We start from the raw sequence: 67,361 nt of genomic DNA, 5'->3' as shown, positions 1-67,361 counted from the left end.
AGTACAAGATCTTAAAGTGCATATATAGTTACATGTATTCCTACGACACAGAGAGGAGCCAGTACTTCCATTTTATAGACAGAAACTGAAACAAAGAATAGTCGTCTGCTCATCCCACCATTAACAAATGCCTTCAAAGCCTGAGTTCATCCTTCCTATACCTCACATCTCAATACAGCGAGTGTATGAGAAGATGGGGGTGAATTTAGATTTTTCAAGTTGTTTTTTGTTTGTCTTTTTTTGTTTTCAGGAAATGCTGTGGGAGAAACCTCAGACCTTTATAGGTTCAGTGAGATATGAGAGTATGTTTTGAGGACTGTGGGCTTGAAATAACCAGCCTATCCATCTTGCAAGACCACTTATCCAACCTGTACCTTGCCTGTTCATCTAGGAGAAGGTTGTGGGAAACAACATCAAGCATTTTGCTGAAGTTCAGGTAAAAATATCCACTACTTTCCCAAGTCAACAGAAAACGTTATTTTGTTGTAGAAGGGGTGATCAGGTGAATCAGGCATGATGTGCCTTTGGTAAACCCACGTTGGCTTCACTCAGTCACCTGCTTGATTTGGTTTGGAATGGTTTCTAGGAGGACTCTTTTGATTACTTTCACTGAACCATAGAATAGATTGTGTTGGAAGGGATCTTAAAGATCATCTAATTCCAATCCCCCTGCCATAAGCAGGCACACCTTCCACCAGCGAGGTTGCTTAAAGCCCCATCCAACCTGGCTTTGAACACTTCCAGGGATGGGGGTGTTCCCAGAGACTGAAGTAAGACTAAGGGGCTCCTGGCTCCTCATTTGGGCCTTCTCATAGATGGCTATGGCATTTATGATATGAATTCCAGTCATCATTTGGGGCAGACTTCTCTGGCTTCCTAAAGAACAAAGATTTATTCTAATTGTAAATTATGTCCTGCAGCATATTGACTCTTCTTTAGCTGATCTCCCTCCCTTTTTTAAGATTTTTTTAGGGTTATGTGGTAGGGAAGAGAAGATGACTGTATGTGGGTTAGATCCCATCAGCAAGCTATTTGCTTAACGTAACCTGCACTGTCTCTTTTAAACTGACATTCTCCTCTACCCAGCAAAGTTAGAAGAGTATCCAGGTCATGTAAAACAGTTTTATTTCCAGGATCCTTGCTGTAAAATGTAAAATTCTTCTTTTGTTTAAACACAGGTTCTATATACATCCCATAATGACAAAATAATGCAATATACCATCTGTTGAAATTTTAAATTGCTTAACTTCTTGGAGTAAAGGGTTACACTTTGCAGCCTGTAATGACCCTAAAAATGATACTGCCATAAACATCAGCAGAAGCACTGAATACAATGGAGAGGGGAAAAAAAAATAATAATCTTGCCTGAGGTAATCCTGCAGTTTTTGTGTATTCTGGTTAGGATTCAGCAAGGCACTTAGTTTTGCATATGTTTTGTCTTGCATGCATATAGTGAACTCAGCAAGGGTATTTGCATCGTTGAAGGTAAGGATGTATTACAGCGCTCTGCCAGATGAGATTCATACCAGTCCTCACCTGTCAAGATCCTGCTTACTGTGAAAAACACGGCAGGTCTTCCAGGAAGAAACACCCCACTCACACTGGAAAGCAGTACTTTACTCTCCAGATATCACCAAATCTACCTGCCTACATGTTATGAGTTCTCCTGATGGGCTATAAATATGTAACTAACAGACAGAAGAGTGTGTATGTGCAGAATAGTGCAATGTGACTAACTCATTAATTCTGTTTCAAACACCACCAGGATAAAGGCTCATTTCAAAAGAAAGACTTCCACCTACTGACAATCCCTAGTTTCCTGAGATTAACAGGTCGCACACAAATGCAGATGCCATCAAGCCACTTTACGTAAATGTTGATAGATTCTCTCCTGCCACCACCAATCACATTTCTCCTAAAGAAATCATTTGATAGCCTTTGTTGGGGAATCAGTGAAGCATATTTCTAGATATTTTATTCTTGACTTGCATTCGTTTCATAGCAAATTATTTCCTTCATTCTAAAATTGTTCTCTTCCTTGAAAGGAAGTGAAAGGCGAAATGCTTTTCAGACAAAACATTAGGCAAGTTTTTTTAATCAGCTATTACATTCTTTCTCCATTCTTTAAAATCTTGTTTAGATTTAATACCTATTTTTTAATGTTATAGATCCTGTGAAAAATCAAGAAGTCTTTCCAGACAACCTATTATTCTTAAAGTTTACATATACCACATTGAACAGGAGATGGGAGGACTGTAATGAACAACAGCAGAGTAATGAAGTAAGCCCACGGATATAACCCATCTGTAGGTAAATAATTTTTAACCAACCTCTAGCCTGAGGGAGATCATGTTTCATTTAGACATTGAATGAGCTAGCTGCATCAGCAAATCCATCTCTCAGATGGATTCCATAAAACAGTCTGCAGGCAAAGAAAATCTGCTGATCAAAACTTGTGTTTTTAAAATGTTTGCACTGGTGTGATAAACCACAGTGAAGTATAGCTGATGCGTCTTGGTGTGAGGAAAAACATAAGTGATATAAAGGTTTTGGTTTTGTTGTTTGTGAAACTTTCTGTTTCAATTGCAACTCACTAAGTAACTCTGTCCTTCCTGTTGAAACAAGATTTTATGGTCCAGTACATAACTGAGTACCATGCTCTAATGGTTTGCTTGTTTCTTGTTTGTTTTGTTTTCCTTCAAGAGCTTAGACTATAAAACTTTTTCCACTTGTTTCCAGGTTTTAGCAATCCAGAAGAGTTACCTGTAAGCAGTACCTGTGTGATGGTTGGTATGGCTGCAGTAAGAATACAGCATGTTTCTAAGGAAGACACCCTATACTAGCATATTAAACATGGAAAATCCTCCAGTTCAGGGCATCACACATGACCCTTTGCAATGAGTACAAGTTGAGAAGAGAAGAACTAGTGCAAGTCATCTAAACCTCATTAATCCCCAAGACCATTTATTTGTTGGAAGCTGTTCTGTCTGAAAATTGAAATGCTTGGAATTACAGTGGACCGGTGACCAAAAAATAAAAAATTAAAAAATTAAAAAATGAAGTGTTCACCAAATGTAAGAGGTACTGTCTTCAACTTAGTTAATATTGTACATTGTCTCTGTTTGACCTCTTGTACTCATTGGGGGGGGAAGTTCTAGAATTGAGTTGTAAGTATTTTACCTCATGAACAGTGTGAGTGATGTTTTAATTCTGCACCCCATTTCTGTGCTGACTACTTGGAATTTATGAGACCTCTGAGAGACTCTTTGAGACTCTATGCTTTGCCAATAAGTGTAATATTTGTTGTCAGAATAAGCCCAAAACCAAGGAACAAGTGTTCAAATGATCCTGCTTTATTTAGGACATTTAAATGTTTGACTTGTCTATGCTGAACTGAGCTAAAGCAATTAGCTCAGTATTCAGTAGTTGCTTCAGTGGTTTCTGGGGGCCTAAGAAGAAAGATGTAGCACAATAAAGTGCTAAATTAGGAGTTCTCTAACAATGTGTGAAGAGCTACCCATCACATTCTGTGTCACAGAGTTCTTCCTCCAACCAGTGCATATATATGAAATATAAGCAGAAGTTTAAGTCTTTTCCTGAATGGTCTCAGGAGACCAATGGTTTAGGTTTATTTTCCAAAAGCAAAAGTACGGGACGATTTCAAGCCATGGATGTGCATGTCCTCTTTAATGTGTGCCCTAATGCTTACCTGCATTACATTTTGTAGTATAATTGAACATCATTTTTTTTAAAAAGCAAGGATAAGACATGAAAAGATATTGAGAACCCTTAGCTGTTTTGTGACTGTACAAATTGTTTTCTGCTCTATTGCTGTTCTTTGCTCTATATGAAATTATATTTCCTTTTGTGGTCCATGTTCATTTCTACAGATATACAGATAAAATGGGCAGCCTGGTAGGCTACATGAAGAGTAAATGGTGCTTATCAGACCAGAAAGTATCTGCACTTCCCTGTAAATCTGGAGCACACAACTATAGCCAGCCTATGAAGCCATTCTGGGTAACTGTAGAAAGGTTAGGATATAAAATGGGGAACATACTTCTGACTCTGGCAGAGCAAGATTGTTAAGACAGTGTTGTGCTAATACACTGATTTAAAGAAGAAATCTTTTGAATGCAGTGTCTTTGTGCCCCAAGCACATCTGAGAAATTTCCATGAAGTAGCTGTGCCTATTTTTCAAGTCAATGTTTTGTATTCACAGTGTATAGCAAGATGGCCTTGTGTAAGGCCTGAAAGGGATGAATTTATCAGCTGACTTAAACCCATTTAGCTTTTGTGGTTTGTTGCTTACTACTTAAGACCCTTCCTTTGTCTCAAAGTATATGGTGGTAGTACCAGTATAGTATTCAAGAGTCAGAGTTATTTTGACCTTGGTGATGTAACAGAGGCTATGTAGGGCAATTCAAGTACAAAGAATGTATTTCAAAGGCTGGTAGGTTTACAGAGGCCGAAGACATTATGAAAGGCCCCCCTGGCCTTGAGAGTGTCACAGAGACACTCTCAAATTTGAAATAATAATTAGCTTGAGAAATTGGGGAAGAGCCCCAGAATGTTTTAGCTCCTTATTTTCAATTGTGTGCTGTTGATTTATGTACTTACAAAATAAAATTAGCACCAAGTATTTTGCTCAAAGTGGTTTAAGAATAGCTATCCAGCTTTTTATCCAGCATCCTTGGTTTGATGCGTGTTTGTACTTCTCTAAGAAAATATCATGATTGCTTGAAAGTGGACCTTTTAATTCATTACAGAACTTCATTTAACATTCAAGACAGAAGTTCTCTCTGCATGCGCACAAAAAAAAAAAAAAAAAAAAAAAGGTTTTGTTCCCTGAATATTGCACTATAACATACCTGGATTCACTGCAAATTGAACAACCTTTTTTAAATGGAGCCTTTGATCTTTGTCCTTACTGCAATGAAAAGCAATGCTATTACCCAGTTTCCAAACTTTGATTCCACAGTAAACATTCTCCAGAAATAGAGATTTATAATTAATTACTATTCCATAAAATGTGTGGGACTGACTGTCATATAGGTGGCACTCAATTGTGGATGTCTATACCAAGCTTAGAAGTATGAAATATGTTAATTGTAAAATAATAATTACCTTTTTATTGCAGAAAATTACTGAGAACAAATGTTTTTGAACATGAGTCCCTTCACCTATTGCAGCTTTGCACCATTCCCCCAGATTCCCTCCTGACTTACAGCGGAATAAAAGGAAAATTGAATACTTCTCTGCAGTTAGCAATGACTCACATTATGACTGAATTTCTGTACTGGCAGAAATCTAATGACTAAATTATGGATTGCCAACTGGAGCAGTCACAAAGCCTTTCTTCTTTTTGCTGCTGTAATTAAAGTTGATATTTCCTTTGCTTGTGATGGAAGTAACGGGCTGGAAAACAAGCGGTGCCCAGCTGCCTCTTAAGCTGTGCTGTAGGTAGCGGCGTACAGTCAGAGCAAACTTGTTCTGATGGCTCCCTCTGTAAGAGCAGGATGTAGTGTTTGATCAGATAGGAATTCCCTGCATTTCTGCAAGTCTCAGAAGTCCTGAAGCACAGGCCAGGAACTGAGAAAAGCTCTTCCAAGAGGAAAGCAACCAGCTAAGTGGCAGTGTGAGCGTTCAGTGTGTCTCATGGCTTCTTTATGCTCCTGCAGCAGACCAGTTGCTCTGAGCTAAGCGTGAGAAACAGGAGGAAGGAGGGTGGTAAAATCTCAGTGGGAATGTGGAGGACTGCTGACCTTGTGCACCCCCAAAAGGCACCTGTGGCTGGGAAGAGGGCGGAAGGCAGGAGCAGCAGACATGCTGGAGCCATTTTCGTCAGAGCTTCACTGGCTGTGGGTGGGGTATGGGTGAAGGCCATCACACCCCCTGCTTCTCTAGCCATGCTTGCCTCCTCTAAAGCACTCTCAGAGGCTGGGGTGCCTTTGAGAAGGAGAAAACAAGTCTTTTGTCCTGGGATCCCCTCTCTCTGGCATTCAGGGAGGAGGTGTCAGTGCTGCTTTTGGCTGTTTGTCTGTGGTAAGGACTGGAGCAATATTTCTCTTGTGGGGGTTGTGGGGTTTCAGTGTTTGGGAGCTACAGCATATGCCTTACTGGCAGTTTTGCCAAATGTACAAAGGGGTGGCGAGCTGGCTGACAGGAATTTGTGCATGCATCCAACTTGGCAATGAAGCTTATCATTTGTTTATTAACTTTTAGAAAGGCACGCTAAGATCTCTGAGCCACACTAAGATGGAACTGCAAAAGAAATTTCTGATAGGCTCTGATCACTTGATGGCCATCTCACAGGTTCTTTCTTGGGAAATTGATTACTGAGATTCCATGTAAATCCTCTTAGTTAAATCTCTGTCATGCCAAAACATGCAAGTCTATTCCCTCTTGAAGGTGAAGGGATCATTCCTAACCCCTACCTGGGGTTTACACGTGGAATATGACTACTTTCTGGATCAAGAAGTGGGCAGGATGCTTGCAACCAGTCGGGAATATGCCCATCCAGTACGTGAAGCACAGCGCACACTGAGGTTCGGTGAGTCACGTGTGATCTGGATGTGGCCAGCAGACTGAGGCTTATGCTTGTAATACCAGAGAGCAAAGGTCAACGTTTGGTTATGTGACATCAAATGCAACCATACGTGCTGTACAGCTGCAACACAAAAGTCCATTTAAGGAACAAAATGCCAGACAGTCCTGAGACAGCTAACAGACAATAAAAAAGAAATTACAACAATTGCAAATGGTACTAGAAAGCAGAGCTCCAGTTTGGAAAAGATGGACTTGCACGAGCAAATTCTTGATCCCCTTTTAAGCTGTGACGTAAACTAACAGCTCAGGTGTTTTTGTGTTTGGTAGGGGTTTTCATTTATTTGTTTTTAATTAATAAGTACAAGAAAAGTCCTTGTTAAGCATGTTAACAAGGTAAAGAAGCAAATGCAAACCTTGATTGTTCCATAAACACCTGCAAAAAAAAAAAAAAAAAAAAAAAAGACAGAAAAGATTGCTGTAAAATGAAGCACAAAACAAGAAATAGAAAAGCATGGATGACATCAGGACAACTGAGGCTGTTGCTAAAGGATGTGTAACAAAAGACATTAGTGATTCAATAACACTCACCACAGTAACCAGGCTGTAAATTTGCACGGGTACAGCACTTCTGCTTAAACAAGGAGAAACATGGACAGAAAACCAAAAACAATAGCTGAGGCTGTAAGGGCATAATAAGCAGGCTGGTCTCAAAAACTTGCCTTTCAGTAACTACTTGCACTTAACTAACCCCATCACATCATAATGAAAGAAAAAGAACGAAAAAATTCAAATGAAAGCTAGGGAAAGCCCCATGGAAAATTCTGTGTTAAAATGCTCAAGGCTTGTAATGAATCCCTTTGATTACAGAAGTTCAGCAAAGCTTGGGACTACGAAGTGTCCTGGTGAAACAGAATAAAATGTATGTTTTTCTTTTAGAAAATAATAATAGTAAAATGAAATAATGTATAGTAAATGTTAAGCTGTAAAAAGTCTCAACAACCTGAATCTGAATAATCAGAAAATAGAGGAAAATATTCATGTCACTTGTTCAGAAGCATGGCAGTGCTTAATCAGATGGCTGGGACAAACATTAACAGCTCTCCATGGCCAGCTGGGCAGGATTGCTGTTCTGCTGTGTATCTGATCGTAGCTGGTGCCCTTTGTGCAAGCTCCCACGCTCCTATTTTTGGTGTCGAAAGCCAACTTGCTACACACATAACTTTTCCAGGGCAGGCAAAGTGCAAATAAGTGTAATGCCTAAAACCAGGAAGATACCAGAGCAGCATCCCAAAGAAGGTATTCCCCACCAGGAACCAGACCCTGTGATGTCTGCTGAGAAGCGTACATCACACATGCAAACGCAGCAGCTGCTCACTGCTCCTGTGGGCTGCATGCAGGCAAGCAACACCTTTTGTCACATTTCTTTTAAGGTGGCAGCACATCAGCTGTTACTGCTGGTGCAACCTGAAGGACCTCTGCTTGTCTGTGTGCTCACCAAAACTTGTAGGAAAAGACCGTGGTTAAAGCTGACCCAGAATTAATCCTGAGGATCCTGAGAAAAAGCTGAGTGTATCCAGCACAAGCTCAAAATAACCCTTCTGTGATGCAAGTTCCCATTGAACTGTTCCCCAGATTTTCTAATTATTTCTTTCCCTATTTCATTGGGAAATTTACGGTCTAATCATATCTAAGGACTCTGTTTATGTTGCAATGTTTTTTTTTATAATCTTCTTAAATGAAGAATACTTATATCGGTTCCCACTTATTTAACAAGTTAATGTTTTTCAATAATTACTTAATAACAAGCTCAAGCAGAGTTTGTTTAACCAAAGAGAAGAAAATCTTACTTAAAATCTGGATGCCTGTGAAATGGTACATATATAACGGGAAGTAGGGTGACAGTTAAACATCATTGCTTCTCAGATCAAAGCTCTGAAAAATTTCAATACACAAATCTTAAAATAAAATAATCCTTTGATATCTTTGAACTGAAAGACAATGTTTTCTGTTGATTATTTCTTCTATCAGACTCATAAAAGTAAAAGAAAATCTGGACCCTTAAATAAATGGATTTGGATCAAAATCTTGGACCCCTTTAAATGGGATTAAAATCTGAGCTTCAAGACAGATGAATTAAAGATTTGAGGAAAAAAAATCCTTATCAATACAGCTTTTAGGGTTTGTAATGACCTCTAGCATTTTCCACTGAGTTGTAAGCCTGGTTTGTGAATTGTCTTTGGATGTTATTTCAGTTCCCTAGATAAAATAGGCTTACTATCTTAGTAGAGAGCAAGCTTTTGTAATGTAATGTAAATTTTCTGTAATTTAGCAACAAGCCAAAATGTGTGTTTCTGTTCTGAAATCTGGAGTGTTATACTGTAGACATAACGCTGAAATTATCTTTGTAAGTAAATGGCATGTAAGAACAAGAAGCAGGTAGGCCTTACTGGTAAGTTATTTGCCATAGCTTATTGGTATAGTATAGCTCATTAAAACCAATGAATCTGCATTTTTCCAAGGAAACACAATGCATGGTGTCAAATGAGAAGCAGAGTTATTGAAGTGTCATTTTTATCATACACATACAACATCAGTTTATTCTTGTCTTTGTATAAAGGGAGGAATAGTGGCAAATGGGGGAATAGTGGCAAAGGGGAGCTGGGACTAAAAAACCATAACTGCTGTTCCATAAACAAGAAGTGATTTCACTTCAATTTTTTCTGGATGTGAATAGTAAAAGGGTGGGATTCATTTTGCAAAATATCAATCAGATTACTTCAGATCGGCTTTAATTCCGAATTCTATCTGAGAGTAGGACAGATAAAGCTTGTCTGTGGAAAAATATGCTCTTCACTCATTCTACCCTTTTTAGAGCTGTGACCCCATTGCAGCCCAAACACACAGACTAATTATCCCAGATGTTAAGCCTGAACTTTCATCATAAAATATGTCACTCTGCTTTCCACCAAGGAAAAAGTGCTACTGTTTTTTCTTATTGTTCATCAGCAGGTGACTAAATACAAGTCTCTCTGATACATGATAAAAAAGACTCCTGGGATCTTGAACTTGATTTTGGTTTGTGCTTCAGCCATTACCTATGCTAGTGTTTCTGCAAGTAGTAATTCTGAACAGCAACATAGACTGGAAAGTTGATTTTTATTTTAACACTTTCAAAATGTTCCTTTCCACTCAAAAGCATGGAAAAAAAAAATACTATTTCTACTGATTTCAGATATTGGATAATATGTCCTTTCATGCCTTTAGCAAGATGATGGCCAGCAGTGAATTCACTAATGCTGATCACACAAATCCCCAGCAGCTGTGAAGAGCCAATTAACCCTTCCGTTAAGTGTTTCTAGCAGCCTGGCTATTGATAACACACCTTGGGACTACAGGGACTGAAAGGCAATCAAGTGAGTCCCTAATTAGCTTGTTTTCTTTACTTAAGAAAGAACATGCAACAGTACCCAGCCGGCTACATTTGCAGTATTAGCTGTGAACAAATTTCAGGAGGGCATCTTGTGAAGCGCAAGCTTGTGTTGTGACCCAAGTAGTAATTGAGCACTATAAATAAAGCTATTACTACACTTCTGATAGATAAAGAAGTGGAAGCTAGTCACTTGACAGCTGTGAATTCTTGCCCAACTGGCAATGCAAACACTTTTTTAAGAAGGCTGTTCGTTTTAGATTAACCTTTATTTAGAGTCACAGTGCCATCTAGAGGCCACACAGAAATTTTGTCCAGCTATTCGATCAGTTTTTAGAGGAACAGAGGGCCTTTGTCGTTCTTAGGTTCAGTACATTACTCCCTGAGAATACTGCTTGTCACTAAAGCAGTGACTTTCTTTGCTGCTGTTTCAGTTAGTTTGGAATATGGATGTATTGCTTCCCTTATTTCTTTTTGAGACCTGATGTTACATATAATGCAAAGAGGACTGGGAACTGGAGGGGAAGCAGGCTTAAGCAAAACTAACCTCACAATCAAGCTCAGCCCCTGAAGTAATTGCAGCCTGAACTGCAGCTGTTAAAAACTTCAGCCCAGTTGCAGAAGGCACCAAGCATTTGTAGGATCATCCCTGTGAACTTCTAAGCTAATTGTGGTAGCATATGTTTTCCCTTGCTGTGTTTATGGAAAGGAGGGACAGGTTAAGGCACAGATAGGAACGGTTTTGTTTTTCTAGCCTTCCTGGTACTAGTTATGTTGGGAATTGTGTCTGCTTGGTGTTGGCCAACATGCCACTTTCAAGCTGAGCAAGTGTCTGAGGAGCGTTACTTCTGCCCCACTCTATAACATGCAGGGAACAAATGTTTGGTAAAAGGCATTTACCAGAAGCATCGAGGTAAACAATCTGGGATGAGAAATGTTAAGAATTAATACATATTAATTTTTTAATTAAACACAGGAGATTTAATTAACATCCAAGAAGCCAGTCTGTATTTTCCTGAGACTTGAAGCGTAAATTGAGAACTACCCTTGTAAACAGCCACCTGCAGCTGTGTTGGAAAGCTTGGGATTGAAGTGGCCTCATGGTGAAGAATCACCATCAGGAGCTGGGCAACAGGTCCCCATGTATTTTCTATGGCTGCAGTTTGTTAAATTCAGTCAGACACACACACACACACACAAAAAAAAAAAAAAAACGGGGGGGGGGGAATTATGTGTATATTCTCTCTGTGGAAGAAGTTACAATCATTCACTTAATCCTTTTTGGGGATTAAACAGGTCAGTCAGGACACACAGGTGCTGCCATTTGTGCTTGCACTTCACATTCTTGGTGATTTGAAGGAGAAGGAAGAGGAAGATTTGGAGGCTTGGGGTGTTGTAAAAATTATTTAAGGAGGACCAGCAATTCCACTGGACTTGCAGTCCTGCTTCCTCAGCCCTTCTTAGTCCAAGTAAAACTGCTTAAAAACTGAGATGGTGCCTCCCTGGGCCCCACCCCACTTCCTTAATACGAGATGCTTGAAGATGCATGTCTCGTTTGTATACCGTGCAAGTTTAAGCTCTACTTTCTCTTTAATAGAGTGTAAATGGAAATTGTGTATCTCAGTAATAATAATAAATACTGTGTGGGTTGCAGAAGAGTCACTGGCAGGCAGGTCTATGCTGGACCCTCGAGTCTTCCAAAGGTATGTCTCTACATGTTGAAGAAAATGCTCTTCCCCTGATACAGGGAGACCCTGCTTTTTATTGCTCCTGCAATGAGAGTATGAGGGCTTTTAGCTAGTACATTCTGATCTCACTGTGTTTTTGTCTAGTGAAAGGGTTTTGTCTACTGGAGATGAAGGAGGAATGGTACATTGAGCTTAATGACTACTACAACCAGGAGTACCGTTCTGCAGGAAGAGCAACTGTGCATATTTTTATCAAAGGTTTTCCAGGTGATCTTCACATAAAGTAAGTCCTGACATTTCCTGAGACAACTGATAGAGTGTCTGTATTGGGGTCATGTAGAATTTGGAGGCCAAAGCAAGTCCTTATTAAAGGACACACCACTACTTTTTGTTCATGCAGTTGCTATGCAACCATTGGGGCACAGCTCCAATGTACTCCTCCTGCACCTTCGTAGCAATGTCTCTTAAAAAAAATCAGGGTAGATCCATGCTGAGGTGGGTATGCAAAATCCTTCCTTATTGTTTTCTGTTTCTGTTCCTTGACAACTAAAAATTATATTTTTTTCTGCCTTAAATAAGAAAGGAATGGGTCCATTAAAATAAGGTATATATGAAAATTTGGGGGCTGACCTAAGCATCCTTCTGTAGTCCTCTGCCCAGGAGTAGCATCAAAACAAAAAAGGTGCCACACTCCCACCAGCCTCACTGTTTCCTATCATGAGGAAAAAGAGAGAGGTCTCCCCAGGATCTGTAGCCTTCACTTTCTTTTTCACTCAGCTAAGTGGAACATGAAAAAAGGGAAAAAATGGCAGCACATCCTAATCCATCAAAAATATTTAGGCAAGAGAGCCCTTAGGTAGTCTCTTGAGCTTGGTCTCAATTGCAGATGTCATTCCTTCATATCCCTTTGTAGGATTAGGCTCAGAATGGCAGAAAGCTCACCCTCTGTCTTTCTCCAGATAGATGGATGTGTATTGTTTTATTGCAATCGAGTAATGCAGGCAGGAGATCTTTTTGTTTCGTTGTTTTCTGTCAGTTACCTTGCTGGTTCCTTCTTAGTTTCTGTACATAATTTAGTCATAGTTTAAAACAAAGAACTGGAGCAATTCTGAAACGTTATCCAGAAATCTGTTTTCATTCCTGAAAAATGAAAACATTTTGGCTGTGACAGGATTTTTTTTTTTTTTTTTTTTTTTTTTTTTTTTTTGAGTTTTTAATGTTTGAGTACCTTTCTAAAGCCACTCAAACAGCAGAAGTCTACCTGCTGGTTGCCCAATATTAAATGTAACCATAGCATATTTGTCTGTAACAGCTCACTTGGCTTGTTATTTTATGAGAGACCTTGAGGAAGTCAACAGAGCTCCTTTAAGTTTGACAGGGCAATTTGTTGAATCACTTCAATGTGACAAATCAGCATGACAGGCCTTCCTTATTTTTTGGCAGTCAGGAAATAACTCCAAGCTAACACAAAATGCCCAGCATGTAGTAAAGAGCTAGGGCTGTGGAGCAGAGGGGTCTAATTGGGCTCCCCCAGAGGGCACACAGCAAACCAGGTCTGTTTGATAGCTTGCTGAAAGCCATATTAAAAATTGATATCTCCTTTGGGACTGATTGTCTTCAAATTTGCAAGGAAGCCCATTGGTAAAAGCTTATTTTTTTTTTCTGTAAATCCAGCTCTCTTCCTGTAATTTTTTGGAGCCGTGTTCGGGCCTTTCACCCTGGTGCTGGTGATGGGCTGGGACCAGGCAGGGCTGTGATCCAGCAGTAGCCAGAGCTCCTGCTGGTCCATGACTGAAAGCAGCTCCCAGGGACAGGTTCATTTGTTGTTGTTGTTGTTTTGCATATACTTTAAGTGTTATCTTATGACAAGTTTTTTCTTCACGGGTGAGAAAACCAGTTCTTGTGAAAGCGTTGCTCATTGATGGGAAGTACAGCATGATTGTTCTTTTCCTACCCTTTTTGCTTCTGCATGGCCTTTGCTTGCTTGTTTGTTTGTTTGCCTCGTTCTTTCTGCTTTAATGGAATCATCCTTACCTCAAGCCATGAGCCTTTTCTTTCCAGTGTACTTTGTTCTCTCCCGCTCCTTTTGAGGCAGGGGAGTAAGAGAATGGTTGCGGTGGACCTTGGTTGCCCATCAGGGTAAAACCACCAAAAGATGCAAAAAGTCAGAGAATCGTTTCACACAGCTTGCATGCTGTGAGATGGAGCATTTGGGTTTGAATATGAATTTGATAGCAGCAACAGCAGCAGCAGGAGGCTTTATCTGCCAAAGGGAGTCAAAATGATCCAGAAGTGATAACTCTATGAGCAAGGGGGAATGAGAAAAAATGTTTCTGCCTGCTTCAGTGATTCAACTGCAGTTCACACTGCTCTAATGAATTACTTGTATGATCAATGCTTGCACATAGGTCTTTTTTTAAAGAGAAGCTTAAATGGTCTTTCTGTGTTATTTCCCTTCATATCATTCTCCAAGACCTTTTACTCTGTTTTGGAGGAAGATTTGGGTTCTGTTTCACTCGCCCACCCTTTTTTCCTTGTTGCCTTCCCTTCTTTTTTCTGGCAGTGTGCCTCCACCTGTGGTTTACCTCATCTGCTGACCTGTTGTAGGATTGTAAATTACCTTTGAGTACTGTGATGTTCTTCCCATGTTAGACTCCACCATTTTAAGGACTATTCCCATGATCTCACTTATGATTCCTATTACCTTCTCCTCAGTTTGTGCTCCATTTTTTTTCTATCACATCTACCCTGCCGTTTGCTCTGTTAAAACTATTCTTGCTTATAAGAGCTCAGGAGCAAAAATCTTCTTGACCTGCTGAACCCTTTCAGTGCCCTAAAGCACAATTCTGAAGGATTCTTTTGCTTCAGTTGCAGTGACTCCACATCACCCGGATTTCTTTTTGCTCCTCAAGACTCTTCTGTAGCATTCTCCTTCAGGGGTTCCCTTTCTCTCTCTTTTTCAACTTTTTTTTTTTTCTTTCCTGAGGAATCCTAGCAGATTCTGACTGAAATCTTTCTTCAGCTTCCTTTTGCTGCAGTTAAAACTGCATCTACAAGTTGTTAACAAGTTGCTGACGGATACTTATTGTTTAAATCCTTTTTTCAAAAGTCAAGCATCTGACACATTCTTTGGATGGAATCTCCAGCTACCAGTCCATTCTTCCTTTCCTTCCTTACAACCAACACTCATAATTTTTCTCATGTAAAGCAATAAAATGGTCAGAAAGCTGCATGTAACCTTCAGTGGGGCATCTATAAGCTTCAGTATTCAGTCGTTATCTAAATTTTGCTTATTCTGTCTACCAACCCCAGGACATTTCCTTTACTACTCATCTTTACAGATTACATTCTTATCTTAGCCATCACCTGTCCACAATTTTTACCTTGCTGTACAATAATAATAATAAATCACTTTGGTACAAAAAAAAAAAAAAAAAAAAAGTATTTATTGCACTTTATAGATAACTGCTGGTGACCAGTGTTGAAGGTGAGGTATATAGATGGCTTTTGGTTCAACCTAGATGAGCGGTTTTCATGCTTTCCTTGCTTTTGATGAATGCAATATTGTTCTTCTGTTATCCTCCCCAAATTTAGATATAAACAGTCCTCCAAGCCTACTCTTTTGACACCGTTTTCTGTCTGTGACTGTTGTTCTCACTCGAGTGAGATAAACCAGCTAACACACTCAAGCAAAACATCTGTTTGGAGATTCATAGCTAACTGCCTTGAGATGTGAACTTGTCTTGTAAGCTTTTGGTATACAGACCATCGTTTTGTCCTGTGCATGCACTGCACTGTATGCAGTGAGAGCTTGCTTCTTAGATCACCTCTTTGTAGTGCCGCCCAGTAATGGAATAGGAAGATGTGAAGCATGTTTGGTAGCTGAGAAATAACAAAAGAACTCTGGCATGAAAATAGTTCAGAAAATTTAGGAAAAACCCTCTGGAATTTGCACGTCGTCACCTAGTTTGTTTTTCTTTGAACAATGTTTTGCCAAATTACTACGAGGAAAAGTGTTGTTTTCAAGTTTATGCAAAGATGAGAAAATAGCGTGAGGACGAGCCACTCTTCCAACATGGCAAGCTATGGTCATCAGGTGTGCAGTGAACTGGACAGAAGGGTGGAAACATGTTTGCTAGGAGAATGTAAGAGAGAAGGGAGGAGGATTTTTTTGTTTGGTTGGTTGAGGAAAAAAAAGTCACTGTTGATATTACTCTAGATGTGAAGGGCAGATGACCACTCTAGTCAGATTCTCATTGTTAAAGACAAAAGCTACAAAAGAGTTTTATACAGTGAAGTTGTATTGGATGTAGTCTGCAGCAGAAGTATAGAGATGTGATTAAACCTAAGTGGGTTTTGTTATCTCTCACAGCTTTATTTACACATTTCTTAAGGGGAAAGCAGTAATGTGGGGACATTGTGATAAGAACTAAGTTCTTATTGCATTTCATGAATTGTTTTATGCAAGGTTTGGAACCAATTATGCCTAAGGAGCTGATTTTTCTAGGTGTTTAACAATTAACGTGAATAAGGACTGGCAAGCTGGAGGCACAAGCTTTTGTGAAAATGAATCTGGAGATGCTGGTCTTGAAGGCTCCATAACCATAGTAGTGTACATTTTATGAAAATCTGTACCATTTAGAATGGATTAAACAAGCTTAAAGAGAATCCTTTTCTTTGTGGAAATGGTGATTCCATTTCAAATAATTTCACTAAATTATAAGAGAAATTTTGTTGGAATCTAATACTTGGAGTGTGTTTCAGGTAAGGCTGAATTGTTTCTCTGCATCTGTTCAGCAACTGAAATGCTCTGGTGCAAGTAGGATTCTATAGCCCACAAAAACCCTCTGGCTGGCTGAAGTCTTTCAGAAGGCATCATTGTCTCTTGGAGAGATTACTTCATGCCACCATCTTCCTCAATTTAAAAATATTGAAGACGCTTATGTAATGAAAAACCTCATCTCTCATTTTTTTTCTGACATTTTCTGCATGAAATATGTTAGCTGAAATACAAAAATCAGAAATAGTGCAGCTTCAGGGAATAATTGAATATGGGTTTCTGACAACCCTGATGACAGGGTTGCCACTGAAAAGGAATAATTTTTTTGTGTTCTATCATGCTACTGAATTATAAGCAAACCCCCTGCTTACACATATGTGTTTTATAGATGTACAATGTTTTTAATTATTGAGCTCTATGACTGTTTAATTCTAATTTAGCACAGAGAAGTTTGAAATTTACTTGTATTTTAAAAAAATGTATTTTGAAAAATAGTCAATCTGCTAAAAGGATTATAAATCAGGCTTTTCCTCCTAGGTTTACATTTTATTAGAATGCTAATGGAAAAAAAAACTCTGGAGCCTTAGGGAAATATTCTAACATTTCACAATTAAATGTAACAGCAAACCATAAGTAATAGACACATGAGAGAAATTTTCTTCCTGAATTTACACCATAACTACTTCTTTCAATCTGAAGGAAATCTTGATATCAACATCACAAAAAGCTTTTTGCTGTGGTGCAATACATAGTGTGATTTTTACATCAGTCTCCAATTTTGCAACAGTTGTGAAGTTTGCAAAATTAAATGTAATTTGTTACTATAGAATATTAAGTACTTGTAAAACCCTTTATTGGTTCAGTTGTAAAGTTAAGCCCGAGTAACACAACTGTCTGCCACCACAGCCCAAGAACATGTCAAATTTTCAGGAGACTTAGCTAGAAGTCATCTTTCTTTCTGTTTTCATATGTTGTGCTTTTTGCTACCTGGTCAAATTATAAATGATCCTTCAGCTTCCTGTCTCATTCACAACTTTAGCAGTTTTCAAGCACACTGACTTTGCCTTTAGCATCTTTTGACCACAGCTTTCAATTTAACTCGGACCTGTGCCCTACAATTATTTACTGAAAACAACTCTTCATGTCAAGCAACCTAGTTTTCCCTTAGCTTTCCTTCTCTTACCAGAGCCATTATTAAGAGCTTTGCTGTGTTAAAGCTGCAGCCTGTATATTTGGGGCAGAACCCAAATGTGCATGCTAATATGAGGTGTTACTATGAAAAGTAAGTTTTAGGTTTTACGTGAACAGAAGGAAAAGCTGAAAATGGATGAAGGAAGCAATACGGCAGAAAGAAAACTGAAGTTAAAGGCAACTAGGGCTTGGCACTGCTGCAAAAAAACGTTGCAGGTCTTATTTCAGTACCAGCTGTTCTGTACGAGGAATAGTACCTACCTCTCTTGCTCCTCTAGTCAAAAGACTTTGTTCAGCCAGAGGCATCAAATTTTATAGAAGTAGTGACCAAAGTGGTGTCAGAGAAAAACACAACTATTGCAGGGTTAGAAAACCTCTGGGGAAAGACTGAAGGAAGTGGTTGCATCTATTTGAGAATATAGAATAACAATTATTCTGACATATGAGGTATTTATGGAGTGATTTTCCATGTAAGGTTGAGAGTAAGCAGTCTCTCTCTTTGGAAAAAGATTTATTTTTTTTCTCTAACATTTAAAAGGCCAGCTAATCACGGTAGAATGTTATGCTAGGAACTTTCCATCCTTCAGTGGACAACGGAAAAAAAAAATGCAACACAGTCCTATTTTGGAGTAGAGCAAAATGATCTTAAGAGCAGATTCATACCAGCCACAGCCTGGTTTATTGTTACTAAAATGTGAATCATAATGCCCAGAGATTCATTTCAGCATGACTGCCTCCATCATGCAAGCCCCATAGCAGGCTTGGAGGAATGCAGCTGGTGCATGGTGCCTTTCTTGCACCTTTCCCTGCCCTCTGAGCCAGGCAAGTTTGTGCAATGGATTCCTCAGCAGATTGTGCTGGGGCATCATTTCCATTACTTTCCCAGGCTTCTTGTCATGCATTACCCAGCACTGAGCAGTTCTCAAACTTTTCAACTGAAACAAAAAGCCACTGTTGCCACAAACTGTCCTTAGCATGAGCTAGCACGGCTTCAAGCTCCACCACCACTGTGATCACAGGTAGTTCAAGAACTAGCTGCAGCTGAGAAACAGGAACAACTTTATCTACTATAGCTTACAGCAGCTCCCCTGTACTGATCAGAAGCCCAGGCTCAATTCTGGATGCACAAAAATTATTATGAATCCTGAATTATTACTATCCTGAATTCACCAAGAAAAACTCTGCTCCTCACTGTCACGTAGGCAACACCCCTTGCAGATTTCAGGTGAGACTTTCTCAGACGTCACACCAGCTAAGAATTTCTGTCAGTGAACAATTGTGAAGAAGCCCAAATATTGTGCTCTCTGTGAACTTCCCTGGCCCATAACATGAAATACTTTCAGGTTTCATTGCAGTCAAGACCATCAGCTCATATTTTTGACCACTCCTCAATCTAAGCAGAGAGAGCAGTCTGGATATGCAGGCTTGTGTAAGCCAAAAATACTCGCTAAATTTGTTAAGCCAGAAATACTTGTTAGGAAACATTTGGTCTAAATTTATTGGCAAATTTGGCCCATGGAAGTATATCATTATGTGACCCAAAGCTACACGGTGGAAGTTCAATGAGGTAGAGGCTTGTGGCACAGCTCTGAGGTGGCTAATAAGGGCACCTCCCACCACCTTCCAAGTATTTATACAGTGTCTGTCAACAGTTATACCCAACTGTGACCTGAAAGTCCTGTTTTGTCTTTGCCAGTGCTTTGCATTTTCACCATGGACTAGCCCACCAGTGCGAGAGCAAAGTGTATGTACACATACGTATGCGTGCAAGAGACAGCAATGGGTTTGTGTCCGGTCCGTGAATCGTGTTTGTGGTTTAGTGATAGACCAGATAGTATTTACAGCCTCTCTCTTCTCTTATCCTCCCAGACTTTCTTCTATGGTATTTTTCTGGTTTTTGCTTTTAAATCAAATTCCTGTTTTCAACTCCACATGAATACTACAGCTGGGTAAGGTAGAAGGATCGCATCAATCTGTGGGTAACCCTCTTCTATTGAACACTGTCAAGGAGCTGCAGAAACATATTGTCTTGATGTATTCTTTAAATTCTGAGCTCTACCAAACTTGCAACATGCACGTTGAACCACAGGAAGATTGTGTGTTTGAAGTTTTCATTTCACATTTCAGTGAGAACTTCTGTCTAGGATTATTACTTCATTGTTCGAATTTAAAAAATAAAAAAATATATATATAAAAAAATAAAAATAAATAAATAAAATGGGAAACCCTAAAAGGAAAGAGGTTTTCCAAACAATGATCTGACTAGAGGGCAGTTCCAACCTTGCTGCATCAAGTATGTCATTGGCCCCATCCCCAACTGAAAGAAATAAATTGGAAATGGGACTGTGCTCACAAACACGTGAAGGGTGTTACACACCTGGCCAGTGGTACAACAAATTTGTTCACTTCCTTACACAAACTTACTGTGATGGCTGAAAATTTTAATTTTTTTTTAAGCTTAAAAAAGCTGGCTAGACAGCTGCACGTAACTGAAATACATGGTCTCATGTTCTCACCCAGATCTGTAACTGATGGGAAACAGACATCTTTTTCTTCTGAAAAGCAAAACAGAAGTGTTTCTAAAAAGAAGTGGAGCCAACACTTGTTTTGATAAGGGGAGATTGCTGCCTTTCTTGGAATGGGGAAGCCTCTGAGCCCATTGCACTTTCTCTTGAAAAGAAGCTGTTGGTTTCACCTTAATTTTTCTGTGTCCAGATCAGAAGTAATTCTTTAAAAAGCAGGTAGAGGAGTTGGCTTCCTTAGACACAACAGGAACAGTTCATCAACATCTGATGCCACTTGAGTTGAATACCAAGCTCAAAGTCTGCCATTTTCACCCGTGTAAGTACCATTGCTCTGATACTACCTGAGTTCAGTAACTGCCCAGACCTTGAAACAAGGAATGAGGATACATATGATAAAGAACACAGCTAATTGTTACTGTCTTTACTTATATTCAGTTATTTATTATCAAATCTGTTAAACTTTGGTGTTACTCCAGCCCCTTTTACATACTTAAGGCCTTCTTCCAGTTCTGACTCTTCATTTCAGAAAAGGAAAAAAAACAAAAACAAAACATTAATTTTCTGATAATCCTTAGATGTTATACTAGTACAATATTAGACATAGTATTATGTGTAGCTGTCATTTCCATTTAAATAACTGTCTAGAGGCAGACCCGCAAGATCTACTGAATTTACTGTCTTCTGTTTCTAGCTAATGAAGTATTTACGGGGAAAAAATAAATAAATAAATAAAATGTGAAGAACAGTCATTACACTCCTGAAAGAGAAATTTGCTGTTGTTGAATATTAGTTTTCCTATCACTGCAGAGGAAAAAGAAAGTGCCTCAATCCGGGCAGCGATAAGCAGCTGCTCTTGTTCCTGTTCAGAGCTGGCCTTCTGGGCGAGTTATCCACACCATGCTGCCTCATGGAAATTTCACATTTATGAGATGACTTCAGAGTTGTCCTCAGGTGACAGAGCTGGGTGGTGAACATGCAAATGGTGAGCTTTAAAATTGAGAAGGCCTTTGCCACTGCCAGCAGAGTCATAGATCTGGACTCTGTTTTGACCTCGACAGCAGGCTGTGTTGCAGCAGACCCAGATCCTCCTCCCCAGCTTGGAGGACTCTGTCTCCCCTGCTTTTTCTGTTCCATCCCTCTCCCCTGGAAACCCAGCCTCACTCTATCTGCACGATTAGTGCTTGTTTTCTTTTCAGTCTCACCTTCTGAATCTATCTTCCCTCACATCATTAGGTCCTCCCTCAACTTCCTTTCTTTCAGAAACACGGTCCAGCGTAGTTCCTACCTCCTGCTTCTGCAGGTCTGGGTCGTCCCCCCAACCCCAAGTCCTTGCCTTCCAGCAGGGAAACTATGAAATGCCTGGGAGAGCATCTGCCATGGAGCTGGGCAGCATTTCCTCAGTCAGGGAGCAGCAGTTCTACACGTGGCTGTATCCTGTCCTGGTGGATCTGACAGCAGCTTCCTGGGGTGCCTAAAGACACTGTCTGACCCCCATCTCCTTCCTGACATGTTTTCCAAATCATGTCATAGGCACAGTGGAACTTCTTGATAAAGGTGTTATACCTTTCAAAGTTATTACACTTTAAAATTAAGAAGGGGCAGGGCCTGTTTTGAAAAATCTAATATCTCAAATATTGCTGATCATCTTTCAATTAAACTTGAAAATTTGATTAAACCATAAAAATAACAACAACCAACAATTGTGTTATAAGGTGAGTCTGGAAAGGCTTTGAGCAACTTTAAAGGTAAAAGTTGACTTTATAACTATGCTAAGGTGTCTTATCTATTGTACTGTAGTTAGCTATTGTATTGCTTAGAGCATGATACGCGACTCAAATGTCAACTCTGTGTCATGACAGAACAATCTAATCTTCTGATGTGGGCTGTGTGACCAGTGTAGACAAACTGTTTCCCATTTCCTGCCTGCTGTCACAAGCATTAGGTTGGTAACTAATGCTCAACTGCATTACCGACAGACTGGTGGCAGCAACACAGATGAACTCATCTATGTACTTCAAACTTCCAGTTTCAATTGTTTCTCAACAGCTGCATTTGGAGTAAGTCTTCTTTTAATGCCAGTCTTCTGACTGGTCCTGGAATTGGACTGAAGGACAAGGAAGCCTGTTCCTGTTTGTCCATGGAGTTCCCATTTTTTCATGGAAAGATAACAAGGAAAGCCTGTGAAGAACTGCTGTGCAAGAATGGAAAGAATGGCAGCTATTTAATACGAGAAAGTGAAAGCGTGGAAGGAGCCTTGTGTCTGTGTGTTTTGTAAGTATTTTGATACTAAATTTCTTAAGAGTTTTCAAGTAGATTCAAAACCAAGGGTTCATATTCTCTAACGTTACTGGTTCTTTCCCTAATGTTAACAAATTCAAAGGATTGGTGTAGATGTACTCAAGTATTGCTGGTTGACTTGAGCTTCCTTTGTAGTGAGTGGTGAGAGGGTGGCATTAGCAAAAGACAATTAATACAACACAGGAGTGATTAATTGTTCTCTGCTGATGCTGGTCTCTCTCTACAGACAATAGAGGAAGCCCAGATGAAATATCTCAGCCTGCCAAAACATGGTGAGAAGAAAGTCATTCAAAGTTACTGCCTCTGTAATGATGAGTAAATAGCATTTTAGCACTATCGAGACTCTGAAAAGTCTCATAGTATGATATAAAGCATGTCCTTCCTCACATGCTTTCTGACTATTTGGTGAAACCTTAGCCTTGTGTTTCTTACACAGCATCTGATGTAACAATACAAGCTGAGACTGAAAGCTGTAATGTCTTGTTCAAATTCATATAGCAAACCCATGAACAAGACAAACATAGAAAATTACTACCACTAGTCCCTAACTCACCACAATTAAAATCTTATGATTTTCTTTTCCTGTAGGGAATGGTACTTTTATTTTCCGTTCATGAAGCCCGTTTTACATTTTTTCATATATAATTGATTTGTTCCTAATGCGCTCAAAATTTATAAGTTAGTAACTCTGAGTCTTTTCTGTTTGAACCTAAAAGAATTTACGCTCTCTTTGGGGATATATTTGAGTGTGATGTGGGGAAAAAAAATCAACACAATTAATTAATTCAGAAATATCAGGACATTTTTTTTTTTTTTTTAATAAATAAAATCTTGTTGCTTTTGAAACAAATCAAAGAAGGGAGAAAAAGGTGGGGGAAATGGAGTATTGCGTTGTTGGGTAAAAGAACGAAGGATCGGGAAATGACAGAGAAGTGGAGTAAGAAGTGAAATGGCAAGTGAGGAGCAGAGTACTTGGGGAGGGAACTGCAGGAACCTGCCTGCAGTGTGATGTGGAAGGAAACAATGGGAGCAGAGGGAGCATACAAAGGAAAGGATATGTATACCCTGTCAGAAGAGACAAATGGAGGTCCTAGCACAGTTGAGGAATGACGATATTAGTCCCTGACTTGGGAGGATGGCTTTGGAGATGGCTTTTTTGGGAGATGGCTTTTTATGCAGTAGAGGTAGATCAGAAAGCGGTGATATACTTGTGTGTGTAATGAGTCTAAACTACTGAAATAAGAGTGCACATCTACTGAGTACATCATGGGCAGATGCAAGCTGACATGAAGGTTATGTGCAGTGCTGCACTAGCACAGTTGTGTTCCTTCCCTTTTTTCTCGTTATTTTCCTCCTTTTTTTTTTTTTGGAGGGGGGTGGGTGGGGGGGAAGAAGGGGGTTCTTTTTTTATTTTGCTAACAGCAAAGCAGATCCACTTTGTGATAGACAAATTCACATCTGCAGACTATCTACAGTGTTCTGGGCAAGCATATACAAAAGCATGTGGCTTCCAGCTAGCCTCTGGATTTTTAATACCGAAAGAAGGCAGCGTATTTGTGTATTAACAAAAATAATAGTTAAACTGCAGGAGTGGCAGCAATGGTATAACAGATACTGGGCTCGTAGAGATGAAAGGATTGTCTACAGGTATCAAATCAGAAGGGTGGTAGAGGATTGACTTAGAAACTGAGAGACTGTCAGTGACTGACTAGGGAGACAAACTGTTCGAGGCGAATGCATTTGTTCTGAAATTCGAGGCATCAACACTAAAACTTTCAGTGCTGTTTCAAGACAACCTTTGGGTTAGAATTACATCGTAAAGCACTGCTTAGCACCTAACAGGGTTGATGAACAAACTGATGCTCACCTGTGTCAAAAATAAATAAATAAATAATTTGGTTGTTCTCAACTTAGCTGCTCAATGGGCATAGATAGCAATTCACGTGCTACACAGAACAACCAAAACTTTTGGTCCTCCCCACTGACTGAGGGGAGATGACATGCCCACAGAGGACCTGAGAGTTGGAATGGTGGCAGCAGCTGAAAAACATCTCATCTCTAATCAGGCACAACACACAGCTCTTCCTCCATGGTATACTGCTGTTCTCATCCCAAGCTTTCACAGGTCCCTTAGTCCAGACCTATTGCACCGGCTGCTGTTTTCATGGTTCAACATGTCAGCCTACCAAAACAAACTCTTCTCATCCTGTTCTTCTGCCTCTGGATCTTCCTTGGGCCCACACCAGCCATTTGTTAATTTGAAATATAATATGCAGCTGTTGAAATGCATTTAGTACTTGATTTGGAATAAGAAGTTTTCATTGTAATGGCAATTTCATGTTTATTTTGCCATAACTACCACAGCCAAAGTAAAATACAGGCACTAACCTTCCAATGTTTGACAGGTAAAGAATGAGTTTCAGAAAAATCAGATTAGGTTATTATTCTTCACCTTTATGCCTTACTTTTACTTGCAAATTATGTTTAAAGAATGAATGCTAACATTATAAAAAAAACTCATAAGCCAGATAGATACCCATCAATTTCCACAGGTGTCTCAAGAAGGGGGAAAAAAATAATAAAAAAAAAAGATGTAGCCCTGGGATGCAATGCTTTGAATCAAAGTAAATCTATTCTAACCGGAAGTTTTCTACTGGTCCCAGTCCATAGTAACTTCTTCAGTTACTGTGTAACCAATCCATAGTAACTTCTTCAGAGTAACCAGCCATTTACATGCAAGTCCCCTGAACTAGGTTTTTGCCCTAAGATTCTCCGTTTCAGGACAGCTTAATTGATTTAGCTATAACTGAAATCCTTCCATTGAACATACATGCCAATTCAGAGAACTTGTCTTCAGATATTGTTTTTTGTTGTTGCTGCTCTGTTGTGGTTTACATCTCTCTGCAACTTAACTGCCTTTTTTGATCATGATCTGCAGTTCATCTTCTGAACAGCTGCCATTGCTGTATTTGATAAAGCTTTTGTTTCGGTTGATAAAAGATACCCAAAGCCATCAGTACCCTGAGTGTTCAAACCATGTTTATTGTTTTTTTAAAAGTGTTTTTTTTTTTTTTAATAAAAAGTAAGCAAAACCACGGAAAATCTAAAGGACAAATAATTTTCTAGAAGTAGAACTTGCGCAGACGTTTTCTGCGTGTTGGTGACTGGAGGCCATTTCCTACTAACATTTCTCCAAGAATTCGACTTGTGATACAACTGCAAAGTGAAGTTTAGGGAGGTATCACATGGGGAGAAGAGGATGGACGAGAGCATGGGAAGCCTACGGTATCAAACTATTCTCATGTAAAGGCATGTGTCAGGTTTAGTTCATGAGTTCTTTGAAACCCTTAGTTGGGCCAAACATATTTCAAAATTTAAAACCTTCTCTCACTTTTTGAACTCTGGACTCCCCGTTGTCTTGCTTTTCTAACTTAGTCTTGGTCAGTCTTACTGTACAACCTCTTGTGTCTCTAATATCACCTGCTATTGGCAGATATTTCCAGTCTCGATGGCTGTTAAAAATGGGGTTTCCCTTCCTTCCTCCATTGTGTCTGCTTTCAACATTGTGGGTCAGAGACTCAGCTCGGTGTTGAGACACAAATATCATGTGTGCTCTTTTTTATGTGCTCCCTGTTAAATATCCAGTATTGTACACATCTGGTCAAATCAAACACATTCGAAGTTGAAGTAGCCTGGTACACGATCACATCTGGTATACATGGAAGTATGAACAGCTCAAGGGGTCACTGTGGGGAAATTGAGAGTATGAATTTATGCTGCTACACTTACTTGAGGGCTCTCACAAGGAAAGCAGTTCACATGAAACGTATTCTACAACTTCACACTTCTGTGTCTGCCATGGAGACTTCTATATCCGCTTTCTTCAGAGAAATACCAGTAGACCTTGTGTGAAAGGTGAACTGCAAGTTTTCTACAGAATCATTCTTTACCCTTACTTTGATTAATGTGGTTTTCCTTCTCTTTGTCCTCTCCCATCCTCCCCAACTTCCATCAGTTCAATAGGATACATTTCCCAAGACAGCCTTCTAGTGTTGTTTTAGGCCAATGTGTGTGTTTTCCATATAACATTGCAGTCTTGTGTCATAACCTGGTAATTCTCTCAGCTGTGTTTTATGGTGCTGATCAGCCTTTTGAAAGGTGATGGTTTCTCCTGTGGTGTTGCTAATTAGTTTGAAGGTAGCCTGTTTTCCCCTGGTGTATGACTTCAGGGAAAGAAAGGCACCTCACTTTTCTCTGTAGCTATTTGTGTCTTCACTGTAGCTCCGTTTTTGAAGCAGGGGTACATGTTACCACCGTCTTTCCGGGGTGAAAAGGATGTCTGACTCTAAGACCGACATCGTTGCAGTCTGAGAGTCAGCAAGGCCACAACTCCCCCTTCTCCTCACTGCTAATAGAGATACTGCAATTACTAATGATGCATGTGTCTGCTCTTTGCTTCCATTTTATTCCCATGTTGACATTTGCACAAAATGGTTTCTAGTGCAGTGAAGCAATTCTGCTGATGGTGCGTACTGAATCAGGCATCCTACAGAAGTAAAGATTTATTTTAAATGCATGGCACCTCAGCATGGAGTTCTAGGCTCTATTTTGTGTTTTACTGCCCAAGAACAAGTAGAAGTGACATCCAGCTCTGTCTGGGTGTGTAAACCTTAAGCGTTTTCATTGCTTTGACTTACCAGATCCATTCTAACGGAGCTGTATTAGTACAAAACACAGCACAGAAAATGGACCTAAGAAGCTGAAGGAGACCTCAGGCAGCTAGCTGATGTGGAGGTCTATGAGCTAACTGGCTGTGCTTGGTCAAAGTCTATCCTAGGAAAAGTGCAATGAGTGCAGATTGGACACAGCACTCTTAGGTACGTTTACCATACCTGGGCTAACTCCACAGGGCAAAAAAAGAGAGCGATACATTTGTTCCAAAAATCAAACAGCTCTGTATTGTCATGTACAGACGGTTGAATCTGAAATGACAAGGTGGGAGAAAGTAATATTTGGGTTTCTGAGGCATACGAAAACAACATGCATGATTAATTTTCTCTAATAGATGAATAAACAGGACTTAGAGAATCTGAAGTATTTTGAGGGCTGTCATATATGAATGAAATGAAAAAGTGAGTGCATATATATGTAATCGATGGTATTTAGCATCAAATATTCCTTTAGGTGTGTCTCTTTGGGTTTAGTCTTTCATAGCATTGCAGTTTACTTTAAAAACAAACCAACAAAACCAAAACCTTAGTGTCAAGTTCAGCTGTGGCAGTCTAAGCAATTTGCCGTAGTTTGACAGTTGATGAAAAGCATAATGTATACAATGTTTTTCACAGCTTTGAAGATCTCATCTACACTTACCGCATCTTCAGGGAAAAGCAGGGGTATTATAAAATACAGGTAAGTAACCCTCATTTCATCAGTACAGACTGCACTAAAGACAATTTTCCTGAAAAAAAATAAATAATTAAAATGCATGGGACCCAGGAGTTGGACTCGATGATCCTGTGGGTCCCTTCCAACTCAGATATTCTATGATTCTATGAATATATTTCCAAGTTTCTTTTCTATTCTATTCAATTATTGACTTTTTAATGTTATACTTATTACATATGAGCTTACAAGTAGTTATCTTCACAGAAATCCCTAGTAACCCAAGTGAATCTGTTTTTTGTTGACCAGCTACTGCCTGATTTGACTAGTTCTTTTTCATAGTACTGAGGAAAAATCTCATTTTCATTACTTACTCCTGTTCCTAATTAGCTTTTTCTGTTTGAAAGCTCTGCCATGGTACCCAGAATCTTGTAGGGTTTTGAATAACGGAATGATCTTTTTGATCTTAAAATACCTGCCCATTAGTGTGAAACCACCACCCGACCTATAATTCTGTGTGATTCTGGAGATAAGATGATTCTGGGATTCTGTGAATCAGAACCCTACACTAAGGAAGATTCAATTTATAGGCAAGTAGAGAGGACACTTAAAAAGATGGCTCAACCCTTTGCTTGTAATAGGATAGACAACAGGACTGACAGCATTTAGGTAGCATTTAATTGGAATGAAGCAGCAAAACTCACTTCATGAAGGACACACCAAGCTGCTGTATGCTGGTCACTCTTGCTTATTAGTGATTTGGGCTGAGTATGAAAAATACAATTTCCCATGCGGAATTGAATGGTTTGTTTTTTCAAACCCAATTTTCCTTACAGGGTTTTGTCATGAATATTCAGTAAGACTTCTGTTCTACTTTTTAAGTCAGACTGTTTTGGATTACTAAAATAATATATTGAAATAATATGTTGATGGTGATGGGGAAGGCCAGGTCCAGCCGTGGCCTTTCTGGAGTGTAGGAGGTTGACCCTGACCAACAGCTAAGCATCCCCCAGCAGCACAAGTTGGTGGTAGGGAAGAGAAAAGCAGAAGTAAGAAAACTTTGATGAAGACAATTTATTAGGTGAAGTGAAGTCAAGTGTGCAAGCAAGGCAACGAAGGAATTTAGTCAATACTTCCCATCAGCAGCCAGATGGTTAGCTGCTTCCTGGAAAGCAGGGTCTCAGCAAACATAATGATTATTTGGGAAGACAAATCTTGTAACCACAAGCACCCCCGCTTTCCTGAAGCTTTTAATGCTGAGCATAATGTCAGCATAATGTCAGGATACCCCTCTGGTCAATTCAGGTGAGCTCTTCTGGCTGTGTCCCCCCCCAGCTTCTTGTACATCCCCACCCTATTTGATGTGGGAGCAGAGTAGTAAAATGAGACAGTGTCAATGCTCTGCAAGCACTGCTCTTAGCAACAGACAAAACTCTAATGTGTTATCAACATGCAAAATCACAACACAGCACCATACAGGCTGCTATGAAGAAAGATAACTCCATCCCAACCAAAACCAGTACACAGAGGCAGAGGCATCCAGTCCATAGTGAACTGAAGAAAAGATAGAGGATGGAGAGAAAAAAAAAAAAAAAAAGGTATCTCTGCCATATAGTGATGAAGTGAATCCAAAGCCCCATTCTCTTTCAATGACTAGTAGAGGGAGTGGGATCCTCACTTTGATAGAGATAATTAACATGCTTACTCCCTGACATTACTATCCTTGAACTGCCAGTGTTGCAGAAGTCTCTGTACAGATTACTTGGGGGTTGTGCTGTGGAAGCAATTCAGTCCATGCGTTTAAAGGCAGTTGTGAGAACCCTGTTCTCCTACATATGGAGTGTCATCCATGTTAGGCCTCAGGAGTCTCTGATGCTGGTTGTAAACTTGGATAAATCTGAGACAAATAATAAACTCCTGCCTAAAAGCAAAAGCTGGTGACTGAAACATTCATATGGATCCCCAGACATGTTAGTTACCTTTGCACGTCTTGGAGGGCAGATTCAGGGAGTGAAACATTTGACTGGAAAGACAGCAACTGGATCTGTTCTTTTGTAATGTAAGAAAACAACATCTGTTTCATGAAAAAAGTGAAAATCAGTAGCACATGCACTGTTGTTGACTGAAATCCCTTTGAATGTTTTGTTTAAACAGCTAAATATGAACGTGAAACTATGTGAATTTTGTTCGCAGTAGCTGGCTGGTCCTTTACCTCCGGTCAGGGATTCCAGCAGGGAGGAACTGAGAGAGATGTAGCCAGGCATGCAGACTTGTGAAGGGTTTGTTTAGAAGCAGTCACTATTGGACTGAAGGAGGTAAAATTTCTTTGTACTAGGATGGGAAGCCTGTGATCTGAACCCAGACAGACAGCACTGAACAGCTTCCCCTAGGCTGAAGTGCACTCAAGCAGGGATGGTGAGGGAGGTTGTGCTGCTCAGTACCATCACAACACCACCACACAGGTACCTCTGTGATATAACAATATTCTGTCACCAAACAGCTTTACAAAACAGTCCCTTGGTGAACGATAAGCTAGGCACAGCTCCTCTTGCTTAAGGTACCTGGTGTGAAATAGGCTTGCTAACTAACTTTATTTTCCTTTCCTTGCAGACTTCTGAAGGTATTCCAGAAAAGGTATTCAGAACATTAAAGGATTTAATATACAACTATGAGAAACCAAATCAAGGACTAGTAACAAATCTTCGCTACCCAGTCAAGAAAACAAAGCCCCTACAAAGAAGCCGGAGGCTCAAGTTAGGAAAGGATGATATTTATGATGGTGAGAAATTTAGTTCAGTCTCTGTCTTTTTATTAAGATAACTGCATTGACAGGTCTGATGTTGGAGACATTGGAGGGGAAAAAAAAGCCATCTAATTTGTGGCTTCTTGTGAAAGGTGTCAAAACACAACTTATATTTAGTTAGCACGTTGAAAATAAGAAATACATAGCCTTGTGCCCAGGATCACAGCCTTGGTACCAGAGAGTTCCAATCAGATCAATACCTGTGCTATTGACCTGATTTACTGATTTATTGCTATCAGTTATTCACTGCACTTGACTTTCTCAGGAAGAGGAGGTCTTCTGGATACTACTGTTTAATAACAGAGCTTGCTGATTCAGAAAAGGCAATTCATGGATTTAGGGACTGGATGACCCAGTCCATAAAACACTAAGCTCAAAAAGTTGGCCCTGCAATAGCAGACAAAATACTCGGAAATCAAACTGAATTAATAATATCTGTCTATCAACATGGCAACATGCCATCCTGCTTAGAGGGGAATTTCAAAAGAACAATTAGCAACCACAAATTTTGTTTGTTTTTTAACATTTTTATTGACTTCTTTACAGAAATTGATGAAAGTGACTATGTTGATGTCTTACCCTGAACGATCTGTGATCTGATGATTTGGAAAGCCACCTTTCTAGGCAGCACCACAGCAAAACAGGACAGCTGGGGAGAGCTAATGTTTGGACATTCACAGCAGTGGATCTATACCTATGGAATTAGTGCCCTTTGGAGACTGTCAGAGCAACTGTATTCTGCCTCAGTAGATCCAGTATAAAATACTGTATATTTTTGTGCATTATTAAGAGAATTATTTTTTTGACACAGGCACACCTATATATATATATGAGGAGAAAGGGGGTTATGTGTGTTTGTACATTTTGTGTTTTTTTGTTTGTGTGTTTTTTTTTTTTTTTTAGCAAACTCTCCAAGGTATCAACTGCTGAAATTAATCATCTGTTAGAAAGCCAGCAATGTGAAGACAATAAATGAATGTGCTTGAAGCCCTAGTTTATGGCAAAAATGATATATGTTGATAAAAATGATATATGCTAAAAATACTATTTGTATCATATGATGCTTAAAAACTGTTCTTTTGTTTGTGATTCATGTTACCTCATTGTTGGATATGTGGGTAGTAGTTCAGCAGGGTGAAGGAATACCAGTATTATTCTGCAGTTTGGAAAAATCTAAATTAAACCAAGAAGACTGTTGTAAATTCATGCCATACACAATTAATCAGTAACATGGAAATGATTTGAAATATTTTTCATATTAATGAGTGGTTCTGGTTTATAATTAGAGGAGTGCAAGTTCAACATCTGTGCAGTTATGCACATATTCTGTGTTGTTTTTTTTCCAATAGGTACTGCATACATGAGAATGCTTACATTTCATTTACCGCTGCCATTACTGTTATGTGTATGGGTTTTGTTATTTTTTTAATGTAAGAACTTGCTTTATTTTTTAACCCCTCATTTTAAATATTTAATGTATGTGTTTGTTCTGAAGGCGGCCTGTAACAACCAGATAAAGTCACAGCTGGAGTGTATGTTCTGATTCTTCCTCTTGCTAGCACCACCTCCCCCTCAGTCAGTAATCTTGCGGAAGATGTTTATATTTTCTGTATGTTTAAGATCTTTCACAAATGATTTATGCATTTGTTTTAGTAGACTTGTTTCTTATTATACATCTTTTCCACCACTGTTTGTTGGAAGACTTTTAGATCTTTCAGTGCTTTGGACTTCATTGTGACCTTACTAATGTTTTTTTGATGCCAGGATAAAGGGGTAACTTGTTGCATGAAGGAAACAAAAACTAAGAAGATAAACTAATTCTCATGTGAAAAGTGCTAATATGTGTCCCCAAAAAGGAACTGAAAATAAAGTAGTTGTTCATTTAAAAAAAAAAAAAAAGTACTACGGGGGTGGGGAAATCCTTCCCTCTCTCGAAGCACATACACTGGTGTGTCTTCCCTACTTGGAGAATTCAACAACTTGCCCAGTACTTCGTTATCACATGTGTCAGACTGTTATATATGGAGTGGTAATTCGTGTTGAGAAAATGGTTGGTATTAATAAAGAAGGGGGAGATCTGGGAAGGTGGCCATGGGGGTCGGCAAGGCCCGTGATTGATGATAACATCAGACTCTTAACGATGAGGCCATCAGGAATGTAAAGGGAACAAAGAAGGGTGATTCAGGAGACTCCATGCAGTCTCCGGTTTCTTGTTCTCCAGCTGGTCTCTTGTTCTCCAGCCATTAAGGCATGGATGTTTCTGGGTGTTTGCTGTTGTTGTTACATTCAACGTTGTTTGACCAGTGAAAAGTTGTTTTGAAAAGAACTGCTGTGGAGAGAAGGGTATAAGAGGGGAGCCTGTCCTCAAGAAAGAAGAAGAAAAAAAGAAAAAAAAAAAAAAAAAAAAAAAAAAAAAAGGAAGGCAACACGATGTGATGAAGTTATGATCAATAAAGAAGCAGGAAAAAGGAGTGAAGAGGAACAGGCTAGCAGACCGGAGACCAAGACGGGAACAGGCACACTGATCGCCTCATGAAGATAGGTTCGGCCAAACTCAGCAAACCGCTCAGAGAAGCTCGTACAGAAAGTCGCTGGAAATGGGCACACTGGAGCTGGAGAGAAGCGTACCCGTGCACACAACTGCCCCTCGCTGGTAAGCAGTTGCGCATTATGGGGAATCATACGTCCTTAGGAACAAAGACTGTCCTGGTAACCTTACAGCTTATTCTCCTTAATAACAATTGGACGGTTTATGGGCCTGAAATATGGGACCAAACTGAGGTCAAGGTGTGGCACTCTGCAACTAAAAACGACAAGGTTGCAGTGGGATTGCTCAGCACCTGGCAAGCAGTCTCTGAGGCCTTAAAGAGCCATGTGGAGCCACAATCACAAACGTGTGGCTTGCCAGACAGTGAGGGAGCTACGGGCTCGTTTACTGATCCGACTGCTATGCCATCGCCATGGGCCCCTCTGCTGCCACAGCCATCATAGGCTTTCGCTGTTAGGCCCCCTGCTGACCTGAACGTGCCTTTTGACCCAGGCCTCATTGGCCTTGAAAAGGAGATGGATATGTTTTCTTCCACCCAGGAAGAACAGGATACATAAGGCCTGAAGACCAAGTTGCTTGACAACTTAAAGCGAGACATTGTTCAAAAGGAATGGAAAATGGAGACTGTTAAGTCATGGAACTTGGAGGATTGTTTGTTTTCTGATTGTATATATGTATAGGTGTACTCGCGTTTAGTAAGTCATGGAACTTAAAGGATTGTGTTACCTTTTCTGATTGTATAGGCATGCTTGGGTTTAGTATGTAAAAGCCATGTTCTGTGTATCTAGAATGATGTTCGTGTGCACGTGGTGATGGAGCGTAGACTCCCCCCACACCCAGCGCTGTTTACTTGTCTTTTATACCTTTTATAAATATTCTTTTATAAATATTACTAAATTCACATTGAATTGTTACTTCATTTATAACAAGACTGAGCAGCTGCCATGCTGATATCCAAATTAGTGCACCTTGATCTTCAACTGTATCAACACTCCAGTTTTTCTGTAATGAGACTTTCAGGAGTCCTCCATGGGTTATATCATTTGGATTTATGATCAGCCTTAGGAAAAGGCCAAATGACACCACAGCTAGGACTATGCCTCATGACCCTGACGGTGTGACTCCTGATGGCTGAAGAGCTGACCACGAATAACAGAGTGGTCTGTCGTACTTTTTAGCTGGCAAGTGCTGTTTCACATGCTAGACTGCTACCACACAGTGCTTCGGGCTCTGCGTTAGAGTGCTACAGTGGCTGAGGCTCCAGAAACTGCACCTATATCCAGTGGTACATCCAGGCCCATACAGCCACAACTTTCCTCCAATGCATAAGGCTCGGTGCCAGGCAGCTGAAGCGCAGACCCTGTGGCAGATCAACTGTTCAAAGTTTGGAGCAAAGGCCCTGAAGAAACTGAAAACAATGTACAACACACAGCAGTATTTTGTAAGAATAAATTATGCTGTTAACAGCATGAGGGAAGTGGTTAATATGCACATCCCCCAATGATCAGCACTCCTAGTACACGGGAAAGAAATCCGTGTGAATGCTTCCAAAAGGTACGATCAGACGTTTCGCCCCTCCGCAGCAGCTTCCCCCTTTCCCCTCAGCACCGCCACCCCCAGCAGCAAAATGGCGGCGGCGGCGCCTCCCGCCCTGCCCCGCGGGGGAGGCGGGCGCTCCTGCTCAGTGGGCGCTGCCGTCAAAATGGCGGCGGCGGCGGGAAATACGAACGGGCTCGGTCGTTCCCTGCCCTGAGGGGGAAGCCGGGGGGTGCCATGGATGTCTCGGGCTGCATGAAGTCGCTGCTTCTGGCAGCCACGCAGTATAAGGCTGCTAAGACGCCGTGCAACGCGGCGCTCGTTCAGCGCAGCCTGGAGGTGAGGATGGCGCCGGGGCTGCGGTGGGAGAGGCGGAGGAGCGGCACGGCTCGGGCTGAGGGGTCGGCAGTGGGGTCGGCAGTGGGGTTCCCTCGGGGTCGGGGAGCCGGGCGGCTCCTCTCGCACCGCCACGGTGCCCGGCCGTGGCTGGCCCCGCTCCGCCGCGATCGCCTTGGGCTCTGCGGCCACCGTGGGCTCGGCCGGCCCGGCCCCGCAGCGGCACCAGGTGTCCGGCGGCGAAGGGGAAGGGGGAACCCGCCCGGGGCCCAGTTCACAGGGAGAAGAAACGTTCCAGTGTTTAGTTCTGTTCCTGTGCGCTTACTTAAGAATACAGTCTAAATGACGGACTGCTCTCGTGTCTGGCCTCATGCAACTTGTGAGCAGAGGTGTTTGCCCCTAAGGGGTAGCCTTGTTTATTTCCCTGAACAGCCTTGTCAGGGGCTTGTTTGGTGAGATGAGAGTGACACCCTGGCTTAATTGCTTACACTGCGAAGTATCTTTTCCAAATACATTGGTTTTATTGCTAATACTAAAACATTAATATAAAAACTGGTACTCAGCTTAACTTCCTTCTCCATATCCACTGTAGAGAGGCGCACAGGGGATGTGCAAAATCAATGTTTCATTGCTGCATTATCCACATGTAACTCATGTCTACCCATACTGACGTGCAGGTGTATCATTTACAACATACTATTATATCGGCTTTCCTGAAAGCGAGTTTTCTTTTTCATCTTAAGCATAGAGTACTCACAAAATAGCACTGTTACCTTTTACCTTCAAGCAGAGTAATACCTTTGTATTTATGTCCACTTCTTCAGAAAGTAGGTTATTGGGTTGAGCTGAAGGCTAATCAATAAACATTTGTAATGAGCAGTATGTATGATTGCTCCTTAGAAGTAAATAAATCCTATCTTTTATTTATGCTAAAATCTGTATGAGGAACAACCTGGCATTAATTCTTTTCAATATGCACAGAAGTAATAAGCGCTATTCTGCATTTTAACAAGAATGAGTTATTACAATGAATGCTGTCAAAAGGCAATCAAACAAAACAAGTCCCAAAACTGATGGCAATATAAACTTGGTATTTTCAAAGAGTAAAGGAGGTATGTACAGAGGAATTAAAAAAAAAAAAAGCTTTTTTTTTTTTTCCACGTTTTTTTTTGTGTGTGTGCAGCAAATTCAAATATGGATGTCCTACTTAGAGTGGCAGATACATTCTCAGTTTGTCAAACATGGCAAAATGAAGCTAATGTAACACTGTGCTTTGTCTTCTCTATTAAATGCTTTGCAGCAGTTAAGTAATTGAGGTTGTTTTTCTCTTTTCATCTCCAGGTTATCTCGGGACTGAAGCTTACACGATTATTTGTTTCAAACCAGATTCTACCAAGTGAATGTCTTAATTGCCTAGTAGAACTCCTTGAGGATGCTAATATAGACCCTTCTCTAACCTTGGCTTTGGTTACTTTACTATCACAGCTAGGTAAAGTTCGCATTTTAATTTCTAATTTTGGGTCTGGGAAAGGAAAGACAAGGCAGATGCTGATTGTGGCACATGTGTTGAACTTCATTTTTCACACCTTATGTTCTAAGTATCTTTCATCATGACGGAATGCTTGGCTGAGCTACCAGACTGTATGTACAAGGCCAAATAAGATCTTAAATCACTATTAGAAACAGAGTTCAAGTCATTAATTTGAAATGACAATGATCATGCTTGTCAGATTATTTTTTCCCACTGGGCTGTGTGAGAAATTATTTTCTTGTAGGAACATTGATTTGAGAGATTGAAAACATTTACTAAGTTAAGAAACCTGCCATGGGGATGTGAAAGGAGAGAAAAACAATGTTATATCAATGATTGTCCTTGCCTCAGTTTAGTTCTCCTATTGGAGTGTTTGCTAGGCAGCAGTGTGGATTCTAGGATGTCCTGGGCCCATGTACCTTCCCGTTTCCAAACTAGAAAACAGGTTCTGGAGCCTCTTGTTTGTTGTGATGGATTTTTTCCCTTTTCCCACAAAAAGTGGGACTTAATTGTCTAGGAAGCTCTGTGCTCACCATAAACTACATATTTGGGTTACGTGTAGAGGGAAAAATTATCCATTTGCTCTCTGCTTAGAGTTTTTCCCTTAGGTGTGGGTGGTTCTTGGTGTTTTGAGACCTTTAGGATGACCCCTTACTTGTCTTTTTTTTTTTTTTTTTTTTTTAATGGTTATTGTAAAATGTTGTAAAATATTGTAAAACTTGTTGCTGGGGGTCATAATTATTTTTCCCAACCTGTGCAGTCTGGAAAATTTTAAGAGTCAGTCCTCCTCCAGCTGATCTGTTGCTTTACCCATCATCCTTGTCCACTACATTTTTTCCAGGACTGCCTAAGCAGAATTGGATTTTTGTACTACTGTTGCTAGATAACCTTATCAAGGTATCAGTTTTAGTCTACTTGCCTCACTAGCATGAAGCAAGAAACTAAAGTCATTAATTTTAAGCTGTAACCTTTTTAACTGCAGGATATAAATTCTCAGATAGAGCTTATGCTTTGGAGGTAGGCAGTTTCTTCAGTGTTGAAACATCCCAAAGAAAAATATTAGCATTTCAATTCACTGTCAGCTCAGAACTAAGGTAGAGATTCAAGCTGTGATTTATAGGAGCTGTGATTTGTAGTTTTTTGTGAAATCTGTGTAGAAAAAATGGCCAAAGACTAGGGCTTATGCTTAGTTGCTAATATAACAATTGCTTTTGCTGATCCATAGGGTGTTTTTTGTTAATAATACCTAAATTCTAGCTTTAGACAATGACACTAGAGAAGCTCTTCAGGATACCTACAATCTGACCAGTGTCCTGGCAGGAGTGGTTCATCGAAGCTCTACTAATCTTAACGATCCAGTATTACTACAGGTAACAGGATCTAATGCTGAACAATATTTAGTTACTTTTATAAAGTATACGTTGTTTCAGGCAGAGCTTTTTAAGAATTGTTATTTACACCTACAGTATGTGTTGAGGGAGGGTTGATATAAGCTGTGTACTATATTTGCTGTCTGAGTCTAATATGGGATTTCAGCACTACATAGATTTCTGCATATTCTCTTTAAGATTGCTTGTGCTTCTCACCTTCTCTAATTAATAATAATAATAATTAAAAAAAAAAAAGCCCTTCTTGAAACTGTAAATTTCTACTGCATGAAATCACTGTATGAGAGCATGGAAGCTTATTTTTCAGCTAAGGTAAACTTGTTAATTTATTCTAATGTTCCTAACAAAAACCTACATTTTGTTTTGTCTAATCAGTATTTTGACAGGTAAATGGGAATGAGTGAAGGGAAAGCTGTGGTTGCTGGTTCTCGATGGAGGCTTGCAGGGCGTGTATGCCTCCTTACCTTTGATCATTGCTATTTACTACTGAATATAAGGGGCTGTACTAATGGAAGCTCATTTTTTAGGAGCTAACTGCAGACATCGTGACATTATTGCTTTAGTTATTTTTAGTGAACACTTGACATCTCTGCCTGACTACACCAACTTATACCTGTCCGTTCTGTGCACTGAACAGTAATGTTGGGCTTTTTTTTTTTTTTTAAAAAAAAAAAAGTGCAGGATTTCTCATATGTGGTTTTGAGCTTTCAGCATACACTTGCTGGCTATTTGTGGTCACAATTTTCTTTTCAGAAAAGGGAAAGCAGAAAAACGAATTTACTAGCAGTTATGTTGCCCTTGATGTGTTGGAAATTAATCAAGTGGCAAGTACGAACACTGTTCTAATGTTTTGCATATTTCTCAAAATACTAGGGAGTACAAGATGACTTGGGGATCCAGGTGACTTAGCAGTCAATGGAAAAGGTTTTGTAATCATCAAATATATACAGTTATGAGATTTAAGCTCTTATGTTAGGTATTCTACAGGGTGAGATTTCATTTCGTCTGCTTTCCGTAGCCATGCTGTAATTCTTGTCACGTTAACTCAGTTATATGCCAGAAGAATGTTGTATGACGGAAAGTAGTATCACTAGGTCTGTTGGTGGTTTTTACAGCAGGTATGTTTTACTGTAAACATGCTTTCTGCAAGAGGTTACACAGTGCTTTTAGATTTTGGTAAAATTTTTGGTATAGAACCCCTTTCTCAGTGACAGAATGGAGAATTGGCTGATGAGGAAAAAGGGGACAGTTGGTGGGCTAAAAAGTGAACTCCTCTGTTAAAATAAAACTTTACTAACCTGCCTGGGCTTTTAATAAGTACACAGTAATCACTGTGGTAGGATATTTTATTCCAAGTACTTGCAGCAGCTTGTATAACTATTACGTTATCATTACAGTTGGAAAATGAATTCATTTGTAGTGTTTGGTTATTTCTTCTTTAAGCTTCAGCTCTAGGAAAAGCCTTTTGTACTTGTAATGTTCTTCAGTGAGATGCTATAAGGAAGACATATGTGAATAGCTTTTTATTTCCTCAGAGTATTCAGCTGCTTCAGAGGCTAACCTACAATGTTCCAGTCTTTTGCGCTGGTGCCAACCTCGATGAATTGATTTCATTTCTAATGCACCACGTGTAAGTGTGTACTCACTTATCTTTCCTCATGGGAAGTCCCTAGCTAGGTTTCAACATGTAAACTTTCTGAAGATGATGTGAAGTATTGTACTAACTTTCTGGTCTTCAGAGTAAGCTGTGACGTTTTTGCTGTGAAGTTACCAGAGATTTTTACTTTAAAAACATGTTTTTTAAGTTTGTCAAATGTGATGTTTGTTGTGGGTGGCTGAATGCTAATTGGCCTCTTAGCCCATATCCAGGAAGGGGAAGCTAACAAGCACAGAAGCCGTGGGAAATATTCATGCCAGCTCCTATAAGCAGACTTCCTTTAGAAAAATATGAATTTTGTGCAAGTCTAATGACTATTAAAAACACCTGAAATAAAGGACCTTTGGTAATGTTAATCTCCAACTCTTGTTATTGCTGTTTAGCTCAGTTAAAAGCTGCCTGCAGATCTTAGTTTTGCTTTGCTTGCACAAATGGTATCTTACTCAAAAAAAAAAAAAAAAAAAAAAGAAAAAAGTAACTAGATTCAGGATGCTTTAATGAAAACATCTTTGTTTAAACTTCTGGACTTCTCTTTCCAGTCAATCCACTGAAGATGAGTTAACGATACCATGTTTAGGACTTCTGGCGAATCTCTGTCGTCACAACTTATCTATTCAAACTCAGATAAAATCTTTGGTAAGTGTTTTGGTATTGTGGCATGGCTCTCTGGCTTGAGGACAAGAGTTACTTGACTATGAGGAATTACCTTTCTATTTATTATGCATGTTTTTCCATGCATAAGAAATAATCGTGACCTTTTTGTTCAGTGTTGTGTCCAGTGTTGGTGGTTGTTTTCTCCGATTTCAGAAACAATCAGTACAACTGGAAGCTGGGTTTTCTTTGCTGTTGCACAGGCTTGCATTACACATTCAGTTATTGCAACTGTTCTCTACAAAGAGAATTTAAATTTTAAATTCTGAATTAAAAAATTTGAACATATTCTAATTGAATTTATATATCTTTGGTAGAAAAACTAAATGTTAAAATATAAAGACTGTAGTTGGATTTCAGGCAAAACTTACTGCAGTTTGCCAAAAAAGACTTAATTTTCAAAAGATAAATCTTTAAAAAAATAAAATACAATGATGTCAGGTCAGGGCCTTTGAATCTTCCAATGCACATCAGTATCCAAACCATTCCAGTCCATGTCTCTTTATCAATCAGTACAAATGTAACTTATTTCTTGATGGAGACATAAAATTTCATTTATGTGATGTAAATGTACTGCTTACCTTGAAGGGAAGGGGAGGTGGAAGGATGAACTATTTTCAAATTGATCAAAGAGGAGATAGGTTCAATTTTCAGTGTGTTTTTTTTTTTTTTTTTTTTGAAGTCTTAGCAAAATGACTTTCTTATCTATCTGTCTTTAAAATAGTGATGGAAATCCTTGCTCTCCTTTTATTGTTCTACCCTATGCAAATACAACAGAAAATTTAGTCATTGATGTCAACTCCAGTAGTTGTGCAGTAGAAGAACGCTAAAATAAGTTTCCTGGAGGAAGTCTGTCATTCTAACATTTTTGTATCATTAATGATTTGTTTCTTATTTTAAAATATGAGCAAGCTGTAAGTATGGTGCTCTTACAGAACAAAACGAAACTTATAATACCTGTTTCTTTTTTGTTTTAGAATAATGTGAAGAGTTTTTATCGTACCTTGATAAGTTTCCTGGCCCACAGTAGTTTGACTGTGGTTGTGTTTGCACTTTCAATATTATCAAGCCTTACTTTAAATGAAGAAGTAGGAGAAAAAGTAAGTGATACTTTGAAGTTGTTGATAAATCTGTTGGCCACACTGGAAAAATCAAGTTCTAATTCCATCTAACTGTAATGTGCAAGAGACCTGAGCAAGTTAAGTATGTTCTCGAACATAGTTTTCCTTTTTCTTTTAGCTCTTTCATGCTCGGAATATCCATCAGACTTTTCAGTTAATATTCAATATTGTTGTAAATGGAGATGGTACTCTAACAAGAAAATATTCTGTTGATCTACTCATGGATCTTCTGAAAAACCCCAAAGTTGCAGATTATCTTACTAGGTATGGTTTGACTTTATAAAAAATATCTTAAATACTTTTTATAAGCTTTTGTTCAATTCTTTTGCTATATGCCATTTGTATTCTGAACCACACACTGGGAAAAAATCTGTAGATGCTTCTTGTATGTTACTAGTTAATTATAACTATGCTACCTGAAACTAAAGGATTCTTGTGTTACCTGTTTCACACAGAAGTGTAAATCAAAACACATCCTTTCCTCGTTGCTTAAGAACTACTTAATGCTTGTTTTCAGTAATTCTTTGTCTCAACAGTGTCAGTGGTTGGACAATTTCATGAACAGCTATTGTGCCTTTTTGCAGGTCTACATTAATTTGAGGTAGAATAGTATTGACGAAGTTGTAATAATTTTACTGTAGTGCACTACAGACTAATTGTGCAGAGTGCTTGTCTATTGCTTCTGCAAATTCAGCTAGTAGAGTTTAGTTCTGAAATCCCATCTGAATCTTCTAGCAATAAGAATAGCTAGAAAATCTTGGTGTATTTTAAGGATTTTTTTTTTTAATTCTTGGAATATTTTTGAAGTCGAGCTTCTGTTTTAGCAAAGTTCATCAAAAATCAAAGCTATCACTGTACTTGAAATGTTTGGGGGTAAAAAGGAAATAGATCACGTTTCATCCCTTGGTATAAATCTCAAAGTTCAAGTTTCAAATGCTTTTTTTCTGCACCCTCTTTCCCCTCATGTATGCTATAGGTATGAACACTTCACCTCATGCCTTGGTCAAGTATTAGATCTCCTTCACGGCAAGGATCCCAACTCATCATCTAAGGTATTTATGCTTTGTTATCTTAAGGCTAACAGGGTACAACTCATAACCTGATTCCATTTCTGTAGCCATAAATAGGTTCCTTGTGTATGAGGATTGATTAAATAAATTGATTTCAAGACTCTTTAGTGACTTAGTGTTTAAGTAATTCAAAAGCCTCTCAGGTTGTATTTGCTTGGTGTGTTGTTTTTGTTGGGTTTTGTGTGCATGTTTTCAGGCAACAGATAAAAAGGCAAAAAGCGAATATGAATACCTTTCATACTTTGGCTAATAAGAAATGTGGGTTACTGCACCGGAAATGCAGCTTGTGCCCCACTTCACATACCAAGGCTAGAATTAATACTACTCAGATCTTGAACTGATGGTCAGGGAACCATGACACTAGTTTCAAAGTAGGGAGTATGTTCTTGCACAGTAATAGAACAAATTACTTGGGTTCACTATTCCGTTCAGCTGTGTCCCACTACCACCTTAAATAAATGACACATTGGCTATCTGGTGCTAAAGACTAAAATACGATATGTTATGAAAATGCTTGGGCAAAGTATATCTTTGAAATAAATCTTAAACTTTTGCTAAGAGTGCATTTCACATCATAGTAAATAAATGCTCATGTTTCCATGTATGTGACTTTCATTGTTTATTGGTTATTACTTAGAAATATGTGGACATAGTACTTTTTGGGGCGTTTTCATTTTCATCTGAGTTTGTACATGGGCATTCATTAATATCTCAGAATATTTTTCCCTTGCATAGTTTTTTTGAATTTAGTGCATACCAAAGCATTTCTACTGCTGGTAGATCACTAGACAGCAGTTGTCTTTTTTTCTTTTTTTGTTTAAGAAAGGAAAGCAGTACAATGAATACCAACTGTTGCAAGCCTTCACCACTCAATGGATTTCTTTGGTCTAGTGGACTGTATTGCTGCTGCTCACTTGACTTTATGGAGGGAAAAATATCATTCATAGAACTTGAAAATGCCGAGAATAGTTGATTAGAACTTAAATATCTCTTCAGATTTGTGCTATGGGAGTTGCAATTGCTGTATGAGTAATTGGTTTAAAAGTGTTTGAACTCTTTCATTCACTTCATACAGATCTTAGAGCTGCTGCTCGCCTTCTGTTCTGTGGTTGAACTGCGTCATACCCTGCGGCAGGCAATACTGGAACCATCTGGCTTGCCAGTCTCTGGAAATACCAGATTTGTGACTCGCTCAAAGACTTTTGAACCATCTGTTGCATTGGTACACTTGTCAAACCAACCATTGGAAAGCTCTGAAGACTGTTCAGTTCTAGCGTTACAGCTATTCAAAGAGGTTTTTGAGGTACCAGAGCTGATAATTGAGTTTGAAGTGCTTCTTAGCAGCTATATTTTTGTTTTGATTTTTAAACATCTAATACCATTTTACTTGAAAAGTAGCATGTAAAAATATACCTGATTTTTTTTTTGTTCTAAAATTTCATACGTTAACACTCAGTTTTTCTTTTAAAGACATGTATTTCAAAAATATATCTGTTTTGAAAGTAAAGTGGAAGATACGGCAGTTCCATATCTATCTATCCATATCTACCTGCCATATGGCCAGATAGATACAGATAGATACAAAGCTGTACAAGACTTTTTTTCAAGGACTTTTACAAGCGAGAGTTTCTACTCTTTCACTGTTATTTGTTAAACTTCCTTCTCCAGTGTGATACTGATCAACAGTCTTAAACCTAAAATAGCAAGAGCCTAGGAACGCTTGATTACAAGCTGGTGGAGGAAGAAGTAGAGTAGACTTGTCTTCCTTTCTCTGTAGTTCTAAACATTGACATAAAATTTATTACAGGATGCTATTAATAGTGGAAACAGTGCCTCAGCTGAACACTTTGTGGATCTTTTGCTGCCTGTTCTTCTTGATCATCTTCAGATGCCAGAACAGATTGTGGATGAGCTGTTAGTGAAGAAAAAGTGTGAAAGAATGGTCAAGGCTATTAATGTCCTCATAAATATCCTTTTTACGTGCCTATTGGCAGTTAATTTATGACTTTTCCACTATGGACTTCACTATGATCTGTTCCAAGGTATTAGAAGAAATGTCCATTTTGGGTCACACTGATAGCATTTAATGGCGATAACTGCACTAATTTTATTTAACATTGTAATTTTGAAAGATCTTAAGTAGCTTTCTAATTGTTATGAAATTATTTTGTAGTACAGGGATTCAGAATAAAATGTGGTGGCTGTTCAGCAGTACAGAAGCACTTTGCAGATCAAAAATGATTAGTGTTTCTGGTGAAATTGTAAGGAAGAAGGTGGGTGGCCATCTTCTTAATCGTTGGGGTATTGTGGCCTAGCTAAATCTAATGCAGTGCCCAGCCAAGTATGGTAAAAACTTAGACTTGTGAAATAAGAGTAAAAATGATGCAGAATGATATCATTTAAACTTTTTTTTAAGGGGTTTCCTTCACTAGAATTTCGGAACAGCTTTTTTAGTCACCTAGTGTAACATCCTGTCTCTGACAGGATTTGGGACAGATTTGGTGAGAAGGCAAATCTATCATGTCATCTTCAAGTCTACAGCTCTAAAGTACTTGAAGCTTAAATTCTTCTGCTTTTGATTTTTGTCTTGTTGCCTTTTTGAACTTGGTGTCCTGAAGTAAGGAGAATGTGACAGCAGGATGTAGTCCGGCATCTCAGCTGAAGTCTGTGAAGTTTTTTTTGGCTAGTTCTCCCCTAGCTAACTAGTTCGTGTGTTAGGCACTGGTTGTGCAATCCCCTTTGTTCATCTTCATCCTTTAAGTTGCCTCATTTTATTGTGGTTTCCTGTAGCTGTCTGTTTCCAAGTATGTTTGGTTTTTAGTTGAACAGCAGAGTTTTTTTTGGATTGTCTGTTAAGTGGTTTATATAGTTGGTCTTAAAAAGTATTTTTGGAGTATGTCATGCTTGGATGTACTGTCTTATTAAAAATATTTCCTTATGGTGCAAACACCTAAGCATAGGTATGTTAAGAATAAAACTTAACTCAATCTACTGCTCTGTAGAGATGACATACTGAAAACACATGCCTCAAAGGTACTGACTGCCAGCCAATGTGTGTCTCTGATTGAACACCAATTTACCTACAGCGGAATTGATGCTGGTTTTGGGGCAAAGGTAGTGGACTCTAAAATGTGGTAAGCACACAATTTTTTTTCCTGCAATCTACTTTAGCTAGACCTGTGTGAGTTTTAATATTGTTCCAACAGAAAATATACTGTAGTTGAAATTGCCATTTAAATGGAAGTAAGTCAGTACTGTTTTTAAATCAGATTTAATATTTCTGTGGCAATAGAATGTAACACTGGTCATCTCAATATATAAAACCTGGCTTAAACGTTCTGGTGCTGTTTTGTGTGTAAGCCAGAGTTCCATTGATGTGGGACAATGATTTTAAGCATCCATTAATTTAGGCTCATCTTTAGGCTTACCAGAAGTGATATCACCCATCAATACTAGGGAAACAGGGGAGCCAATGATGGTACTAAAAAAGAATGTACATTCCTTCAACTCAGTGTCGCTGACTTGAATATCAATATAACTGAGTTATATGCCCGATAAAATTGGCCAGTGATTAAACCCACTTCACTTTCAACTTGAAAGTGCTTTTTGAGTTTCACTGCTGTCCTTGGTACGCTGGAAAAATCAACAGCATGTCCATGGAACTAATTTCTTGAGTGATTTCTTGTGGTGTTGGCATTGATGCCTTGCTAGATATGTTTAACATCTTTATGAATGTATTTTTTCACTCTGTAAATTGATTGAATTTATCAGTACTGGTTTGACAGATCTCCCTGCCTTTTTTCCACTTTTCTTTTTGCATTTGTATGTTGAAAAGCAAACTTGCTGCTGATACTATTTTGAAAACACTTGATCTTATGAGTAGACTGAAGAAAGAAGTAGCTAGTATGGAAGTGAGCTTCTACAAAATGCTGCAGGTACGAATTTAAAATGTCTTATAAAGTGTATGTGTAAAGAAAGCATAATAGCACTGCAGCAGTTTTAGTTCTAAATGATTTTGCATGCTTGTTTCTGAGGTGGTAAAACTGATAGGGAATAGTCCCCTGGGTACAGTTCTTAAATGTTTCACTGTTAGTTCTTCTAAAATACAAGCAGTTTGCTTTCATACTTCTTATTTCAATAATACATGGTAAGGATTATCCTCTTAAGACTCTACTAGGATTACAGTTTGGAAGTAGCAAACAAAAAAGTTATCACAACTATGTAATCACATAGTTTGCGAGGTTATTTACTATTAAATGTATACATCTGTGATGTAACTGTACATAGACAAAACAGTCTGGCTGGATAGTACATCTGCTGCTTACTTGTAGATGGAAAATAAACCAGGCAGTCAACCACTTCATACTGTTTTGGAGGGTTTTCTTTGAAGAATGGGAATTGTGTAACTTAATAGGTAGCAATCGTAGTCCCACAGCTATCAGGAAATCCTAATAAAACTTAACGCTTATGATCCTTTATGATGGAAATCAAGCACTTAAAAACTTGAAGGAGTTAAGTAGTTACTTTACCTGTTATGTCAATTCTAATTGGAAAAACAATTTTTAAATACATCCAAGTGTGAACTGTTTTTCAAATTCATTCTGTGTCATTAACTTTGGGGTTCAGAAATTTAGAAGGGCAGAACTTAAAAAGGCAGCTTTGGATAAAAATTTTCTGTGCTCATGGGCATTGGTATTATGTTTGTTTTTTTTTGTTTACTCTTATATATTCTGACTCTAGTTTCTTTTTTAGGATCAACGCCTGATTGCACCTCTGACGTTTGCTTTAACATCAGACTACAGAGAACAAGTCCAAATGGGACTTAGAATACTGTTTGAGGCTGCACCCTTACCCGATTTTCCTGCCATTGTGTAAGTTTATTTTTGTGGTAGTCTTGTAGGATTTGAAATTTTTATGGCCTTAGTGATGCTTGTGTTTCTTGACATATTACTTTCAGTTCATCTGAGCTAGTAACTTTAGAAAAATTGTCATTTCCTCTCAATCTGCACTTAAGAGACAGAAGTGGTTTTAGAGGACAGGAATTAGTTGAAATGCTGACAGTTAATTAATGTTAGATTCTAGAGAGCCTAATAGTGACTTCCATCCCTCGGGGTTCACTTTTCTGAAGTCTGTGCTTAGAGTTTTATACTTGGACTGCAGCCGATGTACTGTCAGAGTGCTCTGACGGAAGTTTAACTTGGAACAGTGTCTGAATTGCTTTTATTTGGGGAAGAAGGATGATCAAATAGCCTAGTCATGGTAATTTGCTTCATTGTGTGTCATTGTGTGTTGTTTTTTTTTTTTTCTGAGGAAAAAAAAAATGGCGGAGGTGGCATGTACAGGAAGTTGCTCCATTTTTTAAATAAAAATACGGTGATAACAGCTTAAAACTGTTCATCCTGAAAAAATAAATGCTGTTTTTATGATTATGATAGTACTATTTATCAATAAAATCCCTATATCTAATTAGATATAGACTTCAGAAGGGCAATCTGGGTGAGGGGTTGTTATTTTCTAAGTAGAAGAAGGTCTGTAATGCCATCAAAACAAATACAAAATAAATTTTGAAAGCTGAGGCAGCAACTCTAATGAAATTTCAGAACAGGTACGCAGCTCTGGTGGGCTCAGGCTGCAGTGAGTGTCCTGGACCTCTCCCTAAGCTGGGGCAGCAGGAGGTGGTCTTCTAACCTGCAGGAGGTGTGCAGTTGCTGAGGAGCTGTGGTGCCAAGTGAAGGAGCCGTAAGGAGAAAGTTAGCGGACTTAGCATCAGAAATGATGAAAAAGAGAGAGACCAGATCCTCCTTCAAGGCCTCACAGCTTAAAAATGTGGCAACCTGACTTACCAGTTAGGGAGGCTTGCCACTTTCCGGGAGATCAGATTTGGGAAGTTTTGGGGGAAAAAATAAAGGATTCTCTAGCCCTCAGGCTATTACCACCTGCTAGCCTTCCACAAGGGCAAAAATGTTATGGCAGGAGAGACTTGAATATTATCAAGCATGGTTACATGGCTCCTGTGGTGATGGACAAGGGCGTGGGGAACACTGGTGGTGTTCTGCTTCTTCCTGTGGGTGAGAGTGGAAGGGGTTGAGGAGGAACGGACAGATCTTGTTGGTCAACAAATGTTTGTGTAACCCCTGTCAAACAGGCGTGGTTTCCATGACGAAGAGATTGAGGATCAAGGACTAGCGAACATGATGAGGAAAGCTTTAAATTAAAAACAACAGGGGAAGGGATGACCACAGCCAATGAAGTGAAGAAGTGGTATACTGGGTTGGAAGGCAAAGGGTGTGGGTATATGTGAACAGGAGACACCTTACAGCCATAAAAACAGCAGCGCTAAAGCAGGGTCACCCTAATGTGCATGTAAGGGATTGTCTACAGCAAGGTACCAAAGGGGGGGAAAGCCCTCTACTTTTTCTGGGAAATCAGCAATACAGGGTGCTCCTGTGAAGTGCCTGTACGCAGGGCTAGGAAGCAGCAGAAGAAATGGGGGGTCTGCTTGCAGTTACAGGGCTCTGATCTGTGGTCCTCATGGTGTCCAAGCACCCCAGTGTCTGCTGCAGATGTAACGCAGTAGGGCACTGTATTGGATTTATGTGGCAAGGTTTTGGTAGCAGCAGGCTGAAGGGGTGGCCTGTGTGAGAAGAGGCCGGCAGCTGCCCCATGCTAGATAAGGGCCAGTTTCAGATGGCTCCAAAGGGACCTGTCACTGCCCAGAGCCGAGCCAATAAGCAATGTTGTTTGTGCTTCTGTGAGAGCAGATTTAAGAGAAGAAAAAAAGGAAGAAGGTTAAAAAAGCTGCTGCATAACAGCAGCTGGGAGAGCAAGGAGTGAGAATCAGCCTTGCAGACACCAAGATCAGCGCAGGAGGAGGGCAGGAGGTGCTACAGGCTGTTGAACTCAATGACTTATTCAGGTTGGTCTTCAATGGTATGCTTTGCAGCATTTGGGAATCGCAGGTCTTTGAGATCACTGGACAAGTCTGGAACAAGTCTAGATCATGTTTTGGAACATGTAAACAAAATGGACATATACAAGTCTGAGAGACCTGACAGGATACAACCAAGAGTACTTAGGGAATTGGCTGATATCAATGTGAGGCCACCCTGTATCATACTTGAAAGGTCTTGGTGACTGGGAGAGGTCCCTGAGGACTAGAAGAAAGCAAATGTGACTTCTGTCTTCAAGGATGGCCAAGATGACCAATAGCGTCCTAGAGTGTGTTAGGAAGAGAATTGCTAGGAGTTTTAAGGGAGACGATCCTTCCCCTCTGGTCAAACCACATCTGGAGTGGTGTGTTCAGGTCTGGGCTTCCCAATGCGAGAGATAAACTTATTAAAGGGGAGTCTAGTGAAGGGTCATTAAAATGTTAGAGGGGCTGGAGCATGTGACAATAGCAAAGCTGAGAGAGCTGGGATCGTTTAGTTTTGAGAAGACACAGAGGGATCTCATTGATTTGTAGAAATGATGGGAGGGAACAAAGAAGACTGAGCCAGAGTCATCTTGGTGATAGCTGTTAGAACACGAGGTAAGGGGCACAAATTCAAACAATAAATTTTGTTTAAATATACAAAATAAACTCTCTTAAAGCAGTAAGGGCAATCAAACACTGAAAATGGTTGTGCAGTCTCCATCCTTTAAGATATTCACAACTACTACATGTGGTTCTGGGCAACCTGCTTAGAACAAGAGAGTTGAACTAGATGATCTTTGCAATCCCTTTCAACCTCAACTATTCTATGACTGTATGATTTAGTGTATATAAAATACTTTTATAATGGACAGTAACAAATTGTCTGGGTGGAGGAACAAAGGATCTGTACAATTCAATATGTCTGGCATTGCACAAAGGAATAGGCAAATAACATGCCTCTAAATGCGAGTTAGAAATTGGCTCTGTTCACTTAAGCAATTGAGACAGCACTTCAGTGAAGTCTTTGGGTTAACTTAGTAATTAAGGAATTTATTGAAAGGAAAAAAAATGACTGGTGGCTTAAAAATAAGCTCTGATTTGGAACATCTCCTGAGTAATTGCCTTGCAAATACCAGCCACAAGTTACATGCAGACACTGGGATGTACTGTAATTACGTAAGTCTAAGCTTTTGTCTTCTCTTCCTTGTACAACTGAATATGAATCTATTATACTTCTCTCTGCATACATAAATTATGGTTAAAGCTTAAAAAGTGAAATGTGCTGTATTCAATATAATATTGTGAAATACCATCACAGAGGGGAAAAACTAAAATTTACTGTTAACACTCTTGCCTTTTGATGATTCAATCTTATTCTTATTCCTGATAAAAACAAAATCATTCTTACTAAATACCTTCTCGATCCTCCTACTGACAAACAGTGGCACAGTTATGCTGTTTTGCATGTCATTATTCAACTTGTTTCTTGGGCTAATAAGACACAGATGATCTGTTTTGCTCAAGAGAGCTGAACAACATGCATTTTCTGGTGAGGTACTGCACTTGTTTCTAACAGTTAACCTTAATAGGCTTTTAAGTTTTTCCTTCTACTTTCAGTATCTCTAGACAGTGTGGGCACATATCTGGAACCACATCTTAAAGTTGGGTGATAATGCAAATGTAACTGTTCCAGTAGTCTGTCTTTTCAATTAAAAAAGTTAATTAGGCTGTGAAATTGTTTTCTTCTTCAGTCCTTGCAGCAATACTTGTAGCAGCTTGTTTCATTAATATCATTTATGTTTATACAGACTTAGTGAAAGTATTGCTGCAAATAATGCTTACAGACAGCAAGAAACAGAGCACGCATCAAAAAGAATCCAAATGCAGTCACCCATGACCAACGTTACACCGAGAAGTTCTTTGTCTTGTTCTAAAGGTGATGAATCCACGACTTCAAATATTCAGGAATTAATACAGAAACTTCATTCAGGACTAGAGGTTAGTAAAATTTACATACCTTTCCTAAATAATTGACTTTTTCAATTACGAAGGAAAAATAAAAACCTTAACCTCCAAGTGTCAGGTTACAGTGCGTGTATCAGCTGAGCTCAATTTGCTTTCCTACCTTGTAAAAATCTGCTCCTTTTACTGAGTTCCTGTGTGAAATTCATTGATGATGCTTTGAGCAGTATCAGCAGCTGGGCTGCTTGTTTAAATCCCTTCTTCTGGTACGGTTTTCCATGCTCTTCCCTCTGTCAGAGGTGGACGCAGATCTCAGATATAGTTGTGAATTACTAGACTTGCTGAGACGTACAAGGAGCTGCCTTACCCAGAGTTTCTTTACCCCTTTATAAGAAGTAACCTGTGATGAAATAAAGATGATTATGTTGCTTTATAAGAGTATGGTGCGTGTCTTGTATGTCTAAACAGGCACACGAGCATTTACATTTTCTTGCCTGTAGCTGTATCTTGAGCATTTCAAGTTGAATTTTTGTGGCCTCCTTGGAAAGGCGGCATTATTACTTCAGAAGGAAGCTTTTTACTTCTGTGCAGCAGCGTGTGTTGTAAATGAGACACTCAAACAGGCACCACATATGGTGCACCTCTTTGGGCACCATACTGTGGTATACTGAACGTATTTCCTTTTTCTCTTTTCTGTTCGATGCAAGGTAGTAGTTGTTCTGTAGCCACTTTAGACTGAGTGAAGGATTGTTGCCTATGTTTTCCTTTGACTCAAAAGAACAGTATGCAAACAGCAAAAAAAAAAAACAGAATGTGCCTGATAATGGCTCACCAGCTGTATTAGTGGTATTGCCTCCAGTCTTAGCTTTGCAACCTTCCTCTCTGTCGCAACTGAAAAGAATAAAATTCAGCAAGCCACCAATCAGCTGCTGGAATAATATTATATGAAAAGTCAAGTGACACTTCATTGGTTTCATTCTTACTCTTCCACTGAATTTTCCTGTTGATCATCCTCTTCAGGACTGCATGTGACAGTCTGTGAGTGTGCTGCTGAGTATCTAGTGATGTAAGTCAGAGCAGCAGCAGTGCCTAACAGCACTAGTGTAGCAGCTTCCAGTAATGTGACAGTTGGTGCAGCTCTTTGGATTTTTGAGGGAGGGAAAACATTACTGATATTCAGTGAATCTTTTGTTAGACCTTCTAGTAAGTAGAATTTTCCTTTAAAAGTGCATTAGTTGAAAATCTGTATACACAATCGCCTAAAACATCTGGTACTTCATCTCTGTGTGTTCCGTATGTTGTGTGAAGCTCAACTGTGTGCAGAAACATTCTGAACACTTTTAATAGTATTGCTGTACAGAGAAAGCAAACGGAGCTTACAGAAGCTTTTCTTAGAGTTTGTGTCCTTCTAGATATTACTACAGCTTTGCAAGCAGGAAAAGGAACTACTGGTTTCCTGTTTTAGGGACAGGAAAGCAAGCTGGGAACTGGAGCTAGCTATGTGGGGGTTGTTAATATGCCAAAAAAAATGTATGTAGTGGTTCAAAATGGTGCAGAGATGGTACCTTTTTAGTAATTGTTTTTTTGTACGAACAGCATAGAGAACTTGCAGTTAGTCATGCATCAGCGTATATGAACACCTGTTCAAAATTGGCATTATAGTAGCAGAACTGCCTAAGAAATGTATCCTAAAATCATCAAGTAACATTCTTACTTGACTCAAACGTAGTTTAATGAACAATTAAGATCTGTAGGGGCATATGTGCTTAGTGAACAGAAAAAGGAGAGAAAGCTCACAAAACTACCAAGCTCTTTTAGACACGTTGTCTGTTGAAGTAAATACAAATTTACAGTAGCAGTAATTGCAAAATATTTCCACAGATGAAGGAGCCAATCACTGATATGAGGGTATCTGAACTAATGGATGTCTATGAACAGAAGCTGGCATCGTTAGCTGTGAGTACAACCTAATGTGTAGGGGTACAATGCTGTCTGTAGATTCAGGGAATGTTAGTACATGAATGTTCTTCCTTTGCACAGTCTAAAGAATCTAGGCTGCAAGACCTTTTGGAAGCGAAAGCTCAGGCTCTGGCTCAGGCTGATCGGCTGATGGCCCAGTACCGATGCCAGAGGGCCCAGGCTGAGTCTGAGGTGAGTAACAGGAGTCTCTGGGACTTTGGGGTGGGGTGGAATAATAATTGTCTGGGCAGCTTTAACTGTATTTGCACATGCGGAAACTTTATCTTGCTTAGCTAACCTATGCTTACAAATGAGGACGGTATTAATTTTCATGATAACAATCCAGAGGAAAACAGGATGTTTCTTTGGACCAGTTTCTGTAATGTCTTTTAATATTCCTACTAAAACATGACTTAAAACAGAATTGCTTGTAATTGCATTTTTTTTGGTGGGGTTTTCTCCTCAAAGGCAAGAACTCTTGCTGCAATGTTGAAGGATGCAGAACGAAAAAATGAAGAACTTAATGCTTTGCTGAAAGCTCAGCAGATAGAATCTGAAAGGGCACAGACTGATATTGAGCAGCTCTTTCAACACAACAGGAAACTGCAAACAGTTGCTGAGGAACATGAAATACTGAAAAAATCTTCTGTTGATCTTCTTCAGAGGTAAGATGCTTAGGATTTCTAAGCAAATACTTCATAGTCAATCGATGTGACAAAACCCTGTTCTGGGTTAGCTAAGCATGTTAGAAGGGCAACATTACATGATACTTCATGGTTTTAAGTAAAAAGTACTTTTTTCTTTGTATGCCCGCAGATCAGGTTACAGTATGTCATTCAAAAAGTTAATATGCTAAATGGAGTGAGAAGTGAAAACGTAGTTGTTGAAGGCCCCAGCTCAGGAAATGGCAAGGAACTTTGGGCATTGTCCTCTAAAACAAACTGACAATGCTTAATTTGTGATGGTGTTACACCATACTCTCAGCTTCTTTCTTTGATCTTATATACTGTCTATTTTGAGCTTGCATCTTTGATCACTTGTGTAGCAAATAACTGAAATGAGGTTAAAGCAATGTAGGGAGAAAGGCAGTACCTTGTGTGTTCCAAATTATTTACGAGCATTATTCCTTTAGGCTCTTAAAGCTAAAATAAAACCAAAAACCACATAGGACACGTGAGACAAAAAGTACATAGGGACAGAAATTAGTTATGGAAGAAAACAAACATGCTTTGGAAGAATAAAGGCTTAAAATATCCATGGTGTTTCAAACTCACATACATCAGTTTTGTCACTAGGTGTCAGCAAGGCAAAGAAGCTGATAAAATTGAGAGCAAGTTGGTTGTTTAATAACAGACTCAGAAGTTATGTCAGAAACTTTGAAGGTATATCACCGCCAATAAGGGATGTAATTGAAGGAGGAAAAATGTACACGATTTCTCAATTATGACTTTCCTTGAATAAACATCTTGTGTGGCCAGTGTGGAAGTACCTACTTTTTTGCTTGAGTTGTATGTAGCTATATCCTTTATGAGTGTGCATTTGACTAATCTTTGTAGGATAAAGCATCTTCAGTCTGTTATGTAACAGCTATAAATTCCCCAAAGTAGGAATAAAATAACTTACTGATTGTTATACTGTTTTTATAAAGTAAAAACATACTTTCTAAACCATCTGTAGACTTTAAATGCTGTTCCTTAAAAATAATGAGATAACTACCATAGGGGGTGAGAATTTTCCTTTTGGTAGGAACGTAGCAGAGCAATTTGCCTCAAATGTGAGATCTGCCTCAAACTTATTAATTACACTTTGCACCGTCTCCATCATTTTCATTTTTCAGTATCTCTGTATAACAGGAGGTCATAAACAGTCTCAAAGGGTCCCTTCAAAGATGACTGCAAAAAGCTTATTTATAACAGTTTATGTATGTCAGATACCTAAACACAGATATTTGGTGTTTTGTCAGTCACTAAGAGTTTTCTGCTGGAGAGAGGTTCGTTAATAATTAGGGAAGCTTGTTTTTTCATGTGTGGTCCTTTAAAATACGTATCTTCCAGCTTGTGTGGGATGATTGCACAGATGTCAAGTCTTTTGACAGACTATTAAAGTAAAAGCTCTTCAAAAGCATTTATCCTCTTCAACCATAATCCTCTAATTTATTTGTAGGTATGAAACAACCGAAAGACAACATAAAGATCTACAGATTGCATGCAATTCCCTAAATAAAGAAATTGAAGCAATGAAAAAACTAAATGAATCACTCAAGCAGCAGAATGACAGGTAAGTTTGATTCAGTCCTTTAAGTAGACAGTAAAGCTAAGTAGTGCTTTAGCATTCAATTTTGTAATTGTCTATGCTTTAAGTAACATCTGAGAAGTAGAACTAGAAGTAAAAGATCCTTCAGAGTTGTGTTGTATGTGTATGAAAATCTGTAGCAGGGACTTCAGTTTTTTTCTACTATATTCATTGGGGGCAGGAGGGAAACCCTACAGCAGCAGTAGTAATTTAAAAGAACTCATGATAACAACCCAATTTGGGGGTGGATTTTCTTTGGAGGGATAGGGGTTCTTTTTGGTAGTTGCTGAATTGTTGAATGCTACTATCACCCAAGGTTTCCACATATTCCCTTTTAGCCTGCAGAATTTCTCTGTAATGTTATATCAGCAGAAGTACTTGAGGTTTTAAGTGCTTCCTTAAGAGGGGTGGGGGGAACCTACTAAATTAAAAGTTATATTAGAAAGAGTGTTGATTTGGTATTCTGTCTCTGGTGCGGAACTTTATTCCTCAACCATAAAACTCACTTCTTCTGTCTTGAGGACAATTTATAAGTTCTTTTATTTTTAATGGTTTAAGATTAGAGGTCTGATGTAACTTCCACCCATGTAACTAAAGGATAGGGCTTCTATTGGAGAAGTTTTATTTAATACTTAATTTTGCAGAAGGTATCTCTAAAATATGCTTACAGGCAAGCCTTAAACTCACTTTAGAAATAAAATGCCATTCTTGGTTTGACTTGCAAAGTTCACTTCATCCTTTCAGGCTCTCGCCTTGTCAGTGACTCGGACTGCTCTGATTACTGCCTTGAGTTCTGATTCAAATGGAAAATTTTTCATACAGATGGGTTTATTTGCTTCTAAATAAATGTGAACACTAACTCTTATTGGTACAGTATGCAGCTCAGTGTGATTGGGAGTGTATTCTGAGAAAGCTGCTTCCTTTTAAAAGCTAATGTGGTGATCAGTTACTGGTTACTGCATAGATATTCTTGAACTACCACAAATAAAGCAGACTATGGAAATATCCTTCTTCCCCCTTTATTGCCAGAGGCTGCGGTTTAGAAAGTGTCAGATAGTAAGCAGATAACGTAAGCAAGAGTGACAATAGGTGTCATGTAGGTGAGGCAAATGAGAGATGATGTGTGTTAGTAATGGTGAAAGGAAATTGACTTTGTGGAGTTGGAAGTGCTTGGGTTACAGCTGTAATGGATGGATGAGAGCGCCTATATATTAGGATAACATGTAGTTCCCACAGTCTTAACTAGTGAGGACTGCAGATAACCTATATATGGATTACTGTGAAGTCATATGAAAATCAGTTTTTGCTGAGTGTTACATGACAGTCTGGAGATGTTCAGAATGGTATTAGAAAGACTTTGTGCATAGATGTGTTTGCATAGATGATAACGCTTGCATGAAATGAGTGTTAGCAATGACATTGTCAATTCAGGAGCATACTAAGGGCTAAAAGCCCCATCTCAATCACTAATGTCAGAGAATCCTTACTCTGTCTGAAAGACAATTTCAGTTCTATTATCTTCAGTTCCATCTGTTCAAGGTACCTTGGACGCCTCGTGGCTGTAATCAAGATCACCAATTTCTGGTGTCTAGGCTTTCAGTAGCTTCCACTCTGTCTTTGATCAAAGGAGGGAAATAATGGTTTCATGAGGGGAAAGAAAGGAGAGAAAACTTGTGCTAACACCCTTCGTAATTTGGTTGATTTGATTTGAAGCTCCTGACAGCAGTTAGAAGTTAGACAAAAATCATTCTAGCTTCTTAGAACAAAGAAATGGTAATATATATCACTTTGATAAGTAAAATTTCTTCCTAATTTTAGGACTGCTGCACAGTTGGTTGAAGCTGAAGATCACAGAAAAGAATTACAGCAACAGCTACAGGATAAAGATGGCAAAATTGCAAGTAAGTCACTTACCTAAAGATCACTGAACCTAAAGAACTAACCAGTGTAAATAGATGTTCTGTGCTGTAGATAAGCAGCTATATTTTTCTTAGTAACTTGTAGATCTTGAATGTAGCTGGGGACATGCAATTTAACTGTTGAATTAAACAAATGTGTGTATATACCTATATATCTTTGAAAGGATACAAAAATGTGATTTCCCAGACTATATGAATTTCACTGAATCTGTGCACAGCATCATATGTTCTTACAGGAACATATCTCTTCACAGCATGTCCACTAGACCTATTTTCTGTAGGAACTGCAAAATGCAAGAGATCAGTTCAATTCTTCAGCAAACGCTGGAAAGCAACTGCTAGAACCTAGCAATAGGTGGCATTACTCAGTATTTCACTTATTAGCAGCAATGTTGTATATTAAAAATAAACGTATATACTTGTTTCCTAGGTAATACAGTATGTTTTCTCTAAGTCTGACAAACCCTCTTTTAATGTGTTGATTTTCTTAAGGCTTGCAACAGAAAATAAAAGTTCTGGAAGAAAAACTGAGAGCTCAACAGAAAGAGAAAAACAACATGGAAGAAACTGTAGATGTTCTTAGAAAGGAATTAGGTAAAACAGAACAAGCAAGGAAAGAGCTGAGTATCAAGGTAAGGAATTATTTGCAATCTGCACTCTGGAGACTGGAGTATTAGATACCTAGATAACTGATAAAGCTGGATAATCAATATTCAACTGGTAAAGTGACCAAATAAAGTAGACCAGTCCCTGTGGTGGAGAAGAACAAACTCTCAGATTTAATTATGTACCTTTTGAGTTTTGAATTGCTGAGAAAAGAAATCGAATTCAAGAGAACAGTCACAGTCAGGGTTTAATAGGGCTGTATAAGACAAGGTGGGTGAGTATGTAATACTTGGAAGAAAAACTGTGGTGCAATATTAAATAAATGAACACAGAATGCTCCTTTCAGTTTCTAGTTTGGGCTACTGTAAAATGCAGGGGGGGAGTTTATTGTTTTGCTCCCCCCCTCCTGTTTCTTGTACCCTGTATTAAGATATTTTGTTGTATGCATACAACAAAATACATCTGTTTTTCTTGGTCTTTGAAATTCTAATAAAGTATAAATTTTTCATCTCTAAAAACAATGTCTTCTTTCAAAACATGAGAGAGAGACCAGTTTGGCTATACCACAGAGTTAACAGGGTAATATTTTTTAAATACATAAATTAAAATCCCAGAAACCTCAGCAGAGCTGATACATCCTTGCCTATAGGTAAGGCTCCCAGTAAACACACAATGCAGAGAGGTTCATTTTCGATGCAAACTAATCAGTAATTGCAACAAAGTGTGCAGTCTGTTGAAGTATTTCCATTCTCTGGAAGCAAAGTCTAATCTCTAGGACGATGATATTCTGTATATAGCAAATATTTCTCTTGTTCTTAATTAATATTTACCAGTGTGTGGATTGAAATGAAACATGGATGGTTTAACTGGGAGCACTTCTCCACTTCTCTTGGTTAAAAAGAACAATGATAATGTGGGGGTGGGTTCTTCCACTTGGTATTTAATGTTTAAATTGCAACAGTAGCTGTAACTTTTTCATGTGTGCCAAATGTATAGCTGAGAAAAGAATTTCTAAAATGAGCTTATAATTTTAAAACTGTGCTTCTTAATTGCTTGCTTAAATTCACCACCAGGTCACTTAGCTTTTGCTGTATACTGTATACGTTTTTTTCAGTTAACAATGGAGGAAATAGTAACTTTTTTTTTTTTTTGCAGGCATCTTCTCTGGAAGTTCAAAAATCTCAATTGGAAGTACGCTTGGAAGAAAAAGAAGCACTTGTAAAATTACAGAAGGAAGAACTGAACAAACATTCCACTATGATTGCAATGATTCACAGTCTAAGTGGTGGCAAGCTAAGTGCAGAAACAGTGAACCTCAGTTTATAGGGCTCTGTCTTTTAAGGTTTTAGTATAAAATACATATGAATAAATATGTAAAATAAAAAAAAAATGAAGCTAGCATGCTATCTGTCTTAAAATCATCTAAAACTAAAGTAGCTTAACAATCGAGAATAAAAAAGTAATTGTGAAGGCTTTTGTTTGAAAACAGTGAATTGCTGTATACCAAAAAGGTCTTCTAGTGGTCTTGGCAGAACTACTATCCATCTGTCCATCTGTATTGGGAGCTGAACGCAACTTCTTGTTGGTGACTAAGCTTCCAAAATATGTATAGAAAAATGAGAGTCACTCAAATTTTTTTGTCTGTTTATTCTGTTATTGGCAGTCAGGTAAGTATGCTTCATATGTTAAGCACTTTTATCATTTAATCTTGTTCACTTCAACTCTTCTGAATACCATCTGTTTTTTGTGCAGTGATGCTTCCTGCTGTATAAAGCACAAACACAGAAATAAAATGAATTATATCAATTAGAACATATTACACTGCAAGCTGTATTTATCAGCATATTATTGTGAATACTTCATGTAGTAAATATGTGGAGGTGTTTCGAATTTTGAGGAGATAATCTGAGTGAGTAGAAGAGTGTTTTTTCAAAAAGGAGCATCAATTAAGGAAAGCATGCTCATAATGAAATATATGGACCTACAAATACTTTGTAAATACTAGATAATACTTTCCTAAGCCCACATCATTTTATTCATTCTTTAAAAAGATCTGCACTTTTTTAACAGTCCTATCTTGTATATGCAACTCTTGTCAGCATTGCCATTTTTTGCTGTACACCAATGGGATTTCATATACTGTTCATAGTATAAATATTTAGGTAATTTTTAAGTATCCTTTAATATAAAAGACTAGAACTGAAGTTTTTGAGTGGCAGAACACTTTCCTCTCATTAGTTTACACATGACATGAATAACATGTCTTTTAGCAGTTGGCAGACTTACTTCCTTAATATACATATTTTTTGGTACAACTACCAGAGTTTTGGGTTATCTGTAGCATTACTGGTTTTATTTCTGTCTAATTTGTAATGGCTAGATCTTAAAACACCTGACTTTCCTTAGGTTTTCAGTTGTATAATAAATGTCTACTCATGTATAGCCTCGTACATTCAGTTGCAATTATACATCAGATGAATTGTATCTTTTTTAACCTGTTCCTATAACATATATATTTTATGAATTAAGCCTAAGTAAGATTTACAGATGTTTTTCTGGTCTCTGTGAAGACTAGGGGAATAAAAAACAAATTGCTCTATCTTCTGTGTCTTACGTATTTTGTTAAGTGTGGGATATTACAGGGATACCTGCCAGCTCGGTACAGAATACATGCAGTTTGGCTGCCTTTTTGCATAAAATGTAGTTATTGCTTAAGAAGGTCAGAAAGTGTCAACAAAATTGCTGAGTTGAGGGTTTCTCTTAGTTTTGCAAACTGATTTGGGAAATAAAGCCTCATTAACTATAAATTTCTACTTCAGTGTAGTAAGTTAAGAAATTTGAGTGTCAGAATAAGTTTGCAGACATGGATTCAGTTCTGTTTAAGTCTCTTGGTCATAGTGCAAGGGCAAGTAAACGTTTTCTGCTCGCTTTCTGCCGGAGAAGAAATTAAAGTAGGAAATGTCAAGCATGTTACTAATTAAACTGATAAATGCTGGTTTGACTTTGTTTTCAGACAGTAGAATGCAAGGGCAAAAATGTCATGCTACTCACCGGAGTAATGTTATATTTTAATAAGGTTCATGGCCCCAGAAAATGCTAAATGAATTTTTGGAGTTTACATGATAAAATCCACAGTACTAGGCATGATACATAAATATTGACTGGGCTTGTTTTTACCCCTTGGAAAAATGTGCTATGTCAGTATGATGTTGTTCTAAGCGAAGTGTTGCTGAACTCCTTTGGGATACACAGCAAACAAATGCATGGACCCATCAAGCCCCTCTGACAACAGTTCTGTGTTCCTTCTTGGCAGTGTTTTTTCTAATCAGCAATGAAGCAAATCTGTAATAGTGGCTAATAGAAATAGCAAATAAATTCATTTCTGTTTAAAATGTTTATTTGAAATACATAGCTCCTCTCACTGTAGAGAAAATCTCTAGCTTTTTACACTTAACTCTTCTTCTACATGAATTATGTTCTGGGAGTTTGCTTTTAGGCCTTTTGATAATATCAACATTGAAAACAGTTCTGTAATAAAGTTCCCTGTGCACTTTTAATATTCTTGTTGCACATAATATGCTATTGGACTATTCCCCACAGGCTCCTTCATTTAGTGCAGAGTAACCGGTACAATGAACAGCTCTTCAATAGAGTCGATTTTTAATTATCTGTGCATTATGTCAGGTTGTCAGCTGCCAGTTTTACAAGCGCAGAGACTTGAGCTGTCTTAATTCAGAGCACCACCAAGTCTTGTTATTGGGCACTCTAACCCTTATATCTGAGAGTAGATGTCTTTTATCCTATATCCTGGAGAAAGTTTTCATTTATGTGGTTCTGTGTAGCTTTGTACATCACTTCAATCATGCTGGGGTAGGAGAAAGGTGGGGAAAATCTGTAGTGTTTGTTTGCTGTACTCGTTAGCTCTTTTGGTGTACCTCTTTGCTATGAGTCAAATGTTCAGAGCTCCTGCCTTTCAATATATGATTTGTCATATGATATGACTTGTCATATGTTGTCTTCATCTTTGGTGTCGATTCTGGATTCTCTGATCTCTACTACTTCCCTGATATCGATCTCTTTTTCTAGACTTTCACTTTCCCATACTTCATCTCCATTCCTTTCAGAGCTGATTCCAAGCGACAGTGCCTACTGCTTGCTCTCACCTGAGGAAGTCAGTCTTGTACATAAACTGGGAAGCTTCTCAGTGCTGGTTGGTTCTAGTAGTGGAGTCTTTCCAACCTTCGGATAAAACAGACAGTGTCATTGACCTCAAACTTCTGAAGTGCAGTTGGTCATCCCTGCCAGCACATACGATGGAAAAGAAAGATTTTCCTGAACCAATTCCTATGTTGTCACTGTCCTCCCCCTATGCTTACTCTTATTACCAAGACAGCATAGTTTTATTGGTATGGTCAAAACAGGTATGTTGTGCTATCATGCCTGACTTAACATGGGGGAATCCTTCCTCCCAGGCACATGGAATATTGGCTGCCTTTCATCTTAACTTCATCCTGTAGTTTAAAATCCTGCACAAATAGTACAACTTCTGAGCTTTACAAACTGAAAACAAAGCATTGCTTTAGGAATTAATCCTAAGAGCTGTGGTGGTAAGTAAGCCTGTTTAGAATAAGCAATGTAATGAACAGATGGTGTGCTCTTTGATAGATGTTCAGGCAGTGTTTAGTTCTGATTGTGAGTAGTAAGATGTATTTAAAGGCTGTGTAAACAGAATACAAAATTCAGAGTGCAGAAGTCTAAAATTCACTTCTTATGGTACTGATTCATCAGTGTCAGATATGTTAAACGTGGGCTAGAAATTATGTATTGTTTGTGCTTGCAGTTGTCTTGATTTGGAGGTGAGCGTCTAATTTTCCAGGAATTCTTTAACAATGCACTTGACTTACACTTGTTCTCGCAAAAAAATGGAACAAACTCCATTGAAACTGACACACAGCTTTATGGATTTAGTTTGTGTTCTTGTAAAGATGTAAGATGTTCTCTGCTCCTTTTTAAGTAAAAGAGTTAGTTAACAACCGAAGATCGAGTGCTTTTAGGCAAGTACTTGTTTCACAAGAAATGCTTTCAACCTTACAATGTTGGTTTGTATATAAACAAACTCCTCCATGCATTTCAGTCTGGTTACTTGTGAAATCTCCAGTTTTGTTCACTGTCTGAAACATGCGTCCTTTTCAACTTTCTCACCAATTTTCCTCCTGCAGGGTGATGGAGCTGGAAAGTCTGCTGGCTTTAGATCCCAGTGACACATTTTTGTATCTCATCCCAGCCCAGTCTAAACTGGATATTTTCCTAGGAGTATGTAGAAATGGGAATTAGGTTGAATTATGTCACACTGAAAACCATATAGCTATTCATGTAAGTATCCTGGTAGACCTTGACCATGCCTGACAGCTAGGGCAAGGGGTGTCTCCATCTCCAGAATGGCAAGTGTGGATTGCTCGATGACTGTGGGGGCGGGGGGGGAAGTATCTTAATCAAAGAGGGTGTTCATTAATTAAAGAGGGTATTAATTCTTGAAGAGAAATAACAAGGTACTATGGATCCTTAATTTTATGTCCACCTTCTGCTCAATTCTGCCATGCCTAAGGTTCTGACACCGGCCATCTGTGAAGCTCTCCTTCCTAAGGAACAGCCTTGTGTCCATTTTGACATATTGCCCTTTAATCTGGATTAACTGGCCGCCTTGGCTGAAGAGCAGGTAGTCAGTTGGTAGCACCTTGTTTTATCAGGGATTCTTTTAAAGGGGAATTAGTAAGAGCAGCTAGCTGCATCCACAGATGTGTTTCAGGCTTTGCATTAGTACTGTGTGCACTCCATGCCTCCTTTTAAGCCTGCGTGACTTCCTAATTGAACTGTAAACGCAAGTTTGAGTCTATAAGGTGAGTTTTGGGGTGTGTTGGTTGTTTTTGTGTTGTTGCTGGTGGTGGGTTTTGTTTATTTCTGCTTTGTTTGCATTTATGGCATTAGCTTTTGTCTGAAATGGAAGCTGAGGAATTCTGGGAGCACTGATATAATGTCTTGCTACCAGTAATGTGTTTATTGTCTGTCTTCCTACTCCATTATTGTTGGGCTCTGCTGCTTTTTGAGCTAACATTGCATTCACTGTGCTCATAACAATAGATCTTTTATTACCGAGCGTGTCCTTGAAAACGTAAATAGGAAAGTATACTAATATACCTCTGCTCAAAACTTCGTCTGAATATCAGAAGAGGTCGAATAAAGATGCACAGAGCAGGGAGCACAGAACTTCAGTCTTGCAGTGCAGGCTCTGGCTTAGCTTGAAAAATGTCCTGCAAGGACAACATCGGTCAGAGTCTAGCAAGACTTTTTAATATCATTTGGAAGCAGTTGATCTGGTGCCAAACACCAACATTGCCATACTTAAAAATTGACTCTGAGGCTCTTAGGCTGTCGGATGAGGGTTTTTTTTTGTTTTGCATAACCTTGAGGAAAGCAGGCAATGACTTCCATTTTCTTTCATATTTGGGAATGATCAGAAATATCCTTTCAGGCAGTATGTAATTCAGTTGTGAACACAGCACCTTTTTTATTACTTCTATACAGACCTCTGAGGCTCTTTAAGGACATACAAAAGCTGTCCTGTACCAAGGACAAGGACAATGCCTCCTCAAGAGGGGGCATTGCATCTTTTGATGCTTAGATGGATTTTGAAAGCATTGCTTATATGCTTGCTGGGCTTGAAAACATCATCTCCTTTTAAAGCTCTGTGTCAGAAATGAACTCTTTGGTGTTTGAGAAGTGTGCAGATGGCCTACACGCCCCTTGTGAGATGCAGAGCCCAGGTAGATGGTGAGTGCAACTGTTTTCTTTGTGGGATGTTTCCAGCATTGCCAATCTTTTGGTGTAGGGGAAGGGAGAATATTGTCCTAAAGAAACACAGGAGTGGATAAAGCCCAGATTTCCTTGGCTAAGCTACTGTAGTATAATTGGCTGCAGTTCTCCTTTAATGTGGCTGGCTCATGATACAGAGCCTTTGTTCTAACTCCAGCCTGTGGGTTGTCATTTAATACGTGCTGATTGAATTCTGTAGGATCCCTTCCCTTTGAGCCAAAGTACATCTCTGAAAAGGTTATCTCTGCATGGAAAACAAACACTTCACAATGCTGAGATCCCCCACATAGCAAGGATGGCTAGACCTCGTTTTCCCCATATGTAACAGAGCCTTTGTACACCAGTAAATACTGTATTAGTTACATTTTTCTTCTGAGCAACTGAGCTAACAATGTGTTTTAGGGTTTTGCGCTGTATTAAGTTATTAAAAACTAATTTTGTGAGTAAGCAGCTGTTGTTTTGGCTCAGTTTTACCTCAGAATAATCTATCTGAATGTATTTGTTTATATTGATACTCAAGTGTTGCATTTCAGCAGTGTTTTACAGTACAGCCAAGAAGTCCTATAACCTTTGAAGGAAGTAAAAGGCTATTGTAATTTAAAAATCCAGAGGCTTATGTTAAGCCCCAGGAAAAAAAAAATAATAATAAAATCTAGAGCTGCTCAGTTACAATATATTTTGTTTAATCTTGATGGGGGCTGAGTGCCAAAGTCAGGAGCCATTTCTGCTTGCTTGTGTGTCATATCAAGTGCCTTAATTGTTTCTCTTTTTATCTCTTGAGGATAAAGCTTAGCGAAATATCTTCTGGTTTATTTTTATCGCATATCTAGCAATTGGATTTGAATCTAGGTTTTAAAAGAAGCCTTTAATTTTCTTTCTTATATTCTGGGTGAGATGAATTAAGACAATTTCTTTGTGGCTTTCAAAGGCAGTAAGAACTTTGAGAGCTATTGTGTTCATTGCAGGATGAGTTTAACGGTTTGCTTTGATGCTGTGAAGTTCCTCAAGATATTCTTGAAGGTATTGAGCTGTTGCCTTGCTTGTGTTCTGCAGAGGCCAAGTAATTTCCTCTTTTGCCTTTCATTAGCAAGAGCAGAAGTAATTTTTCCTGGGGGAACCATTACTACCCTGGGGAGCAGCACCCTCTGTACACGAGGCTGTTGTCACCCCTTGACCTGCTTGATGCCCATGGCTGAAGTGCCATTTATTTTTAGGCATGTTGCGCTTAAGGAGTTCCATCTTTGGGCTGGCTGATGCATGCTGCCCTCCAAGGTGACTTGTCCCCAACAGAGAGGTAACAGGCTATGGGCTGTGGGCAATGCCAGAATTAAAAACTGCTCCTGCCTCTCTGTGTGAGCTGCAGATCTAACTGCTCAGACACCTGCTGCTGTTTAGACTGTGTCCAAACACCTATGTATGTGTGAAGGAGCTTTGCTGACCTATAGCTATTTAATAAATGAAGATATATCTAGTGTGTAGCTCCCTTCTATCTTAATTTCTGTATGACATTTATGAAGTATATCTGTGTTCATTTTCCTTCATGTTACCAACAGAGAGCCACGAAGCAAATAGAGGTAAGCTGCCAGTTTCTGATTCCTTTTGTGAAATGCCAAAAGCCTCCATTTGTTAGTCACAGAATGGCTCAGGTTGGAAGGGATCTTAAAGATCATGCATCTCCAACCCCCCTGCCATAGAAAGGAATACCACCCCCTAGATCAGGCTGGACAAGGCCCCATGCAGCCTGACCCATAACAGTTAATACATACATGCATGCACAGGTATGGTTTTTATACAAGTGTCTGTAGCTCAAAACACAGTTCTTCATGTCTTTGGCAGCAGCTTGTGCATACAGTGCTTTCATGCACTTCTACTCAGCGTTCCCATACAAACCAGTAAGTTTTTGCAAACCTAGGGCATCTCAACCTAGTAGCATTGAAAATAAAACCAGGTATAATGGTTGCCTGCCTAAAGGCTGGTGTAACTGCCTTGCTTGCTGATATGTCACCCAGGTGCTTTGAGGCGAAGCATCCTGGCATACTAATGCAGCCAGCAATTACTTGAATCTTAAAATCATCTTTTCTCACTTCTGACTCATACAGAAGGCAGCTTCAGCAACCAAGCAAAAAGGGGCATGCAGACAGCAGTGTCTCCCTTGCCACCTGATTTTTGCCTTCCTCCCCACGCAGGCCTCTCTCATTCGCAGAATGAGGCAGAGCCCCCAGGGGAAAAATAGCATCTAATCACATCAGTGGAGGCACAGTGCTTACGCACAAAGGTACCAGAGCGAGGTCGCGCAGCCTCCAATTTTAGTTCTATTTCTGAAGCCTGGAGTACTCAAATGGTGATTTTCCTTCCCCCT

The 67,361-nt window shown here is 39.0% G+C and overlaps 2 protein-coding genes across 2 annotated transcripts; both read left to right on the top strand.

Annotated features, from left to right (window-relative positions):
• Window positions 1-22,297: 22,297 nt before the first annotated feature.
• Window positions 22,298-31,227, top strand: SH2D1B (SH2 domain containing 1B). Its single transcript, XM_032193945.1, has 4 exons — window positions 22,298-22,431; window positions 27,804-27,867; window positions 30,451-30,619; window positions 31,190-31,227. The coding sequence occupies exons 1-4, from the start codon at window positions 22,298-22,300 to the stop codon at window positions 31,225-31,227; spliced, it is 405 nt and encodes a 134-aa protein (XP_032049836.1).
• Window positions 31,228-34,917: 3,690 nt separating this feature from the next.
• Window positions 34,918-60,631, top strand: CIP2A (cellular inhibitor of PP2A). The gene is made up of 21 exons (XM_032196074.1): window positions 34,918-35,066; window positions 36,405-36,552; window positions 37,852-37,964; window positions 39,518-39,612; window positions 40,179-40,275; window positions 41,268-41,390; window positions 41,530-41,675; window positions 42,388-42,463; window positions 43,557-43,784; window positions 44,289-44,448; window positions 45,474-45,615; window positions 46,317-46,416; window positions 47,234-47,352; window positions 51,203-51,392; window positions 53,238-53,312; window positions 53,397-53,507; window positions 53,784-53,980; window positions 55,479-55,592; window positions 57,426-57,508; window positions 58,019-58,158; window positions 59,288-60,631. Exons 1-21 carry the CDS (start codon window positions 34,965-34,967, stop codon window positions 59,456-59,458), a joined length of 2,730 nt encoding a protein of 909 aa, XP_032051965.1. The 5' UTR covers window positions 34,918-34,964; the 3' UTR covers window positions 59,459-60,631.
• The last annotated feature ends 6,730 nt before the right edge of the window (window positions 60,632-67,361 follow it).

Source organism: Aythya fuligula, chromosome 1 (genome assembly GCF_009819795.1).
Source record: "Aythya fuligula isolate bAytFul2 chromosome 1, bAytFul2.pri, whole genome shotgun sequence".
NCBI classification, from domain to species: Eukaryota; Metazoa; Chordata; class Aves; order Anseriformes; family Anatidae; genus Aythya; species Aythya fuligula.
Note: the sequence above shows the minus strand (reverse complement) of the source record. Positions and strands in the feature narration are given on the sequence as shown.

What these genes read in the sequence shown, in the direction of transcription:
- SH2D1B (XM_032193945.1), top strand. Translation starts at nt 22,298, where the DNA reads ATGGAGTTCCCATTTTTTCATGGAAAGATAACAAGGAAAGCCTGTGAA. An exon ending in AGGGGTATTATAAAATACAG is followed by an intron (nt 27,868 to 30,450) that starts GTAAGTAACCCT and finishes CTTTCCTTGCAG; the next exon opens with ACTTCTGAAGGTATTCCAGA. An exon ending in AAAGGATGATATTTATGATG is followed by an intron (nt 30,620 to 31,189) that starts GTGAGAAATTTA and finishes ACTTCTTTACAG; the next exon opens with AAATTGATGAAAGTGACTAT.
- CIP2A (XM_032196074.1), top strand. Translation starts at nt 34,965, where the DNA reads ATGGATGTCTCGGGCTGCATGAAGTCGCTGCTTCTGGCAGCCACGCAG. An exon ending in TACTTTACTATCACAGCTAG is followed by an intron (nt 36,553 to 37,851) that starts GTAAAGTTCGCA and finishes CCTAAATTCTAG; the next exon opens with CTTTAGACAATGACACTAGA. An exon ending in GTAGTGGACTCTAAAATGTG is followed by an intron (nt 45,616 to 46,316) that starts GTAAGCACACAA and finishes TATGTTGAAAAG; the next exon opens with CAAACTTGCTGCTGATACTA.